We start from the raw sequence: 65,041 nt of genomic DNA on the forward strand, positions 1-65,041 counted from the left end.
TTGTTCTTGCAGATCAGCAATCTTGGATTGCTTTGAGACTTGCTTCAGAAGCGCCTTAGATCCCTCTGTAGATTTTGTTTACTAACAAAACAGTCATCAAATTTAGAAATGACGAATTCTACACTAATTTCAACAGTATCTACTTTAGACGTAAGTTCATCTCTAAGCGAGAAACTTTGTAATTTGTTCTTATTGGTATACATTTATGTGTAAAATGTAACTCATGTACCACCGTTGGTGGTTCCTTTGAGTAATGAAGAGAGTTTCTTAATCATGGTAGAATGGAAATAAACATACTGCGTTTTCAATGTAGATGTTACCTCTAGAGTTAACCGCGCTAAAAGTAATATTTGAAACTTTACTGAGTAGTATTTGTTTCGTCGTGTCAAAACGAGTATGTATCCAACAATCCTATGCACGGTCAATTTGTTTCAGCAATGTAAAGAATTGGGTGTCACCTCACTTTTGTAATATCTAGTTCCAACTTTGCCAAAATAGTTTCTGTGACCAAGATATACTGTAACACTATCCTGCCGGTGAGACAACAGTGAACGACGCCACTGTCACCAACACTGGTGTTTATTGTCAACCAAGCTGTGTACTTGGTGATTAATGTGAACAGATGTGCAGGCAATTAATGTTGTTTGTATTGATAAATTTTAAATGGCTGCATGTGGAGGTAGCTTATGTACTCTTAAGGGAATAATCTAATGTTTCATATCTAAATGATAACAGTCAATTTATGATACTTATATTATTAATGAAAAAATAAAATATTGGTATAAAGATTATTACCTGACAACCGTACTACATTCGTTTTTACACAGGCAAGGGTTGGATTTGTAAAATGTTTAAATACTCAAACTTGGATAAAATTAGTTGGAAAAGGCTACCTTTAGAATCTGTATGATACCCGTGAAGATCATGGTTAGAATAGGTCTTCAGCAACCCATACTTGCAGTGAAAGGCGACTATGCTTGTCATAAGAGTCGACTAAAGGGATCGGGTGGTCGCTGACATGGTTGATGCATGTCATCGTATCCGGGTAGAGGAATAAGCTGCCGATGAGATGAAGCGTTCTGTGACGTATCCCAAGTGTAAACAGCCCTGGTTTGACACATCGTATGAATATTATTATCATGAAAAATACCGTTTGTTAAAGATTTTCAGACGTGAATATTACCATTATTCTCTTTGCGATAATATTTCTGTTAGTAGTTAGTATGTTAATACTGTTAGCGAAACAAAGAAAAAGCTTATCAAGACAAGGTAGACACAATTTTATGGATAACAACTTCTTTAATAGTGTAACAGTATTAAAGAAGTTGCTATCCATAAAATTGTGTCTACCTTGTCATCCGTCAATTTCTTAGTAATGCCTATCAAACACCTTATGAAGACAGTATTGTATCTGAGTTTTACAATGTACGAATAACAGTAAGCTATTTGGGTTATCTTTTAAATGTCTGTCTGAACGTAACCATGAAGCTAAACCAAATAACCAATGAACCAGTGGTTTGCATTTTAATTCGATGTTCGACACAGATTCTGTGAATGCTTTTGAGATTGGTGATCCAGAAATACTTGAACTAGGAATGGTGAACTAGGAATCCCGGTTCGCCCCGATTATGTTTCTAGGTTTGTCAGCACCATACCCGTGCTCGTGAGTTTCACCGAAGTGGTAAACGTCTGAGACCTGCATCACTTCGGGCTTTCCTCCCACATTAAGCTGACACGCCGTGATATAACTGGAATACTGTTAAAAGCGGCGTTAAACCCAACTCACTATTTCTGAAATGTTGAAATATTCTGCTGATGTTTTGGTACCTTATATTAGAAATATCTTTGATATCAATTTCGATTTTCCAACCTCATTGTCAGATGGGACTATTGTCCATTTGTACAAGACAGGCGATGTGAACTCCACGGGTATTTATAGAGGTTAATGTGTTCAGCAAGACATGTTTCAATTCTAAATACAAGATTCTGAATACAATTCTGGAATGACTACGACCTGATAACGATGTCTCGAATCCCTCAAGTCCTTCGTTGTTGACAGTGTCAGTTTGATATATCACTCGAATTAAATATGGAGAATATTTGGATTCGATTGGTATGTTGACAGACGTAGTTTGACCCAGGTTTGGTGTTAAGAACCTGTCGCTGGTGTCACCAAATACCGGATCCAAAATCGTGGGTGTCATTTTATTATATTATCAGTAAAAGTGTGCACTCCTGCGAAGTCGGTTACTACAATTGCATAAGTGATAATTTGTATACGGTAAAAGTAATATATCCGGAAATAACGAGTCTCTCTCTCTCTCTCTCTCTCTCTCTCTCTCTCTCTCTCTCTCTCTCTCTCGCTCTCTCTCTCGCTCTCTCTCTGACACACCGTTACGACAGCGATATATATTTCCCTGACGGTCGTGATTTTATCTTATAGATCTAACAAAATCACAAAAACCACCCTCAGGCGTATAGACAATATTATCATATCATAAGTGATAATTTGTATACTGTAAAAGTAATATATCCGGAAATAACGAGTATATCTCTCTCTCTCTCTCTCTCTCTCTCTCTCTCTCTCTCTCGCTCTCTCTCTCTCTCTCTCTCTCTCTCTCTCGCTCTCTCTCTCTCTCTCTCTCTCTCTCTCTCGCTCTCTCTGACACACCGTTACGACAGAGATACATATTTCCCTTGCGGTCGTGATCTTATCTTACAGATCTAACAGAATCACAAAAACCACCCTTAGGCGTATAGACAATATTATCATCATTCATGCCACAGGCACTGTCTCCATCTCGAGGACGCCTGTTTGTTTACTGTCCCTAACAGCAGGTACCCCCTCGGCTAAGCAAACCTCGTAAGTGACCTGATAGGTCCACGTCAAGCATATCAGAGTGAACCAAATATCACATGATCCAATTGTATAGAAAATATAGATAATGCTTTGGGAGAGAAATTCTCATAGTTATCAACGTAATTGAGTGCGATCACTAAGATAAAAGCGTGTTAACGTTATGGAATGGTAGGACCATTATGAGAAGGTTCCGAGGTATTTATCAAGTGTAAGGCAATGTCACAACTTTCATAGATCATTTGCTGTCACCCACACGGCATACCATGAACCGGCAACATGTTGACCCCTTCCGTCCTCAGGATTATAACATTAGTCAGTCTCCAGAAAGATCCACTGATCCGTTCCAGAAGGTATGTGTGAACTTAAGTATCATTTTTTTTATCACGTTTGTAAAGTGTTCAATTACGACTCACATTAATAGATAACCAGATGGTGGCGTTAATACTTGATGAAGGCGCGGCATTGAAATCTGATACTACCCTTGGCGACCACAACCTCGTATATAACACTTCAAGCTTATAGGCTTTCTGGTTAAATCTCCTCTGTTGTAAATGACAGTGGGACGTCCGTCAGTCTTATGTACTTGTATATAACACTTCAAGCTTATAGGCTTTCTGGTTGAATCGCCTCGGTTGTAAATGACAGTGGGACGTCCGTCAGTCTTATGTACTCGTATATAACACTTCAAGCTTATAGGCTTTCTCGTTCAATCGCCTATTATTATTATTATTATTATTATTAGTAGTAGTAGTAGTAGTAGTAGTATTAGCAGTAGTAGTTGTATTAGTAATTATAGTAGTAGTAGTAGTAGTAGTAGTAGTAGTAGTAGTAGTAGTAGTAGTAGAAAAAGAAAAAGTAGTAGTAGTGGGATAAAATGGAGTTTATTGTCGCGTTCAAGATTATTGAACTTATATAGCCACGTGTGTGTGCGCACTTTAACATGGATACGACATGGTATATCAGTGGGCTAGTTCTATGAAACACACACATACACACACACACACACACACACACACACACACACACACACACACACACACACACACACACACACACACACACAAACACACACACGTGTGGTCACGTCGCTATATAATTGCGATAATCTCGATCTCACTTTCCTGACCTCACATTGGGGTAAAACCCAAGGTTCGGGCCCCGCGAAGATTCCGGGGTAGAATAGATCATCAGCAACCCATGCTTGCCGTAAAAGGTGACTATGCTTGTCGTAAAAGGCGACTAACAGGATCGGGTGGTCAGGCTCGCTGACTTGGTTGATGCATGTCATCGATCCCAATTGCGTGGATCGATGCTCATGATATTAATCACTGGATTGTCTGGTCCAGACTCGATTATTTACAGTCCGCCTGTCATATAGCTGGAATGTTGCTGGGCACGGCGTTAAACAACAAACAAACCAAAACCAAAACCCAAGGTTCGGTAAGTCTTAGACGTGTTTCATTTCTTTAAATACACGAACACGTATATGGTGCTGACAAACCATCACAGAGGTCATGACAAGTGCGAATATGGTAATCTTGTTTGAAGATCAGCGGATCCTGACACATCAAAGGCTCAAAACTTTTCACACCCAGGTCAGAGGAGTAAGTAATAAATCCAAGAAAAGTAATTAGGTGTTTTAAAACTAAAACAAAAAATGTACACCAATGAATTATAGTTGTGTTTTGGACCTGCCTAAGTTCAGCTTAACAAATAACGTTGTCACAACGTTTGTGAAGTTTTGGTCAAAACCAATTTTCAAGTGTACACTTCCTATTGCCCAGCAGGTTTAATTTAAATCAAGCCTGGTCTCTCATTTTTTTAGAGTTCTAAGCTGAGCACAACCGCAAAAGTTTTCGGAAATCTCGAGATCTACCTGCCAGACTCTCAATATGACGATATTGATGAGAGCACCAATCGTCGTGGTGAATTTGCCAGGACGAAAGAATCATGTATCTCATCGCCACAGAAAGCGCCCTCAAAGCGGAGATGCGTTATCATGACGCTAGTCGTTGCTTTCGTCACTGTTGTCGCCATATGCATCGTAGTACCAGTCGTCGTTGTTGTTAAAAATGGACAAGCAGCAGGTATGACATTAAATTTTTAAATATATATACCTTGTTATATACTTTCATGTTGAAAAAATTCTGCCTAATGTGCAAATGTATGGAAGCTGTGAGAGACTGAATCTTGTTTTACGCCGCAACCGACATTATGAAAACAACTTCAGGGCGACCTATAATTGTAGTATCGACCAAACAAACCAGCGAATGACTGTTGCTGGACGCCAAAATTTGCAATATTTTGCCTCAAAAACAGATAGCAACGCGAAATATCGCAAAGAACAATGAAAAACGAAGCGTGATTTATTTCACGATAAAACATTGTTCTATCATAACGTCATTTCTGGAGATTCCAAAATCCGCTCGCAACTTGATAACGTCGTATGTTTGACGACGTTAATTTTGAGAGGGGAGTGTCTAGTGAGTTGTTCCCCATAGATGTAGTAGGGCAACGCAGATAAACGCGATGACCGAATGATCGCATCGATATCCAAAACCGGGAGAGATATGACAATCTGTACTGGGAGAAGGGGGCACGGGTGGCCCAGTCGTCTAAGGCGCCGCGATTCGCTGTGCAGAGTTGCGTCGCTTGGGCACGCCAGAAACCTATGATTGTGGGTTCGAATCCCGGTTCGCCCCAATTATGTTTCTAGGTTTGTCAGTACCATACCCGTGCTCGTGGGTTTCACCGAAGTGGTAAACGTCTGAGACCTGCATCACGTCGAGCTTCCCCCCCCCCCCATTAAGCTGACAGCGGTGATTTAACTGGAATACTGTTAAAAGCGACGTTAAACCCAAACTCACTCACTCACTGTATTGGGAGAAAAGATACAGGTAATGGACGTGAAGATTGTGAGAATATGCGGGAAACATCCACCTGTGCATAAAATAGACTTGTCCGACATTGTCGAGGTCGGATTTTATAGGGAGTCATCATTATTTAAATAGGGTTTAATATTTTTAAAGCTTGTACATTTTATCAACATCCTTAAAGAGGCTGTACATAATGTTGATGTCTCGTGCGCCTCCATTGTTTATTCTTCCAGCAGTGTTTTATTGTACGATAAACAACGACCACGATTCGATTATTTCTTAAATATGAAGGAGGTCTGTAATTTCGACCAGTGATTGATGTTATGAACAACGATCCAAACTGTCGGGGTGCAATGACACGCAATCAAGCAAGTTATACATCCTGCGGCTGTAAACAACAATCCACGTCATTCGGACACAATGAGACCCAATGAGACACAATGAGTTGTATGATTGAATGACATTTTGCGACGCACTCATCAATATTACAGCTATATCACGGCGGTCAGAAGACACTGAATCTAGTGTAGGCAACCATTGCTTGACAGTATGAGCAACGATTCATTGGGGTGCAGTCCGCCTGGTAGAACGCTGTTATCATCCAGAACGAATTCGTTATACCGAAGAAGCTGTGGTTCCTTATTACCAGGGAGCTTTGATTATTTTGATCACTATCGGAAAATGGAACTCAAACTCGAATAATAGTGTAATATTTATATTGTCAGTAATAAAAGGACATTTTGTCAGATGAATATATTTGCAATCCTGCCTGAACAAAGATGCATTTGGATCCATTCGGTTTATTCCGGAAAATACAATCATCAATGAAATATAGCTGGAATATATTGCCAAGTGCGGCGTTAAACAACAAACAAACAAACAATCTCTCTGACGCTGAAGCTGGTTAGCTGTATCGTGTACACTCAAGACACTGGTTATTAATGTTTACTGACTTACAAAGTAGGAAGAATGATTTTGGATGATGAATCGAATCTCACCATTGTGTATTTTGATATCAAACATAGCAAAACTAGTCGGAAAATGTTTACGACTCTTCAGCAAGCGTCAGGCTTTCATCGACTTGTGTTCATATATTTATATCAAAAGACACTCGGATGGAGTCTCGGGTATATATCCCTTGGACAATTTGATCAGATACCATTAGTTTGTCCCCATCGACATTGCTCAAGGGTATTATCATTGGTACAATGTTAGACAAAAAGAGGAAACATATATGCAGTGATACGACAGCGATGCCCCCGGGACCTTGTATATATACACTGGGATAGATCATATCTATGTGAAACGAGGTGTGACGGTTTATCTGTTCCGAGGATATTAGTTTTGTAATGTTTAACATTATTTCGCGAGGTACAGACAATCCGTTATTCCATGTTGCGAACAGGTCATCTTAAAAGTTTGCACGGCCTTTCTGAGAAAATGTAGAAAAATGTGGATTACCTGATCTGAAAAGGAACTCAGGAAATCTATTGTTTAATAGTGAGTGAGGGGGTGAGTTGGGTTTAACGCCGCTTTTAACACACTGGACAAAATATCATCCATTCCAAACAATCCAAAACTTGGAAATACCACCATTCCAAATGGAAATATGACCATTCCAAAATTTGTCAAAGTCATATTTCCAAGGTTGGATTTGTTTGGATTGTTTGGATTTTGGGGGATTTTGGGGGATTTTTCGGATTTTTGGGGATATGTTTGGATACAACATGTCATAATCATATCTGTTAAATGTTGTACAACTTTTGACCTTATGTGAGATTAGTAATGACATGAAAGTTAATAATTCAGAGTATTTTGGCACTATTTACCTCGAAAAGACCACGCAAATTTAACTAAAAGAATTTCTGTAATTTAAAGTAGCTACTCTTCATATTTTATTTCTTATCTTCCTTGTCTATAGTCATATGACATTGACTATGAACTTTGAATAATTAAACAAATAGTTTGTTTTCCCATACCGACTTCCGATTGTCGTTGAAGACCGTTTCGAGAATAGAGGGCCTCATTATTATAATTTGAACTAATATATTATGTTTTGTAAACGATTTTGTGGCTATGACCTAGGCAAACAATGATGTTTTTAGAAGAAATGGTTTGTTTAAATCACAATTAATGCTGTCCCTAAGACAAAATTTTCCGTTATCCACGTAAACCTAAACCTGGGAGAAATAAAGTTCTGTTCTGAAGACGCCGTCATGATTAGTTGGCGCCAGTCTAGACTGTCCAATCAACGTGAATATACAAACATTGATGTTACTTGACCAGTTGATGACACCTGTCAAACTCAAAGTGCCCCTGGTCCTCCACCCACCATGTGTACCGGTAATACTTTAGCGAACTTTGTGTTTTATTTGCAGTTATATCACTGTTAGGCTGACTGATTAGAGAATACATTTTGTTGTTTTTGTTAACGATCGTTTCCACTCTCATCGTGGTAACCTTATAGTGAGTGAGTGAGTGAGTATGGTTTTACGCCGCTTTTAGCAATATTCCAGCAATATCACGGCGGTGGTAACCTTATAAGTGGCTAACTTTTTTATCATGATGAAATGAAACATATTAAAATAAATCAGAGGGACTGACGATCGCATTTTTTGCATAAATGTCATGCTCGCATTAATTTCATGATTTACTGAAGATAGATTTGAACATTTCTGAGCAACGATCATGTTTGGGTAAGGGAGATAATCTTGTCTCCGCTTGCAATTGGATTCAATCGGGCGAGCAGTTCCGAGATCGCAGCTTGACTGTTCGGTACGGCCGAAAGGCGGCATCCATGTTGTTCACGCTCCGCTGATCACGGGGCCTCATTTTTTTCTGTTTTGTCTGTATTATGAGCCGGGATGCGCATGAAACACGGGTGTCAAAACGAATATATTTACCAATTATATGTACGGTCAATTAGCCAGTTCAAGAGACAATACCCTGGTTCTACCACCTTTAGGTGTAATTACGTCGCATGACCCTGGTTCACGGTTCGTCTGATCTCCCCTCATAAAACCACGATGTTTATATTATTTACCTGGAGCCTCAGACAGCGCAGACTTCCTGTGTACATGTGTAAATAAAATAATTATTGACACAGTGATGTAATTAAAATTTGTCACTATTCACAACTCCTATTTTGATTTTTATCTTGTTCAGCTGCATTTCCGATCAGTTTTATATGTATAAAAAATCTTCTCTAGTATTTATAAACCAAACCTAAAAACATTATATAAGAACAATTGTGTTTTTAAAACATAAGTTTTCTATTAAAACAACCATGCAAGTAAGATTTCAGCCGTAATTTTACTTTAGTTACTCCACAGATTACATATCTTATATGCTGCAAACGCAGCGAATGTAATGCTACTACGGTAATTAAGGGCTTGAATGTTTATGTGAAGGCAGTTAGAGCAGACGAATTCCCCCCCCCCCCCCCCCTCGCTGTATAACGACGGTCGCTAAACATACATATATATGTATTTTTCGTGTTTTTGGCTTGATTTGATTGTCCTTTGGTGAAAACAAATGTTCAATTGTGAAAGCGAACCCTTTTCCCCTGAACGTTAAAAGACAGGAGACTTGGTTTTTGTCTGAAATATCAACGTTGAAGTCGTTTATATATTCGGAAATCCATAAAATGGTAAATATTTATTAAATTCATGTCCTGTTTTGTATATATGTATATATTTTTATGTTAATATGGACAATGGTAAAATTCATTATCACAGTTTAAGTGCTGTTCACAAATGTATGTTAATCTGCTTCGTAATGAATGAAGCATGGCAATAAATGTATGCATCTGATTCTTCATTTGTTCTGTATTATTTGATGAGAATGAGTTTCCTTAATGATGATCACTCTCGCAGATTATTTGATCAGAGGATAGGACATTAACTGGAGAATAGTTATGAAAAATGTATATATAAGTATAGGCGGTCTGTGCACATGTGGTGAAACAGATACCGCACTGATTTGATAATCGGGACTTGGAAATCATAGTCTGTCATTAAATTGATTTTAAAATATATGGTTTTGACTGTAGTACGTCCTGACATGATAATATTATGTCGTAAACTTATCTTATATTATGTTAAGTAAAACAATTATTGATAACTTCCTGAATTCCAATTGTTCAATGAACAGAATTATTCAAAGCTCTGGCTTGAGACAACAATAAATTAGATGTTACCAAAGATCCATTATATGATCTTAGGCACATGTCGGGGCACTTACATGTGAGCCGTCTAGACGACCGTCCGTTTTGTAATTAAATGGCAGCCATCCAGCCGAATACTTAATCTTGAGACCTATTAGTGTCTAAACGTCTGGGCCGCGTCCCAATCAAACCCTCTTATCGAAAACTTAATAAAAAACAATATTAGCCCTAGAAACCAAGCCCTAGCCCGGAAACATCCACTACTTACTCCAATTTCCCAAAGAATAACCAATTACCTAAATGAACACAAAATAAATAATCTTAAACAAAACAATAAATCATCCAATATCTTCACTCCAAAACCAAAGTACCAAAGTACCAAAAATAGACACAACACTAGCCGATACATTAAATAAACAGACCGAACCTAACATCGCTAAAACCACCACACTAGCATACATACATGAAAATTGGCCGAATTGGTGTCACATATACACAGACGGATCCTCAGATCCGATCTCAAAACACACAGGTTTCGGAGTCCACATCGCACAACCAACCAAAAACACACAATCTTACCGACTCCCAAACAACCAATCCATATTCACGGCCGAACTAATGGGCATGGCCTCAGCACTACACAATCATCAATCTAAAAAACACCAAAAAATCCTCATCCTAACCGACTCCCTCAGTGGACAACAAGCCCTCAAAAATAAAAACACTAAAAAACACCCCAAACTAATAAATCAAATACTCAATAGCTCTAACAACTTAACTAAGGCAGGTAAACAAAATAATAGAGTTCATTTGGATCCCCGCCCACGTAGGAATCTTTGGAAATGAAAAGGCAGATAAAGCAGCAAAATTATCCCTTAAACTCCCAGAAATAAGCTTAAACTTACCCAGCTCAAAATCAGAAATCAAAAGTGTCACTAAACAAACAATCAACAAAAATTGACAAAATATATACCAAAACTCAAATAGCCAAATCAGGAAAGTACTAAAAAAAAACTAAATAAACCAAAAATACTACACCCATCCAAAAAAATCGACAGAATAATTACTAAACTACAAACAGGCCACACCAAACTAAATAATCACCGTAAAATAGCTAATCTACACACAACAGGAAACTGCCCACATTGCAAACAACAAGAAACACAAGAACACGTTCTCCCTCCCTTGGTCACGCCAGAAACCTATGATTGTGGGTTCGAATCCCGGTTCGCCCCGATTATGTTTCTAGGTTTGTGAGCACCATACCAGCGCTCGTGGGTTTCACCGAAGTGGTAAACGTCTGAGACCTGCATCACTTTAGGATTTCCTCCCACATTAAGCTGACACGCCGCGAAATAACTGGAATACTGTTAAAAGCGGCGTTAAACCCAACTCACTCACTCTCTCACTCACTTTCAGTGAAGTGATTTAGGCGAACACCTGGTGTCAACACTGATTTGTAGTGACCCATTCATGTTATTTTCACCGATATTTTGCCTTTTGTTGTTTTATTATTATTAGGACTAATCATTTTCTGGCGTTGACGTTTAATTATATTATTATCTGACGTTAATGACGGTTCGGATTAGCCGATGTTTCTGGAAACTGACGCATCTGGAAGGGATACCAGAAAGTCTTCACATATTGGAGCTTAAAATAACGATCACCAGAGCTACAGTTAATCGGAGTTTGAGCTGAAGGTTTGTGGTAGCTGAGTAAGGATTAATTCATGACAGATGTGCGCAGCAGGATCTTGACTTAATTTAGATATAAACCTACAGTATTTTGATTTATGATTAGAGGTTTCAAATGTAGATTTGATAACCGTAAAATATCACTCGGAAACGAACCTGCAGGCATGATTAAATGTGGAGATTGGGTGAATTAGGAGATAAACCCAATCGTGTTTTCAAATTATAGAATTCGACATTGGATACGAAACCGCTACATTTTTTTAAATATTTTTTTTTCATATGGGAGCTTGATTGTTTACTTTTGGAAACGTCAGTACTATGACGTCAGAACGTCGAAGTATTGTGACGCTGTAAACATATCGTCGCTGTATGTGATTGAGTAGCACTGAGTGTTTACTGTATTTAACAAAACTCCTTTTAAATCGTTATCTTGCGTATACTGCCGTGCAGGCTTTAACGACCCGTGAAGAGCCGGGGTGGAATAGGTCTTCAGCAACCCATGCTTGCCGTAAAAGGCGACTATGCTTGTCGTAAGAGGCGACTAACGGGATCCGGGGTAGAATAGGTCTTCAGCAACCCATGCTTGCCGTAAAAGGCGACCATGCTTGTCGTAAGAGGCAACTAACGGGATCCGGTGGTCAGGCTCGCTGACTTGCTTGATGCATGTCATCGAACCAGATTGCGTGGATCGATGCTCATGATGTCAATCACTGGATTATCTGGTTCAGACTCGATTATTGACAGACCGCCGTCATATAGCTGGAATGTTGCTGAGTGCGGCTTAAACAACAAACAAACAAACAAACAAACAAACAAACAAACAAACCAAACATGATTTAGCTCACAATAGATCCCGGCAACCAATGTTGATCGTAAGAAGGAACTTAATGGATCGGGCGACTTGGTTGTGACTTGCTTGCGAATGATTGCTCATGTCAGTGGATCGTCGGGTCCGTCTTTGATCATATGCAGGCCGCAGTCATGAAGGAGTGAGTGAGGTGTGTTTTACAAAATTTCAGCAATATTCCAGCAACATAACGACTGGGACACCAGAATTGGATTTCACACGTTGTTCCCATGGGGGGAATCGAACCCGAGTCTTCAACTTGACTAGCGAACACCTTAATATAGGCTCCCTAACCGCCCCATGACGAAATAATGATAAGTGTGGTATTGAACAACACGCAAACAATTGGAAGCAATACTAATTTGCGCTTGTCCTCTAGGTATCTCGGACCACCTCCGTGCCTAGAGGTAGAGCGTCCGCCCGGAGAGGGGAAGGTCCGGGGTTCGATCCCCGGCCGCGTCATACCAAAAAAAGATGGTACTTGTTGTTACCCTGTCTGGCGCTCGGCATTAAGGGGCTAAAACAAGGACTGGACGGCTCGGAGTCAGTTTACTTTGTCTGAGTTGGGTATTCATATTAAACTGCGGCATGGTATCTCAGTGGGCTAGCACTATAAATCGACATCAGTCCGGACTAGAACAAGCACGCACGCACGTACATGCACGTCACTATATAAGTGCAATAATCTTGGACGCGACGTTAAACCCCATTTGACCTCACCTCAACTCACTAGGTATCTGACATTGTTTTTTGTTCAAAATAAGTGATTAAAACACCAACTAATCATGATTGAGGAAAACGTGTATTCAAGGAAATAGTTGGTTATTTTCTTTCGCAGTGATGCGATAAGAAACAATAATATCCTTAAAAGAGGATTCGATACCGATAGTGGACCAATCAGAATGAAAGATTCTGAAAGTCTAATAATGAGTGAGTTGGTCGGGTACCACTGCAAAGCGATCGTAGCACTAAAACTGTCGTACCTCCACCAATTTAACACAGACTGTGAAACGGGGACCAAGATGACAAAAAACTTGTGATTTGCTGAAAAAAACATACAAACTACTATTTCCCCTTTTAAATAAGCATGCATCCGTAATATTGCGACATCATCCTTATCTCATGTAAGTGAGTGAGTGAGTTGGGTTTCACGCCGCTTTTAACAGTATTCCAGTTATATCGCGGCGTTATCTCTTGTAAGGCGGTATTGTGTTCTGGGGCGCTTCATTTAGCTGCGTCCCCTGTGACGGTGGGTTCGAATCCCAAATTCTTTATGATTGTAATTGGTGGGTTGTCAGCCCCTGTCCGAGCTAGTCTGTTCCCCCAACTTGTTACACGTCCGGGTCTGCATTACGGCGTACGGCGTTAAATCCAAGTCACTCACCGTATGCTATATGTTTCTATTTTCGAGTAAAAAAATGAACGCGATGCCGTGGCCTGAAATGTTAACTCCCCAATGGCTTTCTTATTTTCTAGCATTAACGTTTCGTTGTTTGTTTGCTTGTTTGTTTGTTGTTTAACGTCGCACTCAGCAATATTCTAGCTATATGGCGGCAGTCTATATACTGAAGTCTGGACCAGACAATCCAGTGATTGACATCATGATCTGTTGGTTAGTTTGTTATTTAACGCCGCACTCAACAATATTCCAGATATAAGACGGCGGTCTGTAAATAATCGAGTCTGGACCAGACAATCCAGTGATTGATATCTTGAGCATCGATCCACGCAATTGGGATCGATGACATGCATCAACCAAGTCAGCGAGCCTGACCACCCGATCGCCTTTTACGACAAGCATAGTCACCTTTTACGGCAAGCGTGGGTTGCTGAAGACCTATTCTATCCCGGAATCTTCACAGGTCTTGACATCATGAGCATGGATCTACGCAATGTTTGGATACAATGACATGCATCAATTGTGTCCCAATTGTGCCCCGTTGGTCTCCTCGTACAACAAGCATGGGTTGCTGAAGACAACCCGAATGTTTATGGGTATTTAGCAGTATAGATAATGGACCGTTTTATGTTTTATCTCCAGACGAAGCCTTGGCACAAGGAGACACCCTGAAGAATGTTGGTGATATCAAAACTTCTGCAACCTCAACTACCTCACTGTCGTCGACGACACCCGTATCACCGACCTCATCGTCTGCCTTAGATACATCTTCTACATCATCTTCCTCGGCCACTAGCACTGATCCATTCAGAACATCACCCACGACAACAGCAGTTACAACGTCTACGTCAAGCTCCACTTCATCCACGACTACAGGGCCCACACAAAGTACATCTACAGCATCTACTACAACTACGACTACATCATTAACGACTACTACACTGCCACAGACAGGTAAGATGTTGATCTTAGTAGTAATTCCAGAGGACGTTAACTGTGCATGTGTTATGTAAAATATGTTGGATTTCGCTGTCGTTGACGTTTTATGTTACTGTTATTGAACAGTTGTGATACTTTTATTAATAAGCAAAGACTACACTAAACATTTTTACTTCAGCATCCAATACTTGCAGTAAAAGGCGACCATGCTTGTCATAAGAGGCGACTAACGGGATCGGGAGGTCAGGCTCGCTGACTTGGTTAATACATGTCATCGTATCCCAATGGCGTGGATCGATGGACATGTTATTAATCACTTGATTGTCTGGTCCAGACCCGATTATTTACAGACCGCCGTCATATAGCTGGAATATTGCTGAGTGCGGCATTAACAACCAACCAACCAACCAACCAACCAACCAACCAACTTTATTCAATAACATCTTCTATTGTGTCGATAATTATATCAACTGGGTCTTATTTATATATGCTTTCTATCGTTTTGTTATCGACAATCGAAAAAGGCGATATTTCCTCCCATGTGTTGATCTGGCTACATATTCCAAATGCACTCATAACGTTGTATATATTATTACATGTTTGAGATTAAACACACCCACACAAGGCTATCGTGAATATATGTTTCTGCAAAGGTAATCGTGAATGTTTTCTTCTGATATGGCTGTTGTGAATGTATTGCTCTACAATGGCAATCGTGAATGTATTACTCTACAAAGGCTATCGTGAATGTATTTTTCAACAAAGGCTATCGTGAATGTATTTTTTGAAAAAGGCTATCGTGTATGTACTTTTCAACAAAGGCTATCGTGAATGTATTTTTCAACAAAGGCTATCGTGAATGTATTTTTCGACAAAGGCTATTGTGAATGTATTTTTTTCTACAAAAGGCTATCGTGAATGTATTGCTCTACAATGGCAATCGTGAATGTTTTGCTGTGATATGGCTGTCGTGAATGTATTGCTCTACAACGACAATCGTGAATGTATTGCTCTACAATGGCAATCGTGAATGTATTGCTCTACAATGGCAATCGTGAATGTATTGCTCTACAATGGCAATCGTGATTGTATTGCTCTACAATGGCAATCGTGAATGTATTGCTCTACAATGGCTGTCGTGAACGTATTGCTCTACAACAGCAGTCTTGAATGTATTGCTCTACAATGGCAATCGTGAATGTATTGCTCTGCAATGGCTGTCGTGAATGTATTGCTCTACAATGGCAGTCTTGAATGTATTGCTCTACAATGGCAATCTTGGATGTATTGCTCTGATATGGCTGTCGTGTATGTATTGCTCTACAATGGCAATCGTGAAAGAAATGCTCTACAATGGCAATCGTGAATGTATTGCTCTACAATGGCAGTCTTGGATGTATTGCTCTGATATGGCTGTTGTGAATGTATTGCCTACAACGGCTGTCGTGAATGTATTGCTCTACAATGGCTGTTGTGAATGTATTGCTCTACAATGGCTGTTGTGAATGTATTGCTCTGCAATGGCTGTCGTGAATGTATTGCTCTACAATGGTAGTCTTGAATGTATTGCTCTACAATGGCAATCTTGGATGTATTGCTCTGATATGGCTGTCGTGAATGTATTGCTCTACAATGGCAATCGTGAATGAATTGCTCTACAATGGCAATCGTGAATGTATTGCTCTACAATGGCAGTCTTGGATGTATTGCTCTGATATGGCTGTTGTGAATGTATTGCTCTACAATGGCTGTCGTGAATGTATTGCTCTACAATGGCAGTCTTGGATGTATTGCTCTGATATGGCTGTTGTGAATGTATTGCCTACAACGGCTGTCGTGAATGTATTGCTCTACAATGGCAGTCTTGGATGTATTGCTCTGATATGGCTGTTGTGAATGTATTGCTCTACAATGGCTGTTGTGAATGTATTGCTCTACAATGGCTGTCGTGAATGTATTGCTCTACAACGGCAATCGTGAATGTATTGCTCTACAACGGCAATCGTAAATGTATTGCTCTACAATGGTAATTGTGAATGTATTGCTCTACAATGGCTGTCGTGAACGTATTGCTCTACAATGGCTGTCGTGAATGTATTGCTCTACAATGGCTGTTGTGAATGTATTGCTCTGCAATGGCTGTCGTGAATGTATTGCTCTACAATGGCTGTCGTGAATGTATTGCTCTACAATGGCTGTCGTGAATGTATTGCTCAAAAATGGCAATCTTGGATGTATTGCTCTGATATGGCTGACGTGAATGTATTGCTCTACAATGGCAATCGTGCATGAATTGCTCTACAATGGCAATCGTGAATGAATTGCTCTACAATGGCAATCTTGAATGTATTGCTCTTCAATGGAAATCGTGAATGTATTGCTCTACAATGGCAATCGTGAATGTATTGCTCTACAATGGCAATCTTGAATGTATTTTAGAGATGAAGATGTTTGGATCGGAGACGTTACTTGACTACGGAGCATCGTCTGTCATCTGCGGCGTGACACATCCGTACAATTGGGAATACGTCAGAATACGTCACGTCGACATGAGCGGAAAGAAGAGAGAGATCTGCAGAATTGCTAAGGGATCCAGCCCACACCTCGACAGCGCCATGGACGCGAACAAAGTCTCGGTGAGCTCTTCCTGATGTGAAACTGGAAACTTGAAAAGTTGAAAAAAACTTCATTATCTCCTTTCTCATTTACCGCTGTTTACATATATTTACAACTCCATTATATCTTTGGCCACATATCTACACATATCAAGATTTTCACGATGAAAAATATCTGAGATAGCAGTGAAACCTGCTGAAACGCTGCCACAAGAACTCGCTGTATATAATGGAAAACGTGGCGGTCGAGTAGCCGACTGGTTAAAGCGTTCGCTCTTCACGCCGAGGACCCAGGTTCGATTCCCGACATGGGTACAATGTGTGAAGCCTATTTCTGGTGTCCCCCGCCGTGATATCGCTGGAATATTGCTAAAAGCGGCGTAAAACCATACTCACTCACTCACTCACTTTTATGGACAGAAATTGGGGAGGCAGATAAAAGGTTAGTCAAATCCAGCCACATTTAAAAATCGAACCACTGGACCATGTTGTAACTTCGAGATAATCGGAAATTCGAGATAGGGAGGCACGGATAGACAGGCAGATCATGTAACAGAATCATGCACCTACAGCAATACGATTGCATACACGTAACTGATGTAATGTAACTTTTAATAAGTTATATCAGTTTTGTCCCACTTGTTTCTGAATTGTGTCACCCAATTATTTGGCCTTGACCTTATTAACCGTCTTTTACTTGAAGGTAACGTGGAACGTGACGTCATCAAGTCTGTATTTCCTATTGGCGTTCAAGCCTGCCAACTGTGAAGACGTGGGGACGTATTTCTGCGACCTTGTCACGGACTCAGGAACCAGAACAGCTGTTTCCACTGTCACAGTGAAAGGTACACAACGTTCATGGGCTCGTTCAAACATATACATTTATATAAGTATCAAAATTTCAAACGTAAACACACCGAATACGGGATGTGATATTGCTTAACAGTTTTGTATATTTTCAAAATGATATTTTTATGTTGATTCGCATTGTTAGAATTTGTTTGGTTCTAAAGTTTGTACATAACAATAATTGTCTAAATTAGAATAACTACCAAAGATAAAACAGTTAATGACTAGAGCGAAACCTAGTCATCTCAAAGGCACGAGGACTACCAAACCCGTGAAGATCCGGGGTACAATAGGTTTTCAGCGACCCATGCTTGCTGCAAAAAACGACTATGCTTGTCGTAAGAGACGACTATCGGGTCGGTCAGGCTCGCTGACTTGGTTGATGCGTGTCATGGTATTCCAATTGCGTGGATCGATACTCATAATGTCAGTCACTGGATTGTCTGGTCCCGACTCGATTATTTACAGACCGCCGTCATATAGCTGGAATATTGTTGAGTGCGGCGTTAAACAAACAAACAATAAACTTAGACCACCAACAACAAAACAATGAGCCCCGAAAACGCGCCATTACCATTATAATTATATTAAAGTCATTATTATTATTATTATTATTATTATTATTATTATTATTATTATTATTATTATTCCTAGCCGTGCCTTCAAAACCTTCTCTGACAACACCCAAGACGGTGGTTGCCGGTCGACGGACTGAGATCTCGTGCATGGGGAACGTCGGTTTCCCCGGGGGGATGATGACGTTGTATATCAAGGACAAGGAAACTGACGTTCTCAGGGAAATCAGCGCGAATGATGGACTGACTCGGGAATTCAGACGGGAGGAGTGTCACAATTACGTGAATCTCACCTATACATACAGTCCGCCCAAAGACGGGAACGACACCGCCATTGTATGTTTGACGGAAAATAGTTTCGTAGCAACCGACGTCATCAGAAAGACGGCGTCAGCTGATTTGCAAGTACTCCCAGGTAATATACAGCAAGAATCGAAACCATGAAAGATAACCAATTGCAAATCAAGATTCGAACTGGTGCCTAGAAACATACTAAGGGACGCAACCGCTGCAACTAAGACGACAGGGCCACCCGCTAAAGAACATTATCTAATACAGACGAACGATTTTTTTCCGAATGGTTGGATATTATTTCTTAATACTTCTTAACAGTATAATTATTTTATTTCCGTTTCAATTTATTATAATTATTTTTACGAACTACTATCATGTTAAAATAGTATTATCACTATAGTCATTATTATTTTCATAATGGTCGACCCAGATTTTTGTCCGTTGTCTATCGTCAAATTAATATCAGCAAACGGTCTTTTTCAGGTAACATTTGCACATCTTCCTCCGGATCCTCCTCCGCCGTGCCTTTCCCCTTCACCTGTGAGAGGTTCGTCATGTGTCAAGGTGGCACGGCGTCGGTGGTGGCCTGCCCCGCCGACACGTGCTACAACGCCGAGACGTTGCTTTGTCAACAAGATCGCGGAGACACGCCGTCCAAATCAGGTAATTTTATACTTATTTTTTATCCATTGAACCTGGTTTGCACATCAAGAGCGAAAACAGCTATGTTGTTTGTTTGTTTGTTGTTTAACGCCGCACTCAGCAATATTCCAGCTATACGACGGCGGTTTTGAAATATTCGAGTCTGGACCAGACAATCCAGTGGTTGACATCATGAGCATCGACCACGAAATTGGGGAAAACAGCTATGTACGGCCACTGTTATTTTCAATTTAGTTTTTACAGTTAATTTTACGTAAACGACCTTTATAGAAAAAAATATTGAAAATATTGTTTCAAAATAAAATCGGGAGGTAACATCAAGGTGTAACGATTTACATATAAAAAGAATTCAGGAAATATCCGAACGCCTTTAAGTTATAATTTGTTGTTATTTCAGAGATAACGCTGGTGACATCAGCAGCTATTCTGAACGCGAGCACTCCGTTTGTGACGTGCATGGCTTCTAACGTGATGGGCCAATATAACCTCACCATCTCTCATTCCAACGACGCTGGCATATTTGAGAGCCTTGTTTCAGTGTTCCTGAACACTATGACGTCATATTCAGCCTTGACCTCTCGCAACGTCACCCCCAGCGTGACGAGGGAAGACGGCATGGTTGCTGTATCTCTAATCGCCCATGGCATCTCTTGCACAGATGGGGGATTATATAGATGCCATCTACAAACAGCTTCTGACAAGATCAGCAGAGATGGCACCGTGACAATTAATGGTAAGGGGAGTGAGTGAGTGAGTGAGTGAGTGAGTGAGTGAGTGAGTGAGTGAGTGATCAGTATATTCTTACATCACAGCGTGATGACGCAGATGGTTGACGTTTCCACGTGAGCAGGTTTGATGCAGATTTAACATGTTTGACTAAAGGACGATTCCGGGATAGCAATATTCCAGCTATATGACAGCGGTCTGAAAATGGTCGAGTCGGGACCAGACAATCCAGTGATTAATATCATGAACATCGATCCATGCAATTGGGATCGATGGCATGCATCAACCAAGTCAGCGAGCCTGACCACCCGATCCCGTTAGTAACCTCTTACGACAGGCATAGTCGCCTATTACGGCAAGCATGGGTTGTTGAAGACCTATGAAGTGACATGATATGAACTAAATGGTATGTATATTCGCACGTTATGACCACTGGGTGCTTTTGTTTTTGTCTATTTTGTATTCTTACTGTGACTGCGGTCGAGCAAACTTGGAGGCTGGGAGTTGTAGCATCCAAATATAAAAGCAATCGCCAGAGACTGTTTAGCCACGATTATCTGCCTGAACAGTGAGTGAGTGAGTGAGTTGGGTTTAACGCCACTTTTAACATTATTCCAGTTACATCTCGGCGTGTCAGCTAAATGTGGGAGGAAAGCTCGAAGTGATGCAGGTCTCAGACGTTTACCACATCGGCGAAATCCACGAACACGGAGTATGGTGCTGACAAACCTAGAAACACAATCGGGGCGAACCGGGATTCGAACCCACAATCATAGGTTTCTGGTGTGCCCAAGGGACGCAACTCTGTACAACGAATTGCGGCGCCTTAGACGACTGGGCCACCCGTGCCCCCTCTGTCGGAACAGACTGCACATGGCATAAAAGGCAAAATAGTGGTGACAATTATATGAATGTATCACTGAAAATCAGTGATGACACCACGTGTTTGCGAAAAACTTTTACCAATTACAATAGACAATGTCCCGGTTTAACAAAAGCCACTCGACCTGCACTGTTAAAATAAAAATGGGCACCCGCCCATCAGAATTCCTCTTAAATTAACATACAATAACGATGTTATTGTTTTGATATCTTAATCACCTTTGTTGGCTCTGCACTTAAACATGTCTTTGTCGAATTGCCAAAGTAAGTTGTATCAGATCTGTTAAAAGTTTCAATACTCAATTCATATTGTATCTCGTGAGTCCACGGGTTCATCGTTCGTGTGTCCAGTTATATATATTTCGAAACAAGCAGCGTTCCTATGTCAGACCATCACGTGGATAAAGATTTTCTCTGGACTTTACAGCTTCATTATCGTAACATATGTATCGGGATAAGGATTTCGATTTAACGAGGTTGCACTATACAATTATTTCATTGATGTATTTTGGTTCTGTTTGTTTGTTGTTTAACGCCGCACTCAACAATATTCCAGCTATGACGGCGGTCTGTCAATAATCGAGTCTGGACCAGACAATCCAGTGATTGAGATCACGAGCATCGATGGCAATTGGGATACGATGAAATGCATCAACCAAGTCAGCGAGCCTGACCACCCGATCCCGTTAGTCGCCTCTTACGACAAGCATGGGTTGCGGAATACCTATTCATTGATGTGTAAAAGGATTGCAGGGAGACATTAGTTCATCACCGTCATTAACTTCTATATATATTTTCGGCTTGTATCATCGTCATCACCATCACCACCACCATCATCATCATCATGCAATTATTATTACTTCAGCACTTTCACCATCATCAAAATCAAATGCCGTCACGTTATTATCATCATCGTCGTCGTCGTCATTGTTGTGATTGTTATTGTTATTTTTGTTATTATTATATTATGATTATGATTTCTGTTATCATTTTCATCATCAACATCGTCATCATTATTTTTATTGTTATCATTATCATTTAACAGTGTTCATTAATAATCAATAATAACCCTATATCATGGATATATCATTGTTGAAAACTGTCGTATTATTTCAGCCCACCCAAACAAGCCATCCCTTTCATTTGATGCGGAGCTGAGAGTGGGCAGGTCAGCCCTGGCCGAATGCAGGGGGTTCGTTGGTTCTCCTGGAGGAAAAATACTATGGTTCTTGAAATCCGCTTCCATGCCAAACTTTATACAATTGGACATTGCCAAAGACACAACTGAAATGTTGGATTGTTCCAATCACGTGGTTAGCAGCTTCGTGTACACCCCTGTCATGGCTGCAAATGGATCCGTCCTAAAATGTGTGTCATCCAATGAAAACTATCCTCACATATCAGGAGAAGATAACAGCGACAGCACACAACTGCTGCTTCTGACGGGTACGTAGTTGGCACGATGTGACAATGGAAACATTGTTCATTGCGCGTTGAACACACCTCAGTAACTCAAATCACCATTACGTCTTTAGTGGGCATATAGAAATTGGACAACTTCTTTCTTGTTTGTAACGACGTTTTAGGCGTTTACTTCTGACCCCTTGATCAGATGAAGGGACAAGAAGTAGCCGTGAAACGTCGTTATTAACAAGACTTCCTACCCCTTCATCAGATGAAAGGACAAGAGGTAGCCGTGAAACGTCGTTATTAACAAGACTTCTTGGCCCTTACTCATATGAAGGGACACGAGGTAGCCGTGAAACGTCGTTATTAACAAGACTTCTTGACCCTTCATCAGATGAAGGGACGAGAGGTAGCCGTGAAACGTCGTTATAACAAGACTTCTTGGCTCTTCATCAGATGAAGGGACAAGATGTAGCCCTGAAATGTCGTTATAAACAAGACTTCTTGGCCCTTGATCAGATGAAGGGACGAGAGGTAGCCGTGAAACGTCGTTATAACAAGACTTCTTGGCCCTTGATCAGATGAAGGGACGAGTGGTAGCCGTGAAACGTCGTTATAACAAGACTTCCTATCTCTTTATCAGATGAAGGGACGAGAGGTAGCCGTGAAACGTCGTTATAACAAGACTTCTTGACCCTTGATCAGATGAAGGGACGAGAGGTAGCCGTGAAACGTCGTTATAACAAGACTTCTTGACCCTTGATCTGATGACGGGACGAGAGGTAGCCCTGAAACGTCGTTATAACAAGACTTCTTGGCTCTTGATCTGATGAAGGGACGAGAGGTAGCCGTGAAACGTCGTTATAACAAGACTTCCTATCTCTTTATCAGATGACGGGACGAGAGGTAGCCGTGAAACGTCGTAATAACAAGACTTCTTGGCCCTTGATCAGTTGAAGTGTGATGCTGCTTGTACAAGTCCGAACTTTTAAAGTATTTTGGTATGACGCGACTGGGTATGGAACCCCGAACTTTCCGCTCTCCGGGCGGACGCTCTACCACTAGACCAAATATTCATGACGCATGTCCTATAATGTACATGACAAATGGTCCCTTGGGGTATCCGGCAATCTATGCTTGTAGGCGACCACATTACACGACGACATGTTGCGCATAACAGCAATCACTTGATTGTCTGGTCCAGACTTGATTATTCACAGACCACCGTCATAAAGCTGAAAAGTTTGTTTGTTTTGTTTGTTTGTTGTTTAACGCCGCACTCAGCAATATTCCAACTATGTGACGGCGGTCTGTAAGTAATCGAGTCTTGACCAGACGATCCAGTGATTGACATCATGACCATCGATCCCCGCAATTGGGATACGATGACATGCACCAACCAAGTCAGCAGCCTGACCACCCGATCCCGTTTGTCGCCTTTTACGGCAAGCATGGGTTGCTGAAGACCTATTCTACCCCGGATCTTCATTGCTAATGTGCACATGCATCTCTTCTTTGACTTCAATACAGTGATTAGGTGTTATCTGCCTTACTCCGCTCAACATGGTGATCACTCCTATGCACAATTCTGTTGATCGCAAAGCATTTACTTGATCGTAGCTGAGCCCCTATGTCAGTGAATGAGCTCGTCTTATGGCGCAGTCAGCAACGTCTGTATTACACTGGCGTATTAGATGTATAATGTTGGACAGGGAAATCCTATTCCTTTGTACTTTATATCGATTGTAGTATGATCATGGCCCATGATATAGCTTGAGTCCGATTCAATGGGTAGGGTTTTACTCGGCTTTTAGCAATATTCCAGCAATATCACGGCGGGGGACACCAGAAATGGGCTCTACACATTGTACACATGCGAGGAATCGAACCTGGGTCTTCGGCGTGACGAGCGAACACTTAACCAGTGCCTACCCCACCGCCCGAGTCCGGGTCAAATGTGAGAAATTAAACAAAAGATTTTGATAAAAAGGTGAGAGATGATGACGTCACGGCCCAAACGAAGCTATGGTGCAAGGTAATTGTCGTAATAGAATGGAAATGTTCTACACTTGATAATCGATGATCTAGGCAAAAATGTGGAAAGCGTTTTGTTTATTTGGCTTTTTGTTTGCTTTTTTACACCGCATTTAGCAATATTCCAACTTCATGTACATAACAGGGGTCTGTAAATAATCGTTTTTGGACCAGAAAATCCGTCATGAGCATAGATCTGCTCAGTTGGGATACTGTGACATGCATTAACCAAGTCAACGAGTCTGACCACCCGATCCCGTTAGTCGACTCTTACGACCAGCTGGGGTGCTGAGGTTCAATTCCAACACGGATCGTCCCGGATCTATCCATTAAGTCGCCTCTGACTCTTGGGAACAATTGTAAATAAACGAATCCGACAGACCACTCATCTACAAAATCAGCTTACCTTACCTTACGCGTCTAACGACCAGCATCAGTTGCTGGGCACGAGTTCTAACCACGGGGTATTCGTAAATAACAGAGCCAACACCACAAATCACATAACAGATGTCCTTTACATACCGCTCCAGACAACACTATATTTAACATATGTATATTGATACAACTGTGAACAAGGCCCGTAGTGAATGATTGCCATAACAAATGACTAAATACCAGAGGGTGTGTGATGGTATCGCGATAATTAATGTTGTCTCGAGGGTTGGTTGGTTTGTTTGTTGTTTATTAGGTGCAATATTCCAGCTATATGACGACGGTCTGTAAATAATCGAGTCTGGACCAGACAATCCAGTGGTTGACATCATGAGCATCGATCCACGCAATTGGGATCGATGACATGCATCAACCAAGTCAGCGTGTCTGACCACCCGATCCCGTTAGGCGCCTTTTACGACAAGGACAGTCGCCTTTTAGGGCAAGCATGGGTTGCTGAAGACCTATTCTATCCCGGATCTTCACGGGTCGTTTCCTCGAGGGGACACCGAGTTGATGGAACCGTTGGTGGAACCGTCGGCCATCAAATCATCAAACCTTAACCAATACAGACGTCACCGACTGTTGATAATCACTTATGCCGTTGTTTCAGGTACGGAATGCAGAGGTGAAGCAGATAACAGTAAAGTCAGACACCCGTACACCTGTAACAAGTACATACAGTGTTCTGGATCAACACAGACTGTAAACACCTGTCCCGAGGGGGTATGTTTTGATTCAGTCACACAAACCTGTTTAGATGGGCCCTGAAGATATACAGACCAACATTTGCTTTATTATTTTGTGGATGTCAAAAACCTGATGGGGGAATGTCAAGGTCACAAGTTCCCCGGATGACAACAGATCACCACGGATTGGTTGTAGCAACTGTGCCCCGTTCCTGGAAGGGACCTTAGTGCCATGACTATCTCCAGTCAGTGTTAAAGTTAGGGCGTTACGACCGTCTACGAACTAAGACAGTCTCGGAGAAGCTGCATATTGGGTTGCCCAATTTTGTTTATTTTATATTTGTTTATAAAACTGTATTACTACGTGTTTGTATTTGATCAAAACTGTTTATAAAATCATGGCAAGCGCCAATGAACACTGTATAATAAATATATTATTATAAAATATTATATTATTATTATCATTATTATTCAAATAACAAATGCAGTAAAAGGGTTTGGCTCAGCATCAGCTCAGGGTGCTTGCCGCCACTACACGCAGCCCAGACAGCGAAAGGGACTTCTCCCAGGAAGCGCTGCCTAGTCGAACCCACCCAGGACTTTTGTGAAGACTCCCCAACACAGCAGCCATCTGCATTACCCAGATTGTCAGAGGGGCGGTATTCCTGGTATCCAAACCGGGCACTCTCCCAATGTCCGTCAACAGTTTGGGAGGTACCAAAAGCTAGGGCACCGAGAACAATGTGGAGTTGGACAACTTGGTACTTGGGATGCAAGCGTGACATTTCGAAAGCGAGGTCCGCATATTTACCATGTTCTTCCTGAAACTTGTCAATCACATCGGTGTCAAAAGGGACAGAAAATTCATTAATATAAATTATTTCATTGGATTTATAAAAAAAGGACAAGATCAGGTTTGTTGGCCTGGATACGCCTGAGGCTGTATACGGGCCTGATCCAAAGAATTTTGTATTAATCATTTACCATGACGCCTTCTCCGTATTCTGGGTCGTACCATGGATGGACCTGTGTGTCAAAACCACAAGCATGGCAAAGACGTTGATAAAATGATCGAGCCACACCATCATGTCGCTTAAGATACTGTGTTTGTGCCACAGCTGGGCTTCCACTGACAATGTGTTGGAGAGTCTAATTAAATTCATTACATAATTTACATTTCATATTTATATTTTGATGCAAAGTCACACATTGACGGTTTCGAGTGAGAAGTGACTGGTCCTGAACAGCAAACAGAAATCCTTCTGTTTCACTTTTCAGGCCAGCCGATCTCATCCAAGCGAAGGATTCTGCAGGGTTGCTGATGTTCTCAACATACTGCACATAAACTCGATGGAGTGGTCGTTCAGATAGCCTCGCCTTGAAAAACTGGGCCGATTTGATGTGGCACTTCGCTTGGTTGACACTCATTTCTGTACTGCCCAGCAGTACAGAACCATCAACAAAATCAACACTGACATTGAGATTATGTTCCACGTCAACATAATTATTATTACAGCTTCTTTGGACCAAAATGACAGGGTGGAGACTGTGGAATTGTGGAGCCGGCTATAGCCAGCAATATACCAGTGAGTGAGTGAGTGAGTGAGTGAGTGAGTTGGGTTTAACGCCGCTTTTAACAGTATTCCAGTTATATCACTATATGTCAGCTTAATGTGGGAGGAAAGCCCGAAGTGATACAGGTGTCAGATTTTTACCGCTTCGGTGAAACCGACGAGCACGGGTTTGGTGCTGACAAACCTAGAAACACAATCGGGGCGAACCGGGATTCGAACCCACAATCATAGGTTTCTGGCGTGCCCAAGGGACGCAACTCTGCACAGCGAATCGCGACGCCTTAGACGACTGGGCCACCCGTGCCCCCTGGCAATATACCAATGAACTACCCTTGTGGTCATTATTATTTTTATATGAAAAGCTGCAACTAAAATTACACAATATTGGAACATATTATTCCTGGTAAAAGAATAGTTTCAGATAAATTTCTTCCGTTCATTGCATCGAGATTCTTTTTTTAAATATATATTGGATATTTTTTAAATGAATCACCAGCATATCTCTAAAATATGCGTGTATATAGATGATTGTGTTTTCCGGGTTTGTTTACGTGACTAATACACAAGGTAATCTTAATCGCTTTGACCATTCAAATAATGCCCAGTATAACATGAAATACAACTGAGATTGTAAACCCTCACATCTGGTGATGTTTTATCAAAGTCAAAGTCAGAATAGTTTATTTGTGTGAATGCCTTTGGCCCATAAACAGGAAATACAATGCCAATAAGAAAATGTGACAATAATAGTGTCTGGACCAGACAATTCAGTGATTGATATCATAAGCAATGTTCCAAGCAATTGGTATACAATGACATGCATCAACCAAGTCAGCGAGTCTGATCACTCGATCCCGCTAGTCGCCTCTTACGACAAGCGTGGGTTGCTGAAGACCAAACAATGTGAAACGACGTCTATTTTTATGCATCCATGATATACAAAATATTGCGTTATATAAACCACTCTGAGTTGTACACAACAAACATTATAATTTATGAATATAAGTAATTGGAAATCCCCAATATCATTCTGGGAAATATACCTTACGTAGCTCGATATTATGTTTCCGGATCAATGCGAAATGATATAATTGAACTTCAGCAGATATATTGCAAACAGGTCACATACGTAGACAAGATTCAATTTATTGCCATCTGTCCACGTTGATGACAGTACATTTTGTTTATTTGATGTATAAGGTGAGGTGAGGTGAAATTGGGTTTAACGTCGCGTCCCAGATTATTGCACCTATATAGCGACGTGCATGTACGTGTGTGTGTTTGTGTGGCTGCTTGTACTAGTCCGGACTGATGCCGATTTATAGTGCTAGCTCACTGAGATACCATGCCGAAGTTTAACATGAATACCCCACTCAGACACAGTATACTGACTCCGAGCCGACCTGTCCTTGTTTTAGCCCCTTAATGCCGAGCGCCAGACAGGGTAACAACAAGTACCATCTTTTAACATCTTTTTGTATGACGCGGCCGGGGATCGAGCCCCGGACCTTCCGCTCTCCGGGCGGACGCTCTACCACTAGACCACGGTGGCGGTCATTTGATGTATAATGCCACACTTAACTGATTGCTTTTTTCCTATTTAGAAGTGTTGGGGGCTTGTGTGCGAAATAGTTCATTTCAATTGATTACTGACACTGAAACTGGTTGTTTTATGTACTGTTTATATTTAACATATAGTTTAGTCTCTCTGTGTTTAAGCTCGCAACACATTTTCTTCGGAGTCAATATAATATCCATTTGCTTATTTCAGGAAAAAATTACATTCAGTAAACATATTGCAAACATAGACCATATCCAACAGAAAACGCCTTTAAGAGCTGCTGGTTTTGTGTGAATGTTGCCTTTTGTATGGTGACTACTTTGCGACATTTGTTTGTTTGTTTGTTTGTTTGTTTGTTGTTTAACGCCAATAATTCATCTGTATGTCGGCGGTCTGTAAATGATCGAATCTGGAGCAGACAATCCAGTGATTGACATCATGAGCATCGATCCACGCAATTGCGATCGATGACATGCATCAACCAAGTCGTATCCCAATTGCGTGGATCGATACGCATGCTCCAGACTTGATTATTTACAGACCGCCGTCATATAGCTGGAATATTGCTGATCGCAGCGTCAAACAACAAACAAATAACAAAACGTACATTCCATTTCCATATCAAACCTCAAAATAGTTACATGGAATATTGAAGGTTTTCTTTCCAAAATAGACGATCTAGACTTTTTAGATTACATAAAAGGCTTCGAAATTATATGTCTAGTTGAAACATTTATTGACTATGCATTATCCATACCTCAGCTGTCAGCTTATGACACATATATTGCAAAAGCTCATAGGCTAGTTAAGGCTGGTAGACTGTCAGGCGGTGTAACGTTGTTGGTTAAGACCCGTATAGACCTGCACTGCCAACAGATTGAATTAGATATACACAATGTCGTATGCATTAAATTTGATAATTTCTCAACTCTTGGCAAAAACCTGTTATTATTTGGAATGTATGTTCCACCCATCGGCTCAACATTCTACGTTGCAGCTGAAAAGGCAACCGCCATTGAATTGGTTGACCAGTGGTTGATTGAGCATAGTGACTTAGACTGTGAGGTCATCATCTGTGGGGACCTGAATGCCCGTGTAGGCGGGGGAAACAACCCACCTGAGACACTAACTCAACGTGGCCTCAACAATGCAGCATTCCCCGATGAACCACCCATTCCAGTAGAAAAGAGACAGTCATGTGATAGTTTTGTAAACGCTTTTGGTCGTAAGCTACTGGAACTGTGTTTCACTCATGATTTATATATCTTCAACGGCAGGACAACTGGAGACAAAGAGGGTAGTTTCACTTACATAGCAGATCAAGGATGTAGCGTAATTGATTATTTTATAGGTTCAGTTAATGTTCACAATTGTTGTCAATCCATGTTTGGACATATTTCTCCCTAAAGTATCTACAAGTGATGATTATCTTTCCACCAAAACACACAAATATAAATGGAACCCTCGTAAGCGTGATGTGTTTATAGGAAGTATAACAAATCTATGTCCATCCTTCAACGAGCTCATCGATCTTTTAACTTTTGATTTCAATCTTGCCCTCGAAAGATTTGTTAATGTTGTTCTTTGTGCCGCTGACTGTATGAAGGTACCTTGTGTTAAAAGTTCACCCCGAAATACGGGTTTTTATAATAGTGAATGCAGACGAGCAAAACGGGAAGCAAGGCGATACATGAGGAAATTCAAAGAGAAGAAATCTAACGAAAATAGGTTAATCTTTTGTAAAATGAGAAACAAGTATAAACATGTTTGCAGAACAGCAAAATCAAACTATCAATTTATGACACGAACAAAACTAAAGCTATCTCTATCTGATTCAACCACATTTTGGAAAGAGTTACGGAGTATATCAGGTCGTAGGGAAACAAAGAATAACATAAGTAAAGAGTGCTGGTTTGATCATTTTACAAACGTTTTTCAGTGTACAGATGTATTACATGCTGAAGTCGAATGTCAATGTGATGAAGATTTTATACTTGATGAGATTGACCAGTGTATTTTGGAGTCGCCGATTACCGACTCAGAAATCCACAAGGCTATAAATCGTTTAAAGAATGGCAAATCCCCTGGTGTTAATGACGTGGTCATTGAAATGCTAAAATGTTGTGAAAATGTAATAACTCCTTTCCTACGAAATTTGTTCAATAAGTTATTTGATTCTGGATTATTCCCTCAGAACTAGACGAAAGCTATTATCCTTCCACTACATAAGAAAGGTAACAAAAATAATCCGGATAACTTTAGAGGGATATCTCTATTGTGTACAATTAGTAAGGTTTACACAAGTGTCTTAAACTCTAGACTTACAAACTGGGCTAATATAAGAAGTAAATTACCTGAGACACAAGCATGCTTTAGACAGGGATATTCTCCTGCTGATCACATATTCACGTTGAATGCAATTGTTAACAAATGTTTATCGAAAAGAAAAGGGAAATTATACGTTGCTTTTGTGGATTTTAAAAAAGCCTTTGATTCAGTAAATCATCTTAAACTATGGGAGTGTCTGCACGATGCAGGCTTGGGTGGTAAGATGATGAGAGCACTTATGGGAATCTATGCCTCCGTGAAAGCGTGTGTGAGATGTAATGATAACATTTATACAGAATATTTTGATTGTCCTAACGGAGTTAAACAAGGCTGTATATTAAGCCCTCTATTATTTTCCTTTTTCATCAATGAACTGTCAAATGATGTTTCATCACATGGGAAACACGGCGTACAATTATTTCCTGACTTGTTTGAAATATTATTATTATTGTTTGCCGACGATGTTATTCTTGTCTCTGACACAGTAACTGGTTTACAGAACCAACTTAATATTCTTGATAACTTTGCAGATTCACATGGATTAACGGTTAATTTAGATAAAACGAGTGTTGTTGTATTTAGACGAGGAGGGCGGTTATCTGTTCATGAGAAATGGTTCTATAAAGGCAAACGTATTTCAACCGCCAACTCCTATAGATATCTTGGGTTTGTATTCTCATATACATCAAAGATGAACCAATGTGTTTCAGATCTAGCATCAAGGGGTAAACGAGCTTTAATGGAAATATTTCGCAATTTACGGAAGATTGGTTTTGTTGACACTTCAGTTTTCTTTAAAATATTTGATACTCAGATTCAACCTATTCTTTTATATGGTGCGGAAATATGGGGTGTAGACAGATTTGAAAAAATAGAACAAGTGCATATTATGGCTTGTAAGAAGTTTCTTAACGTTGGTTTGCAAACCCCAAATGCTATTGTGTATGGGGAATGCGGTCGGTACCCATTACATGTAAATGTTATGTGTCGTTCTGTAAAGTATTGGCTAAAACTGATTGAAATGGACGAAGATAGGATACCAAGAAAATCTTATAATATGCTTGTATATAACGACAAGTGTGGTCGTCATAACTATGCTTCTTCTATTCGTTCCTTATTATTTTCTCACGGATTCGGAGTAGTTTGGCTCAGTCAAGCTGTTGGCGACAAACCATCATTCATGAATAGTTTTAAAAACGTTTTGATAAATATGTTTTACCAATCATGGAATAGTACTATCAAGGCTAGTTCTAGGTACATTCTGTATAAAGAATTTAAAAGTCTCCTGGAACCAGAAAAATACCTTTCCATTATTACTGAAATAAAATATCGAAATGTTTTGATAAGGCTTAGAGCCGGGCTACTAAGACTTAAGGTAAACGAAGGTAGATGGGCTGATATTGACTTACGTTTACGACTCTTCCCCATATGTGAAACAAGTATAGAGAATGAATATCATTTTACTTTAGAATGTGAATATTACAACGATATTAAACATCTGTATTTACCAACAACATTTTGCAATAATCCAAATATGCATAAATTTAAAACGCTACTGTCATCTTCGTGTAAACAATTACTTGGAAAACTATGTAAATACCTGTATTACAGCTATGAAAGAAGACGTAATTATGAAAAGCCTGTAAACCTGTAAATTTGTACCTGGCATTACCTTTTTTCATGTACCACACTATTTCAAATGTATGTATTGTATATGGGCCAGTGGCCTTGGTACAAATAAAGACTTCTTCTACTTCTTTGCATACTTACTCTATCCATGTTCGGTCACGTACAACTTAAACAAACAAACATTTCCATATGTCAACTCTTAATTAGCAAACACAAAGTGAAGCAAGAAGCTAGTGAGGTCGGGCCTAGTCCTGTACTATGTGTGTGAAATATACGCAGTCTATAATCTGCAATAGCACAGTCTAACTATATCTGCCTTTAGTTTACCGCTTGGAGCAAGGCTCCTTATGAATTCCATTTTGTAAATATTTGTATTGCATTGCCTTAATCGTGGTCTGACTGGGGGTCCTACATGTAACGGTATCCTCCCATCAGTCATACAGGCCATTTGTCATACAGCTTATAACAACATAGGATATGCATGACTGGACCACTATTCCCCTGCCTTCTACCTATCAATATGGACTGTTCCACACAGATCATTAACTGTGTTTATGTTTAAGTTTGAGTTATAGGGAACACCAGGATTATAATTATGAATGATCTTGGGCTAATTCATTTGCAGATTGTAAGAAAACAAATTGTAAAGCAGAAAAGTAATTAATAAATTAGTATGGTTTATTCAACATAATATTATAAATATGAACCATATTTAACGAGAATTAATAATATAATTCGACATTCAAAGCATCATAATAGCGTATTATGGGTATCTAAGCTTCAATGTTACCTGCAGCATCAAGGAACTGGATTGGACTTTTCCTTCCTTGGGTCAGTAGATCTTTCAGTCTCTGGAGTCTATTGTCATTTATGAATTTAACATTGCTGTTGTAACAAAGACCTTAGCTCAGAGTGTGGGGTCAGACCATTACAGCTTAAGGTGAGTGCTCTAATTACCCCTCTACTCAACTGTATGACGATTGGCATAACAAGGTGTATGACAAATGGCCTGTCTGACTGATGGGAGGGAACCCATGTAACACACAACAGGCTTTGAGGGTCAAATATTTGCAACTCCAGCGAGACAAGTTGCTTTCCCGTCAGTAAATATAAGGCCTTTCTTTGTAATGCTCTGGTGGAACTAGACGACACGTCACGGTCCTTAATGTTTTAGAAAATGGTTAAACAATGTTTGTAAAGCACTCTCTCAGTAAAAAACATTAAGGACACCTTCAAGGAGAAGAAGAAGACTTTTGTAAATAAAACGACAACACCCTTCCCGTATTCAATAGAAATCTCTGCATAAAGCAAAGACGATTGTACAGTTCCGACTATATCATGAGCACGTGTTTATGAATCACTATCAAATAGTAATGATACCAGGTGTTCGCGAAAAGGTGAGCGTATAGCACGCTCTCAGTGTAAAACATTTAGGACATCTTCAAGAAGAAGAACAACGACAACACAAATATTTTTTACGTGTCTCATATTGCACGATACAATAAATCATATAAAAGCAAACAGTGCAATACCCGGCCGCAGGGCATTTCAAGTTTAGACAGTTGCCGGGTTTTTCACGAACTTTTTTCAGTGCCCACAATCAAACGTTGCGAACCCGCATATGGACTTGTGTTTTCAATTCAAGAATAATCCGATCGAACACCTAATACTACGGCGGATATAAGCTGGCTACCTCTTCCTTACTGTAAAATTAACTGAACAGATTTAAAATATAAATGTAATTATCGCATATGCATTCATAAAGTTTGTTAATAAGTAACAAAAATACGTTTAGAATTTCTTGTGATCTGGAACCAATGCAAATGAAACGGAGATATGAAAAAGAAACCTAACTTGCTAGAAAATTATTGGATGATAAAATAAACTGCTTCAGCTTCTGATTTCGTAGCTCTTCAATCAGGTGAGGTGAAATGGGGTTTAACGTAGCGTCCAAGATTATTGCACTTATATAGCGACGTGCATGCATGCGTGTGTGTGGCTGCTTGTACAAGTCCGGACTGATGCCGATTTATAGTGCTAGTTCACCGAGATACCATGCCGCAGTTTAACATGAATACCCCGCTCAGACACAGTATACTGACTCCGAGCCGACCAGTCTTGTTTTAGCCCCTTAATGCCGAGCGCCAGACAGGGTTACAACAAGTACCATCTTTTAACGTCTTTTGGTATGACGCGGACGGGGATCGAACCCCTGACCTTCTGACGCTCTACCACTAGACCACGGAGGCGGTCTCTTCAATAAGCGTTGTCCATAATGAGATTGGTTGTGAGTTCAAATATATGCCGATGTGAGAGTCTAAACGCTCTGATTAACAATAATGCTCTGTGTCAATACGTTTTGCCAAATATACTAGCTGTAGAATTGGAACTTATTATTGATACACGTCCACGTTTTTGATGCACACAATGTGTTTCATGCTATGCGATAGTGAGGAATGGCATCACTATATTTGTACCATGATGTTTCCGTGGTTTGTCCAGGAGAATAAGTGACATGTCTTTGCAGGTGTTTGTGACTTGTATTGTATTGCAGCAACACATAATATTTCTTAAGATTTACTTTCATTTACTGTTGTAACCAGTTCAGCAGAGTAGCATCCACTCCAGGAGTTTTGCCTTTCCTTGCTGCAAGTAACACTCTACGTACCGCTTCAATGGATATGAGTAGGTTTATATCTCTGTCCCTGGCACAGTCTGTGTATCACTTCGGGGAGTAGAGACTGAACTGACGTTACAGCTGTGTAGCACTGTGTCAGTGTCAGAGCTGAGAGATCCATCAGGCAGGCAACTTGCATGGGAGCAGCATGTTAACTCTTGGAGGCCGAAAGCAGTGACTCACACAACACACACACCACACCACACCACACCACATCACACCACACCACACCACACCACACCACACCACACACTCACACCGCACCACACCACACCGCACCGCACCACACACCACACCACACCGCACCGCACACTCACCGCACCGCACCGCTACGCACCGCACCGCACACTCACCGCACCGCACCACATCGCACCACACCATACCACACCACACCGCACCACACCGCACCGCACCGCACCAAACCACACACTCACACCACACCACACACACACACCACACAACACCACAGCACACCAAATCACACACTCACACCACACCACACCACACCACACCACACCACACCACACCACACCAAACCAAACCAAACCACACCACACCACACCACACCACACCACACCACACCACACCACACCACACCACACCACACACTCAAACCACACCACACCAAACCACACCACACCACACCACACCACACCACACCACACCACACCACACCGCACCGCACCGCACCGCACCGCACCGCACCGCACCGCACCGCACCGCACCGCACCGCACCGCACCGCACCGCACCGCACCGCAACGCAACGCAACGCACCATACACTCACACTCACACCGCACCGCACCGCACCGCACCGCACCGCACCGCACCGCACCGCACCGCACCGCACCGCACCGCACCGCATCGCACCGCACCACACCACACACTCATACCACACCACACCACACCACACCGCACCGCACCGCACCGAACCGCACACCGCACCGCACCGCACGAACCGCACCGCACCGCACCAAACCGCACCAAACCGCATCACGCCACACACCACACCGCACCAAACCACATCGCACCGCACCACACCACACACTCACACCAAACCACACCACACCACACCACACCACACCACACCACACCACACCACACTTTCATATTGCATGATAAAATCATTGACGATAACGATCATGAGTAATTTATTCTGGGACATGTTTTGCCGATTAAGCGATGGCTTGCATCAATGATTTATCTGTATCAGAAACAATTCTGTGAACAATTTCCACTTAATTCAATTTAATTGGAGAGTCACACTGAGTATTGCAGTATATAAATGAGGCATTCTAATTCATAAAAAAATATGAGAAACATTTTTATCCTGTTGGTTGCATGACGTCCAAATTTGATGAAGATAACGTCAGATATTTCATTGAACTTCCATTAGCTTGAGAAGCACATATGTTAAGACAGGAATCGATACATGTGTCCGGGCATGCTAAAGTCCAGAATTATTAAACATGTTGTCATTTGAGCACGAATCATAAACACATGCAATTAGCGAAATGAAGTGTTAATATGGGATTGTGTTTGCTGTCAGTACTTAAACCATTGACTTGGGTTTAATCAGCCGTCGGTAGCGTAATGCTTCAACACTTTGATGTCATCTTGCGGCGTTATCATGCCTGATGCATGTACACATTATTAACGTGAATGCGATGATCTTTTATTTTATATTACCCATAGGGGAGCGCCTATCGAGAAACTAGTTTATGTCTAGCTGAGAATTATAATTTAATTGATAGATAAATGCGTATTTTAGTGTTTTCTAAGCTTTGTTATCATGACGTGAAGTCATATGAGTGTGTTGTTTAGAATTATGGAATTATGAAATTAAGACCGTAGCAACGGTTGATGACGCGAAAAATAAATTTTTATGGGACGTGAAACTACCCGTTGACTTTGCCGATGTATACTGACACACACAAAAAACGAATAATCTTATGTTGAGGCATAAGAAATTATGTGCTTTTGTGCTCAAGTCCATTTCGAAACAAATCGAATGAGATTCGAACCCGAATTATATATAAGTTGTGTTTGATTACCTCATGCATAAATAAACAGATCAACTTTATTAGATTTTTGTAGCCATTTGCCAAATATTACAAAAATCGATTGCGCATTATGTTTTCAGACGGTTTCAGTATATTTTGTATGTAATCGTCAAACAATTCCTGGTTTTTTTTAATTTGTTACGAAAAATATGGTTAACGTCGCTTGTAGCAATATTCAAGCAATATTGAGGTGGGGGCACAAGAAATGAGCTTCACACATTGTACTCTGGTGGGGAATCGAACCCGGCTTTTGAACCTGACGAGCGATCGTTACAACCATTGGCTATCCCGCCCACCCTTGCATGCTATTGGTTGTAAATAATTGATTCAAACTGCCCTGCGTGTGACTTTGAGACTATTAACCTTTATACAGTGTTCGACCTAATGCTTTCCTGGGTAGGGGCGGTCGGGTAGTCTAGTGGTTAAAGCGTTCGCTCGTAACGCCGACGACCCGAGTTCGATTCCCGACATGGGTATAATGTGTGAAGCCCATTTCTGGTGTCCCCCGTCGTGATATTGATGGAATATTGCTAAAAGCGGCGTAAAACCATACTCACTCACTCTCACTTTCCATCCTACCGGGTACCCACTGACTGCCATGGGATCATTTCAGACAATGTTACTGATAGGAAGCCAACGACGTGAGAGCATGAGACGAGAGAACAGCCTGGGGATATAGGACCGACCATCTTGTTTTCTTGGGCAGGCCTGGGATGAAAAGGGAAAGAAAATGTTCAAGAAAATACTGGGCTGGGGGTTGTGGGTGGTGGTGGAAATTGCGTCAGAATTTAAAATAATATTTGATGGACATGCTGGTTGTGCAAAACGAGTTGTGAAATGAAAAGTATTCGGCTCGTACCGTGCTCGTGAATAAGGTTTACAACATTCAATGCCTCTGTAAAGCTTTCAAAAAGTTTTATTGTAGACATGTGGAGAACATTGCCAAATTTGAAGCGTCAGTGACAAAAGTCGGATGCAATTCCCTGTTTTGACTTGTACCAACTGTTCTCGTGTATTTTCAGGTGAACAATTAACTTGCCTTTGGATGTGTTTGTGACCGGTGCCACTGATGGGTCAGGATACGCTCATATTTTCGCGAACACCTGGTACAATCACTATTTGATAGCCATTTATAAACACATGTTCATGATATTGACGGAATCGTAAAATTGATTTCTTATGAATATGGAAAGGGGTCTGTCGCTCTTAGCTCACCGATATGGTCAACTGCTGACAGGGGGCACGGGTGGCCCAGTCGTCTAGGGCGCCGCGATTTGCTGTGCAGAGATGCGTCCCTTGGGTACGCCAGAAACCTATGATTGTGGGTTCGAATCCCGGTTCGCCCCAAATATGTTTCAGGTTTGTCAGCACCATACCCGTGCGCGTGGGTTTCACCGAAGTGGTAAACGTCTGAGACCTGCATCACTTCGGACTTTCCTCCCACATTCAGCTGACACGTCGTGATGTAACTGGAATACTGTTAAAAGCGGCGTTAAATCCAACTCACTCACTCACTCACTCAACTCCTGAGACGTTTTTTTCACATGAAGCTGAAAAATCGTTTTGCAGGGTTGCGTGCAAGAAACATGATAGTGGGTTCGAATCCCTAAGTATCTCTGATCAGAATTGTAGGTTTGTTGGCACTAGACTTGTGCTCGTGGGTTTCATGAGGACGTAAACATCTACAACTTACTAAACTTCAACATAAAGCTGACCTACCATGAAATACTGTTCAAACGAAATACTGTTCAAACGAAATACTGTTCAAAATCGCCTTAAACTAAATTCACTGAATCACAAAAAAATCTCAAGGCCTCAACGAAAATATTAAAAGGTCGGTATCTAGGAACAGGATCTAGATTACGCTCTCATGAAAGTTGTAGCTTCCCGATGCTGACAACATATATCCCCCAGTGCACGACAGGAGTTTGCAATTGTTCAAGATGTCCGGCTGCTCCGCCATATTGAAATCTGTGCAGTCTTCTCTTGAGTTGCACTGCACGCCGCAGTCGACTGGGGTCGCCGCATGTGTTGTCATGACGACCGAACATCCGCTGACTTGATTCCTATGTGTCACGTAGATGTTCCATGTCTTGTCACGTGTCGCGGTGATGACGACAGCTACAACAGAGCACAAGGGCATGATAAGGGTGTACGTGACCGAACATGAAATGAGTATGTATGGAAAGAAGTATACCTTGTTATTTGTTTCGGGCTTTATTACGTCGATCTGTAAATAATCGAAGTTGACCAGACATTCCAGTGATTGACATCATGAGCAATTGGGTTACGATGACAGCCATCTACCAAGTCAGCGAGGCAGATAATCCAGTGATTAACATCATGAGCATCGATCCGTGCAATAGGGATACGATGACATGCATCGGCCAAGTCACAGGCCTGACCACCCGATCCCGTTAGTCGCCTCTTACGACAAACATTTCTTAAAACCAATTTTAACCCCGAATCTTCACGGACACAAAGAAGAAAGACCAGGGAACAACCAGTCTCGATTATCAAACGAAACGGAAAGGCTCTTTGCTTCACAGTATTGTTTCACATAACACCAAACAGCAAGGTTAAGTACTAACACGACATAAAGATTAATGCATTCAGGAAGCAAATTCTGGATTACTTATAATTCATCTCGGGCAGTAAGTAGCCTTTCTGCTGAAATCCAGACTAACAAATTTTCGGTTTAACGAATCACGAAGTCAGATCCGTTGTATGTAGATGTTTAAAACAGTCGTCGTCCGGAAATCGAGGTGTCCGGATTAAAAAGGGTCTAGATGTAATTACTCTCACCCGTCTCGCATGTCGACCCAGTATACCGCGCACCACACAGGCAGTGGAAGGACCCCCCATCGGTCACACACCTCCCGTCGTTCAAGCATGGGACGGACACACATGGATCGGCGGCTGTGATCAAAAGGAAAATAACGATTGATCTCACATCTGTTACGCTGTTGCAATTATATATAATTGTACAATATATTTCTGGAATCTGTAAATTTCTTAAACCTGTCAGGTACAAAACTGTCGGGGAAAAGAAAGCATACATTCCAGTTTGGTATATATTTAGCCACCGTCAAAACATGGGTGTATACTTTCCTATGCTTGGCAGTTTTACTATATTCCTTAAAAAGCAAGAGTTCATATCAACACACTATTCATTGTAAACGACGTCTTCCCGACGGCTGGACTAACGGATCTATGCATCGTCCAATGAAAATCGCGTAACGAAATCGACATCCGGTTCGTATACAACATGGCTACTGCCGTTCAGATGTAGGTCAATTTCACGATTGTCATAGCATGTTACCGTCAACTGGGAGTCGACAAATATTTTCCACTTCTGTTTTTAATCAACGTGCTCAAGGTGAATTGATTGCACACCGTGAGATGAGATCCGTTTATTACAATGTGGATCTTGATTATCGATACGATCTTCTTGGCCTGGCGCCGCCATTTTTTAAGCAAATACAAGTGGAATCTGATTGGTCAGTAGGAGGGACGTGGAAGGGTGGAAACTGGACTGTTATAGTCTGTTAAATCCCTTGCCTCGGGAAGATGGTTAACCGATCACGGCCACAAGAATACTGAAACTTATTAATGTTGTTCGCTATGCTGGAACACAAATTGCACCTTAAAAATCGATTATATCAATTATATTGGGTTCACAATCAGATTTAACTGATTGCCTTTTTCTTATTTAGAAATGTTGGGGGCTTGTGTGCGAAATAGTTCATTTCAATTGATTACTAACATTGAAACTGGTTGTTTTTATTTAACATATAGTTCAGTCTCTCTGTGTGTTTAAGCTCACAACACATTTTCTTCGGAGTCAATATATATCCATTTGCTTATTTCAGGCAATATTACATTCATTAAAATATTGCAAACATAGAACATACCCAACAGAAAACGCCTTTAAGAGCTGCTGGTTTCTGTGAATGTTGCCTTTGGTATGGTGACTACTTTGAGACATTTGTTTGTTTGTTTGTTGTTTAACGCCGCACTCAGCAATATTCCAGCTATATGACGGCGGTCTGTAAATAATCGAGTCTGGACCAGACAATCAGTGATTGACATCATGAGCATCGATTTTGGGATCGATGACATGCATTAACCAAGTCAGCGAGTCTGACCACCCGATCCCGCTAGTCGCCTCTTACGACAAGCATAGTCGCCTTTTACGGCAAGCATGGGTTGCTGAAGTCCTATTCTACCCTGGGTCTTCACAGGCCACTTTGCGACTATTTAGAACTATCAGAATGACGATGCGACTATTTAGAACTATCAGAATTATGATGCGACTATTTAGAACTATCAGAATGACGCCGGACAATGATCAATACAAACCGAAGGACATCCCTCCCAGAAATCCGTATGCAGCATCGTGACTCTTCTGTCCATAGATGACCATTCCAAGATGCTGGACCTGTGCCCCAAAAGACGACCCCTTCACATCCAGGGCAGGAGCTGACAGCACAGCAAGGTCACTCCCAGGGATGTGTTCAATCTGATCAGGTGCGCTAAATGTAACCCCAGGATAGGCGGTGGCGTTGTAGTACACTGTGACGTAGATGTTGAGTGATGTCACCAACAGCCATGTATAGTCGTACCAGGGGTTGCTGAAGAAGCGGTGAGTGGGGGGAACAATCGCCATAAATACGTCCCCCAAACCCCCGACCACCAAAGTACCGTACATGACAACAAGGACCGGTTTGGAGGAATAGAGGAGCTGCGTGCCTGTTGTTGCCGAGTCGATGTCCTGGAAGCTTCCAGCTTTCAGGACGAATTGAGCTTGACCCCCAACTGTCACCGTTGTGTTGTCTAAATGGGCAACGACTCTGTGGGTGGTGCCAGTGGGACTCTGGGATGTTGTTGTGATGATGTAACTGCTTCCAAAGGTTTCAACAGGAATCATCATCTCCATAAGAAGGTCCGCCTTGGGTGAGGTCGCAGGTAATGCTGCCATCTGGTTTCCTGAAAACACGGCCACTGGTTTGTCGCTGGTGATCACGGTGCCTGTGAAATCCCCTCCGCATGTTAAGCCAATCACGTCAAAGCGGTTGATGGTCTTCGTGATGGTGGTTCCGTCCGTGTGTCCATCACTGCCACAACTCCCAGTGACGAGGCGAAGGATGATGATTACTTCTGTATTGTCCTGTGTCCCGGCGATGATGAACTCACTCGGGGCAGGGATGGCTGATCTGGACACAAGGACATAATGTCCGGTTAAGTGCTGGACCGGGATGGCGAGGAAGGTCCCGCCGCTTTCTTGTCTGTAGCTGGACCCGAACAACGATATGGGTTTCGTTGATGTTACGTACACGACTTTCCGCTCAATGGCCATTGTCATTCCTCCGAGATACTCAAAGGCGGAACCTGGGATATAAACGGATTTTGGAGACAGTGGGGTTAGTGTTTCTGTTTTGAAGAAATTAGTGTGGTCGCTTGTTGTCGTTACTGAGGCAGCCTCTTCGCTCCAAAAGTATAAAGCATAGTGTTTTTCGTTGACATGGCCATTGATGAAGGCTAGGATGAACTCCTGACCTCGATGGTCCTCTGAAATATTGATGGGGAAATGTATCACATCTGTATGGAAAGGGCGCAATAGTATGACTTTCAATAAATAAATAATTTCATTTTGGTTAATTTGAGGGACTGATCACTTATTAGAGGGGGTGTTGGTCCTGATGTCCAAATATTACGTGTATTGGCTGGAGTGGGTGGTGGTGGTGGTGGTGGTGGTGGTGGTGGGGTGGGGGTCATGAAAAAATGGTACATAAAATGGGGTGGGTTCAGCAAAATGTGTTACAGTCCAAAGACCAGTCTCAAGCCCAAATAGTAAATGACCACTCCCTTACAGTACGGAGAAGCATTGCCTATTTGACCACTATAGACCCGTTTACAGAGAATTTCTGGTAGTGTGGGGGTCGGACTGTTAACAATGAATTGCTCTAGAAATTGGGGGAAAAATAATTTGAAAACTGTTCATTTGACATGTTCTCTATCTTGAGAAAGGAAATGTCGGTCTCTTAGAGTCTGTCAGGAAACATTCCCTTACCTTGGCTCTGACTGGATGCCACCATCAGTGGAGGAATACACCTACAGTGAAAACAAGGAAGGTATTTATATCATGTACAGAGAAACCTCGTTAGACCGGAACCCGTTCGTACGTCATCCCCACCAGGCCATCATTGTTTGGACTATCTATACAGGTTCTACTACACCAAAACAAAATCAGAGCGGATTGAATCATCTGCCAGCTGTGATTGGATGATTTTTATCAGAATTTTATTTTTTGACAAATACACATCCATCCAGTGATTAAAACTGACCATGTTTTTTTCTATATTTAGTGCTGTGTTTTTTGGTATGATGACTTATGCTGAATGTAACCACAAATATTTTCACATTCGTGACCAACTCGTGTTATTCCGGTACAAGCCGAATAGCGGCTCGTCCCCCTCTCGTGGTCATTTTTGCGACTGGGTTCCGTCTAAGCGTAAACGGGCATAGTTGAAATGCCAACTCGCTGCGTAATGATTTGTGTATATGTCCCGCATGTCATATATATTTCAGATGTTATATAAAACACATCAGGACTTACAGTATTTACACAGTATGATTGAACACATTTAACTGTATCCAAAGTATATTTTAGATGCAAGACATGTGTTAAATCAAACATTATTCCTGAGGGATTCTTTGACCGAAGTACTTGAAGCCACACGCGCATTTTGATTGGTTTGTCGTAACATTCATGGATTGGGGGACGAGTCTTCTTGCAGGCTGCGGAAAGAGACGAGTGGTGATGAATGATATTTTCAAGCCAGTGACATTCGGTGCGGACCTGGGGGTAGTGTGTTAGGCTTTCTGTACTCGGAAAAGTTACTGGCTAAGCTAGCAATTGTTTTATTGCTTCTTTAAGGCAAGATTGTGCACACATATGCATGTAATAGCTGTTGAATGCTCAGTTATTTAAAAAAATATATATAACGTTAGTGTAGAAGTCTATAGGAAAACATTTGGTTATGTTTAATCTATAATGGCACAGGTTCCGTTCTACTGATTCGTACATTCGTTCATCCGGACATTTGTTAATCCGGACGATTATACTTTGATCTGTACCGTCCAGGTTATCGAGGTTTAACTGTATAGGGTTGAAAATATATATTTTAAACTAAGTGTATACAGCAACCGATATTCCGATATTCCGATATTCCGTGCACTACCAAACCTTTCTTTAATAGTCTATGGGATAAAACAAATGCTTAACATTTAAACATATTTTTCTGTATACAGGCCTTGATTAAGTTGGACTCACGTTCACCTTAGGAATGCAATTATCTTGAGACAAGTGACAATTTCATACCAATAATGTCAAAACACTTTCTAACGTCAGATTGGTGACAATAAAGCCGAGATTTCACAAAAGGTGAGCTAAATCAGCATCCAATCAATCGCTTTCCTGCATCACCGCCTTGGCTCCCCGAACTTCCGCAGTAACTGCAGTAAACACAGTGGTACACCAGGAATCGATATATGGTGGGCCTCGTGTGTATCTCGGTCCGTGTCGCATTATCGGATAATTTTGTTTACAACCACGTTCAAAGTAGGCGCGGAAGTTCACAGCGTGATATTTTGCAGGAACGTCTTTGTTACAGATCCGCACATAAACAAAACATGCTGAATCATTTTTGTGTGTGTAGGTTTTAAACTCTCCGGCCTCGACATATGTTTACTATCTGTCAAGACCTGAAGTGCCATTTTCGTCAAATATAATAATTTTTTGTGTGATCTTAGCATTTTGTCGATGTTATTTTTGGTGTATATTTTATAGTCTCGGGTAACTCCGCATGTGGTGGCTCGTTACGTTTTACTGCGTATTATTTGTAGTGGTTTTATTATATTTGTACTGTAATATGATGTCAGTGTACTTATCTGCACCTTGCATGTCCCTGTGGGGGATTCAGTCTATGCTGGACGTACGAGATGGCCATTCTCGGTGAATTGACTGATTGCCAATTGCGTGGATCGGTGCTCAATCTGTCAATAACTGGATTGCCTGGCCCAGACTCGATTACTCAGGGAGGACCCTCATATACCGGCAATATGTGCGGCGTTCAACAACAAACATTTGACAGAAATGCACAACGGGTGCGTGACGAGCTAACATTTCACACACAAGCCACAGATGCATGATAGTCACAGGTTATATCGGAGGAAACACAGTATTGTACAAATATTATTTCAGAATATTACATCTTATCTTATATTTAAGTTGACAAGCGACAGTACAGTATGATGATTATTGTGATTCTATACTTTTAATGAGTATTGTTTTTTTGTTGTATCATGTGTATATGGATTAATAACCTTTTTTGATGCAGTAGTCTTTGTTCCGTCTGGATGTGTACGACGACCGCTGGATCTCCGCTATCCTCATTTATGTCTGAACTGAATCTTCCCAAACATCATGCATGTCTGAACTGAATCTTCCAAAACATCATGTGTGTCTGAACTGAATCTCCCTCAACATCATGTATGTCTGAACTGAATCTCCATCAACATCATGTATGTCTGAACTGAATCTTCCCGAACATCATGTATGTCTGAACTGAATCTCCCTCAACATCATGTGTGTCTGAACTGAATATCCATCAACATCATGTATGTCTGAACTGAATCTTCCCGAACATCATGTATGTCTGAACTGAATCTCCCTCTACATCATGTATGTCTGAACTGAATCTTCCATCAACATCATCATGTATGTCTGAACTGGAGGTTCCTTAACCTGATGTATGCCTGAACTGAATCTCCCTCAACATCATGTATGTCTGAACTGAATCTTCCCAAACATCATGTATGTCTGAACTGAATCTTCCCAAACATCATGTATGTCTGAACTGAATCTCCCTCAACATCATGTATGTCTGAACTGAATCTCCCTCTACATCATGTATGTCTGAACTGAATCTCCCTCAACATCATGTATGTCTGAACTGAATCTCCCTCTACATCATGTATGTCTGAACTGAATCTTCCATCAACATCATCATGTATGTCTGAACTGGAGGTTCCTTAACCTGATGTATGCCTGAGTTGGGTCTCCCCTCACCTCATGTATGTCTGAGTTGGGTCTCCCCTCACCTCATGTATGTCTGAGTTGGGTCTCCCCTCACCTCATGTATGTCTGAGTTGGGTCTCCCCTCACCTCATGTATGTCTGAGTTGGGTCTCCCCTCACCTCATGTATGCCTGAGTTGGGTCTCCCCTCACCTCATGTATGTCTGAGTTGGGTCTCCCCTCACCTCATGTATGTCTGAGTTGGGTCTCCCCTCACCTCATGTATGCCTGAGTTGGGTCTCCCCTCACCTCATGTATGTCTGAGGTGGGTCTCCCCTCACCTCATGTATGTCTGAGTTGGGTCTCCCCTCACCTCATGTATGTCTGAGTTGGGTCTCCCCTCACCTCATGTATGTCTGAGGTGGGTCTCCCCTCACCTCATGTATGTCTGAGGTGGGTCTCCCCTCACCTCATATATGTCTAAAGCTATCCCACCACACGGACCTTGTTCACCAGGTTTAGTATCTGTCACTATTAATCCCTTTCTTCCAAATACGGTTTTCATCAGACGTGAACTTAGGGATTCCAGATCGAAAGACAATATTGGGATGCAATGGGATACAACGACATGCAATCAACTCAGTCAACGACTCTGACCACCTTATCTAATTGATTAAGTTTGTTTGTTTGTTGTTTAATGCCGAACTCAGCAATATTCCAGCTATATAACGTCGGTCTTTAAATAATCGTGTTTCGGTAAGACATTCCAATGACTGACGCCATGAACATCGTTCTACGCAATTGTGATACGATGACATACATCAATCAAGTCAGCGAGTCTGACCACCCGATCCCGTTAGTCGCCCTTTACGACAAGCATGAGTTGCTTAAGACCTATTTTACCCCAGATCTTCACGGGGTCTATCTGTTAAGTCGCATCGCCTGATGGGGACCAATTTAAACCCGGTCTTCCCCACGAGGTTAAAATCACATAACGATATATACCAAGTAAATATTGTTTGTTCTCAATAACAACCCAGTTGACAACACAAAACATAGCAGATCACCCTTCACATCAAGGATCCAAGTATATGTTCAAAACAGTTATCAAAATATCTACTTACCACAGCCAAACAAAGTTAAGATGTAGAAACATGTTGATGTCAAATGCCCACCTCTCCACCAAAGCAAAGAGCGAGGGTATGAACTTGCTTGTTGGGAGCTCTGTGTTTATATTCATACGAATGATCACCTATCGATTAGCTGATACCAATAGCACGCATCATAGATTTCAGGAACAACACACGCCTTGGAACAACCTTTTTTTCAATTGTAATACAAAGCATATCGGACTAGGTTGTACATTTTGGTATCAAGTTAGTTTGTGAATGGCGTGAGGTGAGGTGAAGGTATGTGTGTTTGTTTGTGGCTGCTTGTACTCGTCCGATTAATAGCACACTGAGATACTGACTTGTACTGTTGGAGACAATATCTTGGAGCAGTGACATCCACACACACACGCGCGCGCGCACACACACACACACACATACCCATATGCAGAGACACGCACACAGACTCACACAGGCAGAAAAAAACACACACAAGGAGATACACTCAACACACTAATACACCCACAGACAAAGACACACACACACACACACACACAGACGGTCAGACAGACACACTCACATACACACACCGACACATACAGACACACGCACAGACAGACAAACATACACAGACACACACACGCACATCGAGCTGACATGCCGTGATCTAACTGAAACACTGTTCAACGCGTCGTCGAACCTCACTCACTCTCTTATAAACAACCATCTTAAACTGCAGTTTCTTGAGGCATCACAGAACCCATAAAATACATCTCACGTTATTCAGCAATGTTTGTTTTGTTGGTTGTTTAACGCCGCACTCAGCGATATTCCAGCTATATGACGGCGGTTAATCAGCAATGCTTCACCAAGATCCAATGAATCTCATCATGAAACCATCAACATTTACATCAACTTGTGGGTAGATTAATACCATACACAACTGTGTGTTCTGTACTAATTAAGTCACGTGTTTAACCAATCATCTCGCATCACCGGTAGATCTAGACTGTTTCCAATATGAATTGAAAAAGCATAATAATAAATCCCGAAGACGTATTTCACTGGTGTGTTTCGAATGCGTGAACACCTCTATAATTTCTGGGATCAATGTTTGAAAATGACATAGCCTGTTCTTGGTAGGGTGTCATGATAGTTCTTTGCCACAAGTTGTTGCTCGTTCGTTTTCTTGAAAGCATCATTAGAAATAAAACAATGAATATATCACACCACAAATACCATTTAGAGTAGAGCGACGTCATTTTACGTTTTTACTGTCACTAACACAAACATCACAAGACACAAAAAAGCAAAAAACAAATGCCGACAATGTCGCGACTTTAGGGAACACAAGTTCCGCCTCTACATTCGCTGATAGAAGTCATGATCACCAGATGCCGTCAAATTGTATGTCTCTGCGCATGTCACCAACTGACATGTATTCAAGATGTCTGCCTTTAGCGCCATATTGAAACCCATACAGCTTTCACTCGAACTGCACTGGACGCCACAAGCAATAGATGACTCTATATAGGTTGTCATGGCGGCGGGACACCCACTGATCCGATGGGATTGTCGATGGTAAAGATCCGTGGTACTATTCCTGGGATCTGCAAGGATATATAAAAGTCAACAATATTAGAATTTAAGACCTGAGATTGAATTTTGGAAGATAACACGTTTACGATCATACTTAGTAAAACTGACGGCCAAAAGAATCTTTATCGCTTTAAAAAGTGAAATTGAAAAAATTGAAAAACACAAGTTCATACTAAAGCAATGCAAAACACATCGGCCAAACACAAAATGCTCTGTGCAGAAAGTGATGCACGTCCCAGCACGTTTTTGTTTTTTGGAGAAACTGAGAAAAAGTGAAAAACACGTGCCGCTTGGGCAGCCGAAAACTGCACGTGAAATAAGGGTATATAAATGATACCGCATGTAAGACACTCACACTGATGAAAGACAAAAACACCAGAGAAATGCCACGACTCACACCCGGTCAACTCGAGCGGGCCCTGGGTATGATACAGATGGGAGCCACACATGCCAACGTTAAACCCTTGGCTGCTCCCGCGTTGTTGTAACTGACCTGATGCAACGCTACAGACAGACCGGGCAGACATCAGACAGGCCAAGAACAGGCAGAGCCAGGGTAACTACGAACCAAGGAAGGCCGGTATTTGCGTATGTTATGGTGTGGGAGAGCTTTTGTGGGCAGGAGAGAACACCAATGGTCATCGTTAAAGGATTGTGTCAGCCACGTGTTACACGGGTGACATTCTTCGTGGAATTTCTACGGCAGCCGCCATGTGGCGTCCTTTATCACCATGACAACGCCAGACCCCGTACAGATCGAATCGAACAGAAGGCACGCCCCACAGACACGTCCCCAACAGAACACCCCGGGGATGTCATGGATCGTCGTGTTCGACAGCGACCACATCACCCAGCCAACTGACAAGAACTGATCCAGGCCCTCCAAACAGAATGGTGACGTAACCTACGTGACGTCAACAGACGAGTGACCTTTTCTGTGCGCCGGAGATTGTTTGCGCGTCTTGAAGAAGGGCGTCATACACAGTATTAATCATTGAACTTTAAGAGCGATTTTAGAAGTGTGCACCCTTTGTCCATTACGTTGAAAGCTTCTTTTGCTATGGCTCGGTGACCTGGTTGATTGCATACAATCGTACCCAGACGACATAGATCGTTGCTCATGATAGCAACCACTAGTTTGCCTGGTCCAGACGAGTGTGGTGTAGATCGATCGAGTGAGTGAGTATGGTTTTACGCCGCTTTTAGCAATATTCAATCAATATCACGGCGGGGGACACCAGAAATAGGCTTCACACATTGTACCCATGTCGGGAATCGAACCCGGGTCTTCGGCGTGACGAGCGAACATTTTAACCAGTTGGCTACCCGACCGCCCCAGTTGTAGATCGAATATCGCTGAGTGAAGCGTCAGGGAGCTGGACCAGCTGATACATTTAGTCGCCTCGTACGACATGCACAGATTGCTGAGTACCAGCTGATACAGTTAGTCGCCTCGTACGACATGCACAGATTGCTGAGTACCAGCTGATACAGTTAGTCGCCTCGTACGACATGCACAGATTGCTGAGTACCAGCTGATACAGTTAGTCGCCTCGTACGACATGCACAGATTGCTGAGTGAAGCGTCAGGGAGCTGGACAAGCTGATACATTTAGTCGCCTCGTACGACATGCACAGATTGCGGAGTGAAGCGTCAGGGAGCTGGACCAGCTGATACATTTAGTCGCCTCGTACGACATGCACAGATTGCTGAGTGAAGCGTCAGGGAGCTGGACCAGCTGATACATTTAGTCGCCTCGTACGACATGCACAGATTGCGGAGTGAAGCGTCAGGGAGCTGGACCAGCTGATACATTTAGTCGCCTCGTACGACATGCACAGATTGCGGAGTGAAGCGTCAGGGAGCTGGACCAGCTGATACATTTAGTCGCCTCGTACGACATGCACAGATTGCGGAGTGAAGCGTCAGGGAGCTGGACCAGCTGATACAGTTAGTCGCCTCGTACGACATGCACAGATTGCTGAGTACCAGCTGATACAGTTAGTCGCCTCATACGACATGCACAGATTGCTGAGTGAAGCGTCAGGGAGCTGGACCAGCTGATACATTTAGTCGCCTCGTACGACATGCACAGATTGCGGAGTGAAGCGTCAGGGAGCTGGACCAGCTGATACATTTAGTCGCCTCGTACGACATGCACAGATTGCGGAGTGAAGCGTCAGGGAGCTGGACCAGCTGATACAGTTAGTCGCCTCGTACGACATGCACAGATTGCTGAGTACCAGCTGATACAGTTAGTCGCCTCGTACGACATGCACAGATTGCTGAGTGAAGCGTCAGGGAGCTGGACCAGCTGATACATTTAGTCGCCTCGTACGACATGCACAGATTGCGGAGTGAAGCGTCAGGGAGCTGGACCAGCTGATACATTTAGTCGCCTCGTACGACATGCACAGATTGCGGAGTGAAGCGTCAGGGAGCTGGACCAGCTGATACAGTTAGTCGCCTTGTACGACATGCACAGATTGCTGAGTACCAGCTGATACAGTTAGTCGCCTAGTACGATAGCACAGATTGCTGAGTACAAGCTGATACATTTAGTCGCCACGCACGACATGCACAGATTGCTGAGTACCAGCTGATACATTTCGTCGCCTCGTACATGCACAGATTGCTGAGTACCAGCTGATACATTTAGTCGCCACGTGCGACATGCACAGATTGCTGAGTACCAGCTGATACATTTCGTCGCCTCGTACATGCACAGATTGCTGAGTGGAGTGTCAGGGAGCTGGACCAGCTGATACAGTTAGTCGCCTTGTACGACATGCACAGATTGCTGAGTACCAGCTGATACATTTAGTCGCCTTGTGCGACATGCACAGATTGCTGAGTACCAGCTGATACAGTTAGTCGCCTCGTACGACATGCACAGATTGCTGAGTACCAGCTGATACAGTGAGTCGCCTCGTACGACATGCACAGATTGCTGAGTACCAACTGATACAGTTCGTCGCCTCGTACGACATGCACAGATTGCTGAGTACCAGCTGATACAGTTAGTCGCCTCGTACGACATGCACAGATTGCTGAGTACCAGCTGATACAGTTAGTCGCCTCGTACGACATGCACAGATTGCTGAGTACCAGCTGATACATTTAGTCGCCTTGTACGACATGCACAGATTGCTGAGTACCAGCTGATACAGTGAGTCGCCTCGTACGACATGCACAGATTGCTGAGTACCAGCTGATACATTTAGTCGCCTCGTACGACATGCACAGATTGCTGAGTACTAGCTGATACATTTAGTCGCCTTGTACGACATGCACAGATTGCTGAGTACCAGCTGATACAGTTAGTCGCCTTGTACGACATGCACAGATTGCTGAGTGAAGCGTCAGGGAGCCGGACCACCTGATACATTTAGTCGCTTCGTAAGACATGCACAGATTGCTGAGTACCAGCTGATACAGTTCGTCGCTTCGTACGACATGCACAGATTGCTGAGGATAAATTGTAACACAGAATCCAGAATTAATGAAAAGGAGGATATATTCTTTTCTGCCTCCTCTTTATACATCTTAACATTATACTTTACTATTGCCATCATTATTATACAGGCGAAATTAAAAACTGCAGCTAAGAGGGTTTTGATGATCCTGGCACAGTCAGGCTGGTTAACGTTACAAGGCTCATCATCGAATGGGACTTCTCCCTGGAAGCGCAACCTAGTAAATACCATCCAGACCTTTCGGAGAATGTGAAGACTCCCCAACACTGCAGCCTTCTGCATTACCCAGATTGTCAGAAGAGCTGTATTCCTGGTAGCAAACCCGACTACTCTCCCAATGTCAGTCAACAGATTGGGAGTTACCAAACCTAAGACACCGAGAACAATGGGGAGTCGGACAACCTGGTACTTGGGGTACAAGTGGGACATTTTGAAAGCGAGGTCCGCATATTTGCCATGTTTCTCCCCAATCTTGTCAATCACATTGGTGTCAAAAGGGACGGAAAATTAAACAATATAAATGATTTCACTGGACAAAAAAAAGAAAAGATCAGGTTGGTTGGCCTGGATATTATCATTATTATTATTATCATCATCATCATCATCATTATCGGAATTAGAAATCATCATCATCATCATCATCATCATCAATAGTAAAGTCCACATTCTTACCCTGCGAGGTACCATCGATACCCGTGTTAGGAGATCGGTCAGAGGGATTGCCTGCAAGTACAATAATTAGTTACACATTTCAGTTTGACCTTAAGTTTCGTAAAGGAACAAAACCTCAACAGAAGACGTATTTATTTATATCAAAATGAAGCTCAACGAACACTTGGCGATTATGAATATTTATTATAAACTTAGTGACCCTTAACAACCCAAAAATTAACATTCTTACAACGCTTCGGGTCTTTGTTCAGTTTATACAGTGAAGCGTTAAAAAAACCACCTATATACTCTGTGTTCACTCTACTGGCCGCATAAATATAGCCACGCTACACACCTTCAAAACATTTACTTACACTGGTGAGATCAGTTTTCACTGTTTGCCTCTATATTTTATACTATTCTTCCACTGGTGAGATAAAATATAGAGGTTTACAGGGGAAAATGATCTCACAAGTGGTGTGTATGGGCCACCGTAGAATAGCGATTAGTGGACAACGAATAGTAAAAGCGGAGCCATACATAACAAGGATTTAGCAGCTGACAAAAATGAAGTTTTGACGTACATGTGATCTGTGCAAGTCTCGGAACCAGCTTCCCCAAGTTGTTGTAACTCTCAGAGTAGAACACGTGGTCGTGTGTCGCGTTACTTGCAAAAAGATTCAGCTGTTGAACATCCGCATTCTTCACTCCAAGACAAAACCATTCCACGTTCTGGGCCTCTTTCATGAAGTCACTGTTCGATACAGATTCCTCAAGTCCATTCAGTTGATCACCGGCGATAAGTAGAAGAACATTAGCCGCATCAGGGCGATCTCCATGTCCAAAAATATAATTTTGTGCCATTGTAATTGCCTGTAATGCCGATATCGGTGGTCTTTCCGATCCATGCTCCATATTCAAAATGGCATTCTTCAAATTTGATTTGTCCCTCGGTAAATACATTATTACATCTTCATATGTGATAATACTAACCTTGACGTTATTATCCGAACTGATAGTGAATGTATCGACAATATCAACCAGCACCTGTTTCAGGATGGCAAACTCAGATATGTTCATGCTTTGAGAACAGTCGATTATGAAGACAACATCCTTCTTTTGAGTCCCACAATCTGGAATTGGAAACTTCGTACAAACGACTCTGTTTTGGCCAGACATTTTTTTATGAATATGGAAAGGGTGTTGTTCTTTATTCAACATAGTCTACATCCCCCCAAAATTATGAATTTCTTACATGCTAGAGCGGCTGCGTGAGAGGTGAAAATACCGCGATTGATCTTTGGTGGACTAACGGCTTGCATTCACTACGTTTCTGACCCGTGAAGATCCTGGCGAAAAAAGGTCTTCAGCAACTCATGCTTGCCGTAAAGGGAGATTATACGCAGTGTTTGTTGTTTCACGCCGCAAAATTACAGCTATATTACGGCGGTCTGTAAATAATCGAGTCTGGACCAGACAATCCAGTGTTTGATATCATGAGCAATCGAGCATCGATCCACGAAATTGGGGTACGATGAGATGTATCAACGAAGTCAGCAAACCTCACCACCCGATTCCGTTAGTATGGCAAGCATAGTCGCCTTTTACGGCAAGCATGGGTTGCTGAGAACTATTCTAAGCCGGATCTTCACGTGCATCAGGTATTTTATGAACTGCTAGACCATAGCAAGGATAAGATTTATGGATGAACAACTTCTTTATTACAATTAGGAGCGACGTTTCGGTGAAGGTTCTAACACCGTTATTGAGCAAGTTCTAACTGGGTAACTGACGAGTAATAATATTTTAAGTCCGAGTCCCCAGGGATGTCTACATTGAAAATTTACATTACCTGTGGCCGCCCTCGTGATCACCGTTTTGCCGGGCATGGAGCTGCTAAGTAGAAAAAGTTAAGAGTCTGACTATCATGAACAATAAAGCATCGATGGCAGTGACTTTGGTTTTACGCCGCTTTGAACAATATTTTACAGATGAGTTATATCGCGGCGTCTTACCGGGGGGGGGGGGGGGGGGGGGGGGGGGGGTCTCAGATGTTTACCACATGGGTGGAGGTGAGGTGGAATGGGGTTCAGCATCACGTCCAAGATTATTGCACTTACGGAGCGACGTGCATGCAAGTGTGTGTGTGTGGCTGATTGAACTTGTCCGGACTAATGCCCATTTTACAGTGCCAGCCCACTGAGATCCTATGCCGCAGCTTAACATGAATACCCCGCTCAGACACAGTATACTAACTCCAAACCGACCAGTCCTTGTTTTAGCCCCTTAATATCGAGGGCCGGACAGGGTAACAACAAGTACCATCTGTTAACGTCTTTTGGTATGACTCGGCCGGGGATAGACCCCGGACCTTTCGCTCTCCGGGCGGACGCTCTACCTCTCGAATACGGAGGCGGTCCAGTATATACATTGGTGAAACTACGAGCACGGGTTTGTCGGTTTGAAACACACGATCGGCGTTTTGTGCGTGCATATCAAAACGATAGACTGTGAGGATCGCTTTAATAGTTGTATGATAAAACCCCTGGTTATATAAGTGTTATTTTTTCATATTTCCCCTTGCTTCTATGTATACCATCTAAATAATATCTGCCTTTGTTTTGAATTTATTTATTTTGATATAAAAATATGTATGAATTTATTTATTTTGATATAAAAATGTATATAAATGTATTTATTTGATATAAAAATGTATATAAATTTATTTATTTGATGTAAAAATGTATATAAATTTATTTATTTTGATATAAAGATATTTTTTTCCCTGGCACTATAACACATTAAACCGCTACATTTTGCTTTTTATGGCCAAAAGTATCCGTATTGCGTTTCATTTTTTATAAATTTACATACTGTAGGAAGCGATGGGCGGTCGGGTAGCCAAGCGTTCGAAGACCCAGGTTCGATTCCCGACATGGGTACAACGAGTGAAGTCATTGCTAAAAGCGGCGTAAAACCATTTGCGATCACTCACTCACTGTAAGACGCGAATGACCTGGTTATCCCAATTGAGAAGATCAATGCTTAATTAAAAATGTCAAGGTTTGACTTGATTATTTACAGACTGCCTTCATATAGCTGTGATATTGCCGAGTGCGGCGTTAAACAGCATACAAACAAAGAAAACAGACAAAGTCTATGACGTTTACACCAATGTCAGTTATGTGTTATGAAACAAATTTTATGAGGAATTCAAAAGGTTATTAAATCCATATATATATATTATAAAAATTATTCAAAATACTGACAACGACTGTTAGATCCTTGACCCTTAATCTATATTGTCACATCGCACTGTCATATATACTACCCCAAAAAAAGAAACTCAGAGGTGAAAATAAACTGACGTCCAAAAGAAACTTTACCAGAGATTGAAATCACTCTTGCTCAAAAACAACAAAACATACATGCATGAAGTAAAGTGTATTGAGAAGATCAATATATCAACATAATCAACACTAAAAATGACAATCATACCGCGAACGAGAATGACGTCAGAGCCCCCCCCCCCCCCCCCTAAAGTTGGGTGTGGTACGAAACTCGAGCTTTCAGAATCATGGACAATAGGCAGAGTACATAAACAATCGGTCATTAGTAGCGTGTGTGACCTCCAAATGCCTCAATACACGCAAAAACTCTTCGACGCACAGAAAAAGTCAGTCGTCTGATGAGGTCACGTGGGATTTGACGCCATTCTTCTTGGAGGGCCAAGATCAGTTCCTGCCGGTTGGCTGGAGAGTGTGGTCGTTGTCAAACAGGACGATCCATCAAGTCACAGAGGTGTTCTATGGGGGACATGTTGGGTGAGCGTGCAGGCCACGGCAGGTCGTTGACGTTGTTGGCTGCGAGGAAGTTAGTGATAATTCTGGTTGTATGGGCTCTAGCGTTGTCATGCTGATAAATGACACCACGTGGCTGCTGTTGGAGAAATGGTAGGACAACTGGACGAAGAATGTTATCCATGTAACGCTGAGCTGTCAAGTTTCCGTCAACGATGACCAGCGGTGTCCTCTCCTGCCCACAGATCCCTCCCCACACCATGACACTCCCTCTACCATATGGTACGACCTCCTGCACGCAACACGCCGCCGTTCGTTCACGCCTTCGGCGGTAAACACGTTGTCTTTCATCAGCCCTAAACATACAGAATCGACTTTCATCAGTGAAGACAACCCTCTGCCAGTCACGACGTTGCCAACGTCGTACAGTCCGGGTCCATCTCAATCGCAGAAGGCGATGTTGGGCTGTCAATAGCTGTCCTCTGCATGGTCTAAAAACCCTGATTCCATGAGCCCTGAGTCTCCTGGCCACTGTCTGTCGACTAACCCTGAGACCTAAGGCATTTGTCGCCGATGTCGTCACTGTCAGGAAGCGATTTCGGAGGTGCAAGGTACGCAAAAACCGGTCATCATGGGCCGTGGTCACCCTGGGTCTGCCTGTTCTTGGCCTGTCAGCGGTCCGCCCTGTCTGTCTGTAACGTTGCATCAAGTTGGTAACGGCAACACGGGAGCAACCGAAGGTTCGTGCAATATGGGCGTGGGTTGCTCCCATCTGTACAATACCCATGACTCGTTCACGTTGTTCGACTGTGAGTCGTGGCATTTCTTTTGTGTTTTTTTTTTATCACTGTGGATGTCTGACTTGCCGTTGCAATCGTTTTATACCCTTACCCGCACGTGTATTTGCAGTTGTCCGTGGTGCACGTGTTTTTCACTTTTTCGCGTGTTATCTCGCAAACATGTTACAGACGATTAACATTTTCTGCATACACTATTGTTGTATTTAGGTTATGTGTTTTAGATAGACTTCATCGGAAAAAAATTATACTTTGTCTGAAATTTATATTTTCGGTGGGTAAAGTTTCTTTTGGACGTCCGTTTATTCACATAGATGTTCAACTGAGTTTAATTAGGGCGATCGTGATGGCCATGGAAGCATAGTAATGTTCTGATTCTGTGGGAAATCCATTGCGACTCGTGCAACATGTTGTAGGGCGTGTGTCCTGCTGAATATCGCTCGTTGAAGGTCGATGACGGAAGGCAGGCGACGTTGGAGAATTTCATCTCGGTATCGTTATCGTGTCAAATTCCCTTTTACTTGCACCAGGTTGGTTCTACGGGTGTAAGATATTACCGCCCACATCATGACACTGCCACTATCCACTTCCACAACACAATTGTGAGCCAAACGTTCATTTCCCGTCCGATTTCCCGTCCGATCTCGACGTTGCAGTTCTCAACGAGATTCATCACTAAACCACACTGTACGTCATTGCCCTAGATTCTATGGCTGAATGTCTACACCGTCGAACACGTAAACGTCGGTGCTGACGTCGTAGACTACAATACTATCGGGCTCGAAGTCCAAACCTCATGCAGATCAGGCACATTGGAGGCGGTGTCTGTTGCTGTAACGGTCCGAAGACCAGGATGAATGTCTCCTGGGATGCAGTTGGGATCCTTGGTCTGCCAGATCTTTGACGATCCCATGTGGACCCATAACGACGATATCTGTCTGTGGTGGACGTTACAATGACGGGCAGCTGACGACTGAAACTCTCCAGATCTTTATGTCCGATTGCGTTAATAGGAGTTTCAGGGTCTTGTCGTAGCATATCGAGAATTACTCACAGTTCAAGCTGACTTGGTTGGTGCATGTTATCGTTCCAAATTTCGTAAATCGATGCTCGTGATGTCAATCACTAGATTGTCTATTCCAGACTCGATTATTTACAGACCGCCGTCATACAGCTTGAATATTGCTGAGTGCGGAGTTAAACAATAAATAGTTCAAGCAACAGTAGACAGTTTACTAAAAAGAATATTACTTTTTTATACATATCTTCCATTTCCTCGAAAACCGTGCGAATTACATACAGAATTTATTTCACGCATACATATAAAACATCCCGTTTTCAATATCAATAAATTACCCAACGGTACGTTTTGGCGATGTAATACAAAATAATAACACTGTGAAGTAGCATTTGTAAAATAAGTAACTTCAAACATTTTAGGCGAAATATGCAGCATGTTTATGAACAAAATCATAAGTGCCTTTCTTATTAGGGAGAGTATACATGTTACCCGAAGCCTCATTATGAAAAGACCATCGATAGCTGCTTATAACAGTAGTATGTTAACCGGGTCTATTTTTCGTTTGTGCGTTTGTTTAACGCCGTACTATCCCAACAATATGACAGCGATCTGTAAATAATCGAGTCTGGACCAAACAATCCAGTGCCTCACATAACACGCAACGATCCACACCGTCGGGTTGGATGGTTGGTTGGTTGTTTGTTTGTTTGTTTAACGCCGCACTCAGCAATATTCCAGCTATATGACGTCGGTCTGTAAATAATCGAGTCTGGACCAGACAATCCAGTGATACATATCATGAGTATCGATCCAGGCAAGTGGGATCGATGACATGCTCCGGGGTAGAATAGGTCTTCAGCAACCCATGCTTGCCATAAAAGGTGACAATGCTTGTCGTAAAAGGCAAATAACGGGATCGGGTGGTCTGGCTCGCTGACATGGTTGCTTCATGTCATCGATCACAATTGCATGGATCGATGCCCATGATATTAATCACTGGATTGTCTGGTCCAGACTCGATTATTTACAGACCGCCGTCATATAGCTGGAATATTGCTGAGTGCGGCGTTAAACAACAAACCAACAAACCAACGACATGCATCAACCAAGTCAGCAGCCTGGCCACCCGATCCCGTTAGTCGCCTCTTACGACAAGCATTGTCGACTTTTACGGCAAGCATGGGTTGCTGAAGACCTATTCTACCTAAGATCTTCACGAGTACCGTCGGGTACGATGACGTCTCAGTACAACATAACATCTTACCTCACAATAATGGACGCTATCAGCAGAGGAACCATAGTGCCAGGGTTGGATTGGAAGTAGTGTCCAGAGTTAGGTTTCATAGATTGGTTGTCGGTGTCGTACTGCACGGCTCGGGTAGGGCAGGACTTATAAACCCTGCATTGATGATTGCACAACCAATTGTGTCTGTCACATTCTGCTTGTACAACAATCAATATTTGTGCATGCCAAATGGTAGTTCGCTGTAGCTTGTAACGAGAGTGTGTGACGAAACCAGATTGGTTGAAATGTTTTGTAATTAGTGACTCGAAGCACGGACCTCTTTTAAGTTCGGGCGGTCGGGTAGCCTAGTGGTTCAAGCCTTCGCTTGTCACACCGAAGACTCGGGTTCGATTCCCGAAATGGATACAATATGTGAAGCCGATTTCTGTTGTCCCCCGCCGTGATATTGCTGGAATATTGCTAGAAGCGGCGTAAAATCAAACGAACTCCATTCTTTTGAGTTCATTAATTTTAACTACTTTTCGCGATGATCATGTCCCATATTTTGGTATTGCGAAACACCGTCACATCAACATTATTCTGCTCTTTGACGCCGATGTCATCAAAATCAGGTCTTAGTTTCTCGTTACCGCCAGGGCGGTCGGGTAGCTTAGTGGTTAAAGCGTTCGCTCGTCATGCCGAAGACCCGGGTTCCATTCCCGACATGAGTACAATGTGTGAAGCCCATTTCTGGTGTCCCCCGCCGTAATTGCTGGAGTTTTGCTTAAAGCGGCGTAAAACCAAAGTCACTCACTCACTCTCGCCACCGCTAAACAAAGATCTGAGAACGTCTCATCACAGGTCACGGCAGAACGACCTTTCGCGAAGTTTTGAAATGACTAGCCAATCAGAAAGCAGCTTTCCCGAGCTTTACGGCACTAGTTTCAAACTTGCGTCTTCCATTCCAGACTGATAATACTTCTAGTGATTATTCCTTTTGAAGGGGACAGCCCCTAACTTTATTATTAATACCCCGTGTTAACCTTTTCGATAATGTGTGATCAGAAAACATATTCCGACTTTCACTTTCACGATCGGTAAGCGACGATCTGATTGGTCGGTAAAGGTCGTTCTGAAGTGACCCGTAATGTAACATTCCCAGGTCTTTGTTTAACGGTAGAAAAACCACCACCCTTTTGGCAATGGGAGAAGTTACCGTGAGATTAGGGGTCCATTTAGGGGATATTCGGGTCTGCACGAGACCCAAATATAATCGTATTTGGTCCGCTGAATAATAGCGTAGTAAACTCTTCCTTTAAATATTTCATTATTTTGAGTAATTTAATTTTAAATCGCGTCGTCTTAGCAATGCTTTTGAGATTTTTGTTAAGTAGTATTCGTATTCAGGGGAAATGGAATCGGAGTGAAAGATTGCATGGTATTTGGGATTCAGAGGATGGTGGAGGAGGCACTCAGAATAGTCGAGCCTGGACCAGATAATCTAGTGATTGGCGTTCTATATATATTCCTTATTCCTCCATAGGAGAGTTACAGACATATAGATACAGCTTTTACAAGTGTACGAAAACAGGCATTCTTATGTTAAGTCTATCCCTAATGTCAGAACATATAACGTTTCTTCACAAGGTCTATATATTTCTTCAACTGGAAGAGACCTTTGACTGCAGCTTTTGCAAAGTTCTCTACAGTTTCTGGATTTGCTGGGATCGGGGGCGGACATACTAGGAGACAGCAACTACCATATTTCCTGCTTGTTATGGAGAGCAACGCTGGTGTTCACTGGACAAACGTCATCAATGCTACACCACATATTGTCTCTGAGATGCTCTGTCTGTGGACTTCTACATCTGTGGATCGTCTAATTGAGATACGATGTCATGCAATCAACTGGGTACCCGAGCCGCCTCTTACGACAAGCATAGATTGCCGGGAGCTTTCTAACGCGGAATCCCCATGGGGCTAGGGTTTAGACTATAGAGATAACAGGTGTTATTTCAAAAAGACAAAGCCAGACAATGATCAGTCGCGAATATCAGTCGAATCAGTCCTGTCACCAGGTGTTCGCGAAAAGGATAATAAACATTTCTGCTCTATCTATAGCACCCATCATTCACCCAATCTTTTTTTTTAAATTCTAAACGAGCATCTTTAACTATAACGACCAATTGATTTTTCAAAAAAATATTTCAAAAGGCCCATTTTTTAACTAAATAATATTTCTTCATTACAGAATGCTGCCCTCATACCAAAAGAGACCCGTGAAGATCCGGGGTATAATATGTTTTTTTCAACCCATACTTGTCGTAAGAGGCGACTAACGGGATCGGGTGGTCAGGCTCGCTGACTTGGTTGATACAATTGCGTGGATCGATGCTCATGATATCAATCACGGGAGTGTCTAGTCCAGACTCCATTATTTACAGACCACAGTCATATAGCTGGAATATTCCTGAATGCGGCGTTAAACAACAAACAAAACAAACATACCCAAATAATCAATCGTAATGTAGCTAAAATGCACACGTGATGACATAAGCTTTTAAACTGCACAATACTAATCAATACTTTCGTCTGGAAATCCCTTCTCATACATCAAAGAGATATATAGCCTTTATTACCGTGTTTTTGTTTACTTGTGAATTCGAGGTTTCGGTACCGACGCGAGCATCTTTATTTGTACAGAATCGTCGAATTGAAAAGAATAACGAGGTTGAAATCCATCAGTCGTTCTGTTTCCATCGATACTGCAGCTTTTAAAATGACACTTAAAATATGTGAATATATTTTATTGTCATATCTATGAATAATTGACATGCAAGCGAGATATTACCATTAGAAACAATATTTACTTTTTGAAATCATCGGGTCATGTCGGGCGAAGATATACTTATGTGTACAATGTCCTGGAGTTTTATGGAAGAATAGACCTTTTCTGGCTTGTCTCCAGAGGATCCGTGGGAACATTATGTGATCTGGCTAATTGTGCGTCATTATGCTCAGAGGCAATCTCATTAAAATCATGCCACACCTCCCCGTGGGAAGATGATTGTGTCAGGTTGGTTTGACAGTGCGTGTTTTTGTTAGGTGAGGTGAATTGGTGTTTAACGTCGCGTCCAAGACGCGTGTGTGTATGTGTGCGTGCATGCGTGCCTGTGTGTGTGTGTGTGTGTGTGTGTGTGTGTGTGTGTGCTGTGTGGATGTTTGTACAAGTCCGGACTGATACCGATATTTTAGTGCTAGCTCACTAAGATACCATGCCGCAGTTTAACACGGTTTCGTTTGACAGCCATTTTTAACAAGAAGTGCGTGATTTTGTTAGGTGAGGTGAATTGGCGTTTAACGTCGCGTCCAAGACGTGTGTGTGAATGTGTGCGTGCGTGCGTGCGTGCGTGCGTGCGTGCGTGCGTGTGTGTGTGTGTGTGTGTGTGTGTGTGTGCTGTGTGGATGCTTGTACTAGTCCGGACTGATACCGATATTTTAGTGCTAGCTCACTGAGATACCATGCCGCAGTTTAACACGAATATCCCACTCAGACACAGTATCCCGACTCCGAGCCGACCAGTCCTTGTTTAGCCCCTTAATGCTAGACAGGGTAACAACAAGTACCATCTTTAACGTCTTTAAGTATGACGCAGGCGGGAATCGAACGCCGGACGCTCTTCCAACAGACCACCGGAGGCGGCCTGGGTTTTTTAGTCAATCAGATTTCAAAATACATTCCCCTCATTTGTTTACCGCCTCGAATTTAGCGAAACAAATCTGTCACATATATACCCTACATAATACACCCCTTGCGTGTAGATCCTATGGCGCTCAGAAACGACAGGAGGTATATCCAACAGTATCATACTGCGGCAGATGTTATACCTTTTGTAAAGAACAGTATTAAGTCCCTCAAATGCAAAATGAGTTTATTACATGCAACGGTTGTCGTTCCAATATGATTTGCTCCACAAAATGAAGTGTGTATTCACGTTATCCTACAGACCCAGGCTCGTGTTTTAACAGGCCGCAATCATACAGCAGGGGTTACTGCGGCTGAAAACAACAATCAGGTAAACAGAAAATCTCGTCTTCATTGACGGAGATTATTGACAAGTGCATCTACACAATCAAAGGGACAATACTCTTCCCCAATGGTTTGTTAAAACCATGTGAATCGGGGTACAATTGTGCCCAGCAACCTTGGCGACTTGATCCATAGGTTCGGTGACATGCCATATATGTTTGTTTGTTGTTTAACGCCGCAGTCAGCAACATTCCAGCTATATGACGGCGGTCTGTAAATAATCGAGTCTGGACCAGGCAATCCAGTGATTGATATTATGAGCATCGATCTACGTAATTGGGATACGATGACATGCATCAACCAAGTCAGCGAGCCTGACCACCCGATCTCGTTAGTCACCTCTTACGACAAGCATTGTCGCCTTTTATGGCAAGCATGGGTTGCTGAGGACCTATTCTACACCGGAACTTCAGAG

At 42.1% G+C, this 65,041-nt stretch overlaps 4 protein-coding genes across 4 annotated transcripts; 2 read left to right on the plus strand and 2 right to left on the minus strand.

Moving 5' to 3' along the window:
• Positions 1-3,123: 3,123 nt before the first annotated feature.
• On the plus strand, positions 3,124-26,028 carry LOC139447199 (uncharacterized). Its single transcript, XM_071228423.1, has 10 exons — positions 3,124-3,210; positions 4,686-4,947; positions 14,484-14,795; positions 17,220-17,416; positions 18,099-18,240; positions 18,899-19,234; positions 19,597-19,776; positions 20,174-20,509; positions 22,501-22,830; positions 25,871-26,028. The coding sequence occupies exons 1-10, from the start codon at positions 3,124-3,126 to the stop codon at positions 26,026-26,028; spliced, it is 2,340 nt and encodes a 779-aa protein (XP_071084524.1).
• Positions 26,029-31,661: 5,633 nt separating this feature from the next.
• Positions 31,662-33,154, plus strand: LOC139448104 (uncharacterized). Its single transcript, XM_071229620.1, has one exon. The coding sequence runs from the start codon at positions 32,101-32,103 to the stop codon at positions 33,061-33,063; it is 963 nt and encodes a 320-aa protein (XP_071085721.1). The 5' UTR covers positions 31,662-32,100; the 3' UTR covers positions 33,064-33,154.
• A 6,478-nt stretch (positions 33,155-39,632) lies between these two features.
• LOC139448963 (IgGFc-binding protein-like) lies at positions 39,633-45,789 on the minus strand. The gene is made up of 5 exons (XM_071230465.1): positions 45,737-45,789; positions 43,851-43,891; positions 42,140-43,348; positions 40,583-40,696; positions 39,633-39,898 (listed from the first exon to the last, which is right to left on the minus strand). The coding sequence occupies exons 1-5, from the start codon at positions 45,787-45,789 to the stop codon at positions 39,633-39,635; spliced, it is 1,683 nt and encodes a 560-aa protein (XP_071086566.1).
• Positions 45,790-49,328: 3,539 nt separating this feature from the next.
• LOC139447225 (matrilin-3-like) lies at positions 49,329-60,610 on the minus strand. Its single transcript, XM_071228460.1, has 5 exons — positions 60,576-60,610; positions 55,546-55,589; positions 54,278-54,826; positions 53,715-53,765; positions 49,329-49,576 (listed from the first exon to the last, which is right to left on the minus strand). The coding sequence occupies exons 1-5, from the start codon at positions 60,608-60,610 to the stop codon at positions 49,329-49,331; spliced, it is 927 nt and encodes a 308-aa protein (XP_071084561.1).
• Between the last annotated feature and the right edge of the window lie 4,431 nt (positions 60,611-65,041).

The sequence above is a fragment of the Haliotis cracherodii genome, unplaced genomic scaffold (assembly GCF_022045235.1).
Source record: "Haliotis cracherodii isolate W230 unplaced genomic scaffold, xgHalCrac1.p SCAF_7, whole genome shotgun sequence".
In the NCBI taxonomy this organism is placed as follows: Eukaryota; Metazoa; Mollusca; class Gastropoda; order Lepetellida; family Haliotidae; genus Haliotis; species Haliotis cracherodii.

Bases quoted from the DNA above. Each gene is read 5' to 3' on its own strand.
- LOC139447225 (XM_071228460.1), bottom strand. From the start codon at position 60,610: ATGGTTCCTCTGCTGATAGCGTCCATTATTGTGAG. The intron at 54,827-55,545 runs GTAATGTAAATT...TTCCAATTCCAG, and splicing joins GATCACGAGGGCGGCCACAG to ATTGTGGGACTCAAAAGAAG. The intron at 49,577-53,714 runs GTAAGAATGTGG...ATATCCTTGCAG, and splicing joins TATCGATGGTACCTCGCAGG to ATCCCAGGAATAGTACCACG.
- LOC139448963 (XM_071230465.1), bottom strand. From the start codon at position 45,789: ATGGCCATCTCGTACGTCCAGCATAGACTGAATCCCCCACAGGGACAT. The intron at 43,349-43,850 runs GTAAGGGAATGT...TCAATATTTCAG, and splicing joins GGCATCCAGTCAGAGCCAAG to AGGACCATCGAGGTCAGGAG. The intron at 39,899-40,582 runs GTGAGAGTAATT...GCTCTGTTGTAG, and splicing joins TGGGTCGACATGCGAGACGG to CTGTCGTCATCACCGCGACA.
- LOC139447199 (XM_071228423.1), top strand. From the start codon at position 3,124: ATGAACCGGCAACATGTTGACCCCTTCCGTCCTCAGGATTATAACATT. The intron at 4,948-14,483 runs GTATGACATTAA...TTTTATCTCCAG, and splicing joins TAAAAATGGACAAGCAGCAG to ACGAAGCCTTGGCACAAGGA. The intron at 14,796-17,219 runs GTAAGATGTTGA...AATGTATTTTAG, and splicing joins TACTACACTGCCACAGACAG to AGATGAAGATGTTTGGATCG.
- LOC139448104 (XM_071229620.1), top strand. From the start codon at position 32,101: ATGAACCAATGTGTTTCAGATCTAGCATCAAGGGGTAAACGAGCTTTA.